The following is a 72089-nucleotide window of genomic DNA, read 5'->3' on the forward strand; positions in this document are numbered from 1 at the left end:
TATTTTCAAATAAAATGGTATAAGAAATTAGAAGAAAATGTATTTACCAGTTTAAGAAATATTAATTTATTTTTCAATATAATAAATTATATATTAAATAACAAAAGTTGTTATTGGTTTTTCTTCACACTTATTAATACTTAACGATGGTATTTCGGTACATCATCTTACCAAAAAATATTAATCCATCTAATAACTTTTATAATGACATAAGTTTATAAATGTAAAAATTTAAAAATCATTTCATAAAATGTGAAGGTTCAACAACTAATAATGTTGATCATATTGTTTTGACTTCAAAAATGAATACGATACCAAGAAATAAAATTGTCCCAGGTAAATATCAACAAAGAAAAAAGTCTATCGGTACTTTTATTAATGAGAAATTAATCTATTTTAAAGACAAATACAATTTTTTTTTCTACGAATTTTTTAACTCGGCAAGTCAAGGACTAATTCACCACATATTGATGCTCTATTTAATATTTATTAAGGGTCTGCTGTTAACTAATAAATTGTTATACACACAAAACGAGATTCGAACTCCAAATATTTGTTTAAACGGACAAATAAGATGACTATTCAACCAATCCAAATTGATTGAAACAAATACTAATTATTTTTAAATTATAAAATATTTATAATAATAATTACTATATATCATTTTTATTTAATTTTTTAATAAAAAATTTGTATATAATTTTATGTATCATCTCGTGCAGGATACGGAAACATGTACTAATTTTTTTAAAAACATATTTTAAATATAAATGCAAGAAATAAATTTTATTTCATACATTTCCACCAATACATACACTAACTAATTGATACAAATAATTAGAATAATTTATTTGATTTAATAAATTAAATGAAATAAATTGAAAAATATTTTCACCAGAATGCCATGTTAATTTTATTATTAAGTGCAACAATCTAATATAATAGATAGATAGATAGATAAAATAATAGAAAGATAGATATTACTAGCTCAATATGCAACTTTTTTTTAAAGCAAGTACCAAGTAAATCAAATGAATCGTAAGATTCGATTTATAATTGATAAATATTTATTAGATCGTATAAAAGAGATGAAGGAATAAAACATATCTAATATTTAATTTTTTTGTAGTATTGTAATTTTTAAGGAACTTATTTAATGTGAAAATTTGCGTATACGTAAAGTTAATAGTTAAAATTTTTTTAAATAATTAATTATTTTCATATGATATTAATAGCTAAAAATTGTTAGATGTTAATTTACTCAAATTTATCAAATAATTTAATGGTTCTCAACTATTACTACAAGAGAAGCGGAGGACAACGATAATAAATTAGCGTCTGTGTTAGAACTTGCCACAAATTGGTGGAATTGCGTTATTTCTGAGCTGCGGGTTAGGTTCAGTTGCGGTACTGTGTTGAATGGCGGTTGTTCAGTAAAAATCACTACAATTCAATCGTTTTGGGTATATAGTGAAGAATCAGCATATTTTCATCTTTTGTTCAAACACAAATGGGAGTAGAGGCACGAAACAGACCTCCATGCACGAATCCTTGCTGCCGTGTACCTCCGCTCGTCAGTATCAATTGCATCGCACTTCTCTTTGTTGGTGGGTCCATCGCCAACCTGCTCCCTGCTTCCTCTGGTCCCATGGCTAGGTCTGCTCAGCTTCTTGGTTGATATTATTGGTATCCAAAAAAATCATCTTTCAATTTTTTTTGTTTTATTTAGAATTGAATTTGGTTCACATTAATCTTTTTCTTCTTGATTTGGTTTCAATTTACTCTTTTGTTTTGATTTTGTTCTTGCCAAAGACATAAGACAAAAGGGTGATTTTGTTTTAATCTTTTCTGTTTCTTTCTCCTTCTCTTTTCACTTCAATTATTTGCATTTCATTCGCATATTCTGAATGCTTTGCTATTTGATATAACAACAGTTAATGAGTTTTAGTTTCTCTTAATTGAGTTGTTTCAAATTCTCAAGCACTCCAAGTGTTTGATGAAATGATTATTTGTTTTTTCTTCTCACTAAATGCAATAATTGATGTTGATTTAAGAATATACTTTTAATTTGTGAGGGAGGACCAAAATATGGGTGAGGATGATGACAATGATTCCTCAAACATGATGGTTCTACTTTTTTAGATTTTTGAATTAACTTATTTTTATGCATTTTTATGAGTTTTGGATTTTAACTTATTTTTCTTAGTAACTAAGAGCTTAATAACTATGTTGCTTCAAGGAAGAGATATGGGGGAATTTGTGGGTCACTATTTCTGATGGAAAGAAAACGAAACCAATTATGGAAGGTCTTGTAACACCCTATCACATAGAGCCTTATGCTTAAGTCATAAAGCAGAGGTGGAAAGGTATTACAACCTCTAAAAGGAAAGACATATATAAATATAGTTGAAAGAATTTTGTAACTAGGAGCCTTGAAGAAAAAGCTAAGCAAAAGCGAAAACAGAAAATCATGTTACACTCACATGGATAATAGTAAAATGGACAGGTAAAATCAAAAGAAAGCTAAAAACATAATATACAGATCGAAGTTTCAAAATACAGATATCAAGCTCTAGACTCGACTTGCGAAACTAATACTTCAATTTCTAAATCTAATACTTCAACTAAACCAGGAATTAAGTTATCTAAGGTATTCAAGTTCTAAATCTAAATTTAACCTAATACTTCACTTTTTGTCTCCTCCAATCCTCCGAATCATTGGTGGGACAAACCCCCCCTACACACCTCCGCCAAGAGAGGTCTCTTAGAAAACATACACATATAATTCAAGCAAGGAAAATATAGATAGAGGTACAATTATAGCAAGTAGAACAAGTAGCAGATAAGCATAGTTAAGTAGTTAAGCATACCAAAACAATGCACACTCAAGAAAATCAAACAAATGCATATGATGTATGCCTATCCTATGGCTGATAAGTCTCATCTGTCAGTTATACAGCCAACCTGACATGTCCTCGTAGCTAACTGTTGGACAGTCCTGACAAACCCCGTTTTGACGGTTTATCTTGTATTGATTTTAAGAGATTTTATCACCTTTTACCCACATTTATTCAATGAAATAGCATGGTTTTGTGATTGTCTCCCTATTTGTGCTTAGATGTAAAAACATGCTTTTAGACCCTTAATTTGATGGTTTTAATCTCCCTTTGATTCCACTAGATGCCTTGATATGTTTGTTAGTGATTTCAGATTGAAAAGGGCCAGGAATGGATCAAAGGAGCGAAGAGGGAAAGCATGCAAAGTGGAGAAATCATGAAAAGTCAAAGAAGTTGAACTCGCCCATGGACGCGCACGCGCACCTGGCGCTTGCGTGCACCTGCGAATTACCCCATGGACGCGTACGCGTGATGTGCGCGTACGCGTCGGTGTTGGTTTATGATTTTTTTAATGAAAACGTGGCCAACGAATTCTGAAGGGTTGTGGGGCCCAATCCTAACCAACTTTGGCGCCAAAGATGCTATTTAAAGCCAAGGATTGAAGAGCAAAGGGGATTCCAACTCATTAATTCATTACACACTCATTAGGATTAGTTTAGAGTTAGTTTCTAGAAAGAGAAGCTCTCTCTTCTCTCTAGAATTAGAATTAGGATTAGGTTTAGTTCTTAGATCTAGGTTTTAATCTTTGATTTCTTCCACTCCTATCTCTCAATTCCTTGTAGTTACATTCATCTTCCTCTATTCTTTTGTTGTAATTTCCTTTATGTTGTTCTTATATTTTGTTGTAGATCTAGTATTGTTCCTTCTACATTCTTCCAATTCAATAAGAGGTAATTCATACTAAATGTGTCTTCTTTGCTTTTCTATTGTTGATCTCTTGTTTTTGTAGTTGTAGATTCCTTTAATTCTTGCATTTAATAATGATTACTTCTATTGCACTTTATGTGTTTGTTGAAATGCCTCTTCTAGATATAGTATAGATTTTTGTTCCTCTTGGCCTAGGTAGAGTAATTAGTGACACTTGAGTTATCTAATTCCTTTGTTGAATGATAATTGGAGAGATTGCTAATTGGTTTGGAGTGCACTAAAGCTAGTCTTTCCTTGGGAGTTGGCTAGGACTTGTGGCTCAAGTCAATTCATCCACTTGACTTTCCTTTCTTTAGTAAGGGTTAACTAAGTGGTAGCAATGAACAATTCTCATCACAATTGAGAAGGATAACTAGGATAGAACTTCTAATTTTCATACCTTACCAAGAGCCTTTTATAGTTGTTAGTTTACTTTCTTGCCATTTACTTTCATGCCTCTTATCCAAAACCCCAAAACAACTCAAACCAATAACAAGACACTTTATTGTAATTCCTAGGGAGAATGACCCGAGGTTTAAATACTTCGGTTTATAGATTTTAGGGGTTTGTACTTGTGACAAACAAATTTTTGTATGAAAGGATTATTGTTTGGTTTAGAAACTATACTTTACAACGAGATTTCATTAGTGAAATTCTAAACCGTCAAAAATCCAATCGTCAAAATGGCGCCGTTGCCGGGGAATTGCAATGGTGTTTGTTATTGGTTATTGTATATATGTGAATAGTGTGAATATGTTTGCTTTTGTTAGCTCTTGCTAGTTTTAGGATTTAATTTTCTTGCTTCTTATTTGATTTTGTTTTCATTTTCCTCTTGCTATCATGAATTCTCATCTTGGCTATGAGTTTGGTTATCAAAATGTTGTAGGAAATGAGGACTATAATGAAGATGTGCATCAAGAATGGGACAATCAAAGGTGGGAGGAACCATATGCATATGATCAATCTTCATGGCAACAACCTCCACCAATGCACTATGAAGAAGAGCCATTCTATGATGCATATCAATCCAATGGCTATGGTGAATCACCTTGTGACTTTCAAGAACCACCACCATATGCCTATGAACCATATTCTCAACCATACTCACAAGCCCCTTCTTACCAACCACCTTCATATGACCCTAATCCACATCCATCCTACCAACAACCATATGAGCCATATGAACCACACATAGAGCTACCACCACCATTCCAACATCAATATTTTCAAGAGCCACCTCCTCCACATTATTACCAAGATGAACCACCTCTAATATACGAAAATTTTCAACCACAAGATGAATACTACTTTCCACCCCAACCTCCCATGGAAGAATACTCATATCCATTGATCCGAGAGCCACATGATCCTAATCATATTATCCAAGAGGAACAAGAGTCAAGGGATCATCTCAAGGAAGCATTGGAGCAATTTCAAGCAACCATGGAGTGTGTTGTGCAACAAATGGAAAGAATGGAAAACATTGAACCACCACAACTCTACCAAGAAGAACTACCTTCCTATTATGAACCCTTCTCCCAAAATGATGAATCCTTCCATCCACCCCAATCTCTAATGGATGAAACCCTTGGTGTTCTTGTTCAAGGGCAAGAAGAGATGAAAAGGGATGTGCAAAATTTCATGGCCGCCTTAGATGCGGTAACAAATCAATTAGCATCCCAATGCTTGAACATTCAAGGAACTCCCATGGCTACATGTGGAGAATCACATGAAGAACATAGCATGAAGGAGAGATTGGAAACTCCGGTGGAAAATGAGGGAAGTTGCTTTGTATTGGAACAATTGGAGGAAGCTTTAATTGTTGAAGACAAGGAAGAAGTGGTAGAAGACTTAGGAGATGCGGAGCCTCCATGGGAACAAAACCCCTCCAAGATGATTGAAATTGATGCTCGGGAGGAAAGTGCACACCTTCCAAGGCATATTCCATATGAAGACTTGGATGGGATAGAGAAAGAATTGAGTTCCCTTGGAGATGAAGATCAAGCATCAAGTCTTAGTGGTGAAGAATCCTTTGAACATGAAGAACCTTCTCCGGTTGGATTTGAAAGCGTTGAGGAGGTAAATTTTTCTCACCCTCCCTATTATGATTTGAGTAAGGGAAAAGGTTTTGATGAAATTTTTGAACAAAGGATTGAGATTAAGAGATCTTGTGAAGAGGTGGAAGTCCCTAGAAATAGAAGAACGAGGGTTGGTTATGCTTTGTCCAGATCTTTGGAAGCATCTTTGCCTAGGTTGCCATCTACTCCTTCACTTGGGTGGGTGAAATTCATTTCTATTAGCTTTATTATCCCACTTGAATATGGTTTTCTTGAAACGGATGGCCAACTTAGGGAAGTTTGTGGGATGAGGCGTAAGCGGAAAAGGTTTTGTGGTGGGCGTTGCAAATCAAGGCTCATTATGGTTGATGCATCAAACATGAGATATAAAGGATGGAGTAGTGCTCAAATAGATGGGTCTAGAAGGATTGTTGGGCACTTCATAGAGAATTCACCTTACTCACCACCCGGTTGGACTAATAATGATGATCAACCTCAAGACGGGTGTCAAAACAAAGTGTGGGATCCCGGATCGCACAATGAAAATCAAATTTGGGAGCTCATGGTTTGTGGAGAACTCCATCAAAGCTTGAAGATATTGAAATTGAAGAATGGGTCTTATTGGAGATTCAAGCATTGGTGGAAGTTCCAAGATGAATACAAGCACAAGCCACCTTGATAAGAAGCTCCCCATAAGTCCAACTTAAGGACAATAAATAAAAGTGCTTGGTGGGAGACACCCCACCATGGTAAACTCTTTCCATACTCTTTTAGTTTGTTAATAAGTGAATTGAGTTGCCATTATAGGTAGATTCTCATTTTCATTTTTGTCTTTTGTAAATATTGGTAGAATTAGTTTAATTTCTTGTTTTATTGTTTTATTGAGTTTAGTTAGTAGTATAGTATGTTGAATAAGGTTCTAGGGTGTTTTGCTAATAGCTTGGAGGTTTGGAATGCTTGGATTGGTGCAAAAACATAGCAAAAATTTTTGAAAAAAAAATAGAACACCATCCACGCGTGCGCGCACCTAACGCGTACGCGCACTTGAGCATTTTTTCGACCACCCACGCGCACGCGCACTGTACGCGTACGCGTGGATGCAAAATTTCACCTCCAGCCAAAAACCCGAGAGTTAGGCCTGCACTGTGCGAACATTGGGCCTCAGGCACAAGTCCATGCACGCGTGCGCGCACTTGGCGCGTACGCGCACATGATCTTAAATTGGCAATGCACGCGCACGCACACTGTGCGCGCGCGCGCGTCGATTGCACAATCTGCACCTCCGGTACTTTTACCCGAGAGTTGTGCCAGACTTGGGCCGACACTATGCCTCCAGCCTAACTCGACGCACGCGTGCGCGCACTTGGCGCGTACGCGTCCTTCGACCAATATACCCATCGACGCGTAAACGTGCTTGATGCGCACGCGTCGGTAAAAAAAAAAAAAGAGTTTTTTTTCTCATCTTCCATTTTCTTTTGCTTATCACATTCGCATACTTCTACTCTTCCCATTTTCATTTAGTTTTTGTAGCATGTTTTCGTTTTTTTTTAGTCATTTCAATAATGGTGTTGGATTCTTACACTCAATTGTTGGGAATTCCTTGCATTATTTTGGTGCTTCTTGACTTGTTTGATATTGTTGGGTGATGAACCTTTTAAATCAATGCTTCATCTTGTATGACTCTTAAGTCTTTGTGTATTGATATGACCTTATATTGTCTTTCATGGCCCACTCTCCCTTGTTCGAACTTGATGCTCATCATGCTCTTCATGCGTTGACCTTACTCTTGCATCAAGTATCATTGATATGCCATTTTCTCTTATTGTTTCCTCCTCTACATGTTGTAGCTACCATGTAGTAGAGAACCATACTTTTATTTGGCATTAGCCCCCGCCTATGTTCTATTTGCTTCGATATCTTTGTTATAGGCTTAATATTCCTTTCCTTTTCTATCCTTTTAGGTTGGCCACCAAGGAGGGAGAAAGGAAAAGCTTTTAAAGGGGGCAACAAACAAGTCATCCACACAACCTTTTGAAGGAGCTCATCAATTGTAGCAACCCGTCCACCTTGCTCATCTTTGAGTGCACCAAGGACGGTGCAAACTTTTAAGTGTGGGGAGGTCGTCCGACCGTTCGGCAATTTTGGGTGACAAACTTCTAATCCCAACACTTTTGCATTTCATTTTAGGTTTTTAGGATTCTTATTGCATATGTATACACAATAAGCTTAGTCAAAATAATGAAAATTTTCAAGATTTCTATCTATAGAGCACCTTAATTGATTTGAGTGAAAATTTTTCATAGAACTTGCTTGAAATATATATATATTGTGGAACATATTTTTGAGCTAAGAACACAAGCAAGTGAGATTTGAGCCTAATGGTGTGGTTACATCTTATAACCACTTATTTTCCTTCTTGTGTGCATTATTCTCTTTCTATGATTGTAATCTTTGATTTGTTTGATTCTTTATGTCCATTATTTTGTGTATTCATGCATTTATATGATTGAGGCCATCATTTCATTGAGCTTACTTACCCAAATAGCTTTACCTTTTATCTTCCTTTGTTAGCCAATTTGAGCCTACGATTAACCCACTTGTTCTTAATTTTAGCACATTACAAGCCTTAAAGCGAAAAACAATAAATGTCCTTATTTGGATCTTTGATTAGCTTAGGCTAGAGTGTGTGAGTATCATTCAAGTGTGGGAACCTTGGGACATTGGGTGAATAAAAGGGTAATTTTGAATTGTTATTGATAATATTGGGAATTGGGTACATACTCATGTATTGATCAAATGTAAAACCTTATGCATTGATGCTCTTGTATATAGAAAGAAAAAAAAATGAGAAAAACAAAAGAAAAAGAAAAAAAGAAAAAGAATATGGAAAAGAAAAGAATCTGAAAAAGAAAGAAAAAAAAGAATAAAAAGAAAGAATAAAAAGGGGACAAAATGCCCCAAAGCAAAGTATAGCTCAATGAAATCAATGCATAAGTGTTGTGAAATGAAAAGAAAATGCATGAGTATGTGAAAAAGTGAAGAATGGGTAGTTAGGTTAGAACTTAATTGTATAGGATGTCATAGGTTAGGTGGGAAGTCTAAGCTTATCAAAGATTCAAACTTCAAGCTCACTTGACCATATATGCATCCTACCTTGACCCTAGCCCCATTACAACCAAAGAAAAGACCTCATGATACTTGTATGCATGCATGAAATATATGTCGATTGTTAGAAGAAAAACAAATCTTAGAAAGCATGATTAGGAGAGAATTGAGAGAATTAACCCTAAACACTTGAGCGAATAGAGTGCAAACACTACCGGTGAGGGTTTGATGCTCAATTACATGTTTCCACCTACAATCATCACTTTTCATGCAAGTTTGTAAAAATATTTAATAACTCAATTCAATTGTGGATTAGGCTTGCTAGTCCTTAGTCCTTGTGCATATATGCTTCTTGGGAATTGATTTATTTTGACCAAGCAATTGCATTCATTTAGATAGTTGCATATAGGTAGATTGCATTTAGTAGTTCCATTGAATAAATGCCATACCCTTACTTCATTCTTGGTTTAAGCATGAGGACATGCTTGGTTTAAGTGTGGGGAGGTTGACAAACCCCGTTTTGACGGTTTATCTTGTATTGATTTTAAGAGATTTTATCACCTTTTACCCACATTTATTCAATGAAATAGCATGGTTTTGTGATTGTCTCCCTATTTGTGCTTAGATGTAAAAACATGCTTTTAGACCCTTAATTTGATGGTTTTAATCTCCCTTTGATTCCACTAGATGCCTTGATATGTTTGTTAGTGATTTCAGATTGAAAAGGGCCAGGAATGGATCAAAGGAGCGAAGAGGGAAAGCATGCAAAGTGGAGAAATCATGAAAAGTCAAAGAAGTTGAACTCGCCCATGGACGCGCACGCGCACCTGGCGCTTGCGCGCACCTGCGAATTACCCCATGGACGCGTACGCGTGATGTGCGCGTACGCGTCGGTGTTGGTTTATGATTTTTTTAATGAAAACGTGGCCAACGAATTCTGAAGGGTTGTGGGGCCCAATCCTAACCAACTTTGGCGCCAAAGATGCTATTTAAAGCCAAGGATTGAAGAGCAAAGGGGATTCCAACTCATTAATTCATTACACACTCATTAGGATTAGTTTAGAGTTAGTTTCTAGAAAGAGAAGCTCTCTCTTCTCTCTAGAATTAGAATTAGGATTAGGTTTAGTTCTTAGATCTAGGTTTTAATCTTTGATTTCTTCCACTCCTATCTCTCAATTCCTTGTAGTTACATTCATCTTCCTCTATTCTTTTGTTGTAATTTCTTTTATGTTGTTCTTATATTTTGTTGTAGATCTAGTATTGTTCCTTCTACATTCTTCCAATTCAATAAGAGGTAATTCATACTAAATGTGTCTTCTTTACTTTTCTATTGTTGATCTCTTGTTTTTGTAGTTGTAGATTCCTTTAATTCTTGCATTTAATAATGATTACTTCTATTGCACTTTATGTGTTTGTTGAAATGCCTCTTCTAGATATAGTATAGATTTTTGTTCCTCTTGGCCTAGGTAGAGTAATTAGTGACACTTGAGTTATCTAATTCCTTTGTTGAATGATAATTGGAGAGATTGCTAATTGGTTTGGAGTGCACTAAAGCTAGTCTTTCCTTGGGAGTTGGCTAGGACTTGTGGCTCAAGTCAATTCATCCACTTGACTTTCCTTTCTTTACTAAGGGTTAACTAAGTGGTAGCAATGAACAATTCTCATCACAATTGAGAAGGATAACTAGGATAGAACTTCTAATTTTCATACCTTGCCAAGAGCCTTTTATAGTTGTTAGTTTACTTTCATGCCTCTTATCCAAAACCCCAAAACAACTCAAACCAATAACAAGACACTTTATTGTAATTCCTAGGGAGAACGACCCGAGGTTTAAATACTTCGGTTTATAGATTTTAGGGGTTTGTACTTGTGACAAACAAATTTTTGTATGAAAGGATTATTGTTTGGTTTAGAAACTATACTTTACAACGAGATTTCATTAGTGAAATTCTAAACCGTCAAAAATCCAATCGTCAAGTCCCTCGGTACGCGCATCCCCAAGTGCAAAAATAATATCCATGGAGTCAAACTCCAAGCTCAAATATAATATTCCATGGAGTCAAACTCCAAACTCAATAATATAATATGCCTTGGAGTCAAACACCAAGCTCAATAATAAAATATTTCATAGAGTCAAACACCAAGCTCAATAATATTTATATATATATATGCGTGCTGACGAACGGACTTTTGCTAGTAAAGAATTTTACAAATAAAATCTCATTGAAAGTATAGCTTCTAAACCAGCAAAGGATCCTTTCATACAAAAACTTGTTTGTCACTAAAGCAAACCCAATAAAAATAAACCGAAGTATTTAAACCTCGGGTCGTCTCTTAAGGAATTGCAGAGAAGTGTGCTTATAATTGGTTATGAAAAAGTGTGTTTTTGGGGTTTTTAAGATAAGAAGCAATAATAGTAAATGGCAAAAGGAATAAACTAATAACTAGAAAAACTCTTGGCAAGGTATAAGAACTAGATGTCCTATCCTAGTTATCCTTATCAATTGTGATGAGAGCTGTCCATTGCTTCCACTTGGTCAACCTCTAACTATGAAGGTATGTCAAGTGGATAAATCAATTTGATTCCTCAAGTCCTAGTCAACTCCTACGGAAAGACTAGAGTCATTGGAATTCAAATCAACTCGCAAACATAACAATTATCCATCAACAAAGGAGTTTGATAACGCAAGTGTTACCAATTACTCAACCAAGCCAAGAACATAGAATCCTACTCTAACAGCCTTCTAAGCATTTTGTCCAGCACTTGGCAGCTATAAAATAAAAGCCTAGAAAAGCAATAATAGAATATTAAATCCAAACAATCAATTGCATTAATATGGAAATTGAATCTAACATCAAAAGTTCACAAACTAAAGTAATAACAATAAGTAATCAATAAGAGTAGAAGAGAAATCCTAAAACCTAGAGAGAGGAGAGAGCCTCTCTTCCTAAAAACTACATCTAAAACCTAAAATTGTGTAAATGAGAAGTGAATGAATGAATGCTGGTTGATTCCCCCACTTTGTAGCCTCTAATATGTGTTTTCTGGGCCGAAAACTGGGTCAAAAACAGCGCAAAAATCGCCCCAGTGATTTTTGCAGTGACAGTACGTCGCGCATGTCGCGCGTACGCGCCAGGTGCGCGTGCGCGCCGATGGACTTTTGGCTAATGTGCGCGTGCGCATGCTTTGCGCGTGCGCGTCCTTAAACGCCAGGTTAACTATGGCAAATTATATATCGTTGCAAAGCCTCAGATGTTAGCTTTCCAACGCAACTAGAACCGCCTCATTTGGACCTCTATATTCCTTCAATTATATATCATTGCGAAGAAGTCAGGGCTGACAGCATTAGCAGTTCCTTCAATTTCTTGTTTCCTTCCAGTTTTGCATGCTTCCTTTCCATTCTCTAAGCCATTCATGCCCTGTAATCTCTGAAAACACTTAACACACATATCATGACATCGAATGGTAATAAGAAAGGATTAAAATTAGCTAAATTAAGACCAAAGAAGCATGTTTTCAATCATAGCACAAAATCAGGAAGGAAAATGTAAAACATGCAATTTACATGAATAAATGTGAGATTAGTGGATAAAATCCACTCAATTAAGTACAACATGTGCCACGAAATAGTGGTGCATCACGTGCCCATGGGGGAACCCGGGGAGTTAAAGTGTTCGGTCACATCTTGCAACATAGGGTCAACAATTAGTCTCAAATATACAAGCCATGTAATAATATTTTTCTTTTTAAAATAACAATTCAAATAAAAAATTCAATTTTTATAAAGATTTCGATAGTATCTCCTCTAAAACTTGAACTTCTGTCACCTTTAAAGGGTCCCAACCACCAAACCAAACACCTCTCGATCATTCAATTCATTTCCAATGTCAAATTATTTTAAAATCAAGTCAATTCTTATATTAAATTTTTTTCCAAAATCTAACCAACTCCAATAGCAACCGTTTACAAAATTGAATCAGACATCTAGTGCGGAATTTCTAGTTCCACTAGCTAACCTGCAAGTGCACCGGGTCGTACCAAGTAGTACCTCAGGTGAATGAGGGTCGATCCCATGAGGATTGATGGACTGAGCAATAATGATCGAATGACTCTTTAGTCAGGAAAGCAGAAAGTGATGTCTTGGGAGTTCAAAAAGCATTAAATAGTAGTTCGGAGAGTAGAAAACGTAAACAGTGAAAATGTTGTGATGTATACAAGAGAAAACAGTTAAGGTATTGAAGATATTTACTTTTCCAGATTAAGTTTTCATACTAACTATTTTAATCATGCAAGATTCATTTCATGGCAAACTGTCAGTGACTAAACCCTAATGTCTTAGCGATTTAGTCTCCTCTAACCTATTTAACTGCCAATGTCTTGGTCACTTAATTTTGAGTAGAAAATTAAGTTCAATTCTAGTTTATGGACACAAAACCCTAATTACCCAAATCTAAGAGGATTATATGTCATGTATCCTGAGTAGTTCAAGTAATTAACGGTTTAGAAGGAATTTAGTTTCAAGCTGTTGTTCAGGTGAGATATCTCTTCCATGAATCACAAGAATGCAAATAGAATAAGGGCCATTCTTCCAATCTACCCAGATTTATAAAATAAAGAACGAAAGTAATCTTTGAAACTAAATCAATACATTAATTAAAATAGAAAAACAAGAGTCTCAATCTATAGAAATAAGCAGAGCTCCTAACCTTAAGCAAGGAGGTTTAGTGGCTCATGCTTCAGAGAGAAAACTAGGGTTCAGAAAATGTCAAAGTGCGGAAGTGCAAAGCCCCTACAAAGGGCGAATCTTTTTTCTTTTATATCTAACCTAATTTGATTTGTAATTAAAATAAAATAATAAATTCTAAACCCAAAAGATTTTGTTTATAAATAAAAATAACTAAAATAAAAGATAAAATAATAATTAAAAGCTAAATCCAACTAAAGATGCTCCAAGAGTGAAGTTTGATCCGGATTGCCTAGCGTTTAGCGCTCAAAGGGGGTAGAATGCTTTTGATCTTGCTAAGTTGCTGGTGCTAAATGCCAAGCCCTGGTGGGCAGCTTCAATTCTTCTCTTTTTTGCACAAAACTCTGCCAAACTGATTCGAATTTCACCTAAAATAATTAAAACTCCAAAACAACTCAAAGTAGCATCCAAGGAGGATTTTAACACTAAAATATGCTTAAACTCACTAAATTCTAACTCAGTTTAACCAGAAAATAAGTAGAAAATAGGGTAAAGATACTCACGCATCAATGTCTCTCAACCAACCCATTCAATTCAATTTCACACATCAATTTTCATTATTATCTTATACTCATCAAAGTCATAATCCAACACATACAAATTCATTCATCCTTTATACCCACATCATATATCATCTATATAATCCATCAATAATTTATTTAATTCATTCCTATCTTAAGGTCTTCTAGCCTAAATTTTCACGTGACATTAAACATTAACTATGAGAAACTAAAACCATATCTTGGTCAATTTCTCCCTAAGCTCGAAACACCTCAAAAACCTCTCCTTTCGCAAGCTCCATAATTCCAAACATCAATTCCTCAAGCTTAATCACCCAGATTTTATTCTAAACTGCCTAATTGAACCCCAAATCAACAAGAACACAATCTAATTCACACAATATTACTATAATCATCATAGGATTCACTAATTCAATGATTCACAAGGGTTCAATAGTTTCTTACCTTACCCACATGTTGATTGCACAAAACCCAGTGATTTTTCGCTACTAGAGTTCACCTAAACCATCAAAATTATTCAATTCCTCAATACCCAAACTCGAAATTCCCAAAATTGAGGAGGGGAATAAATGGATGAGAAATGAAAATTTCTTACCACTTTGTTCAGATAGAATTAAAGATAATTTCAAGAAGAACACGTGGTCACTAACGGTTCATCAATTAGAGCTCCGGATTGAATGTTATGGACCATTAAATTTTTTGAGGAATAAGGGTTTTGGATACGTTCTTAACCTGCTCCTCTCTACTTTCAGTGTGGGTGGCTTTAATGAATGCGAAGGGAGCTAAAGCAAGGCTTATATGGGTCGGCCTTGGGCCCAGTCTAACCAGTTCGGCACGTTGGCCCGATTTTAGGCCAAAATCTTTAAAATTATTGTCCAAATTCATATTTTAAATATTTCTACTTCTCTAAACTATAAAAATGAAATTTTGTAATTTCTTTGAATAATAATTAATTTTTTAACTAATTATTTATTTATTTCCTGGGATTTACATCCTACCCACCTAATTAAGAATTCTGCCCTCAAAATTCAGATTTCGTTACCTGAAAATAGGTGCGGGTAGCCTTTTCTCATTTTTGGCTTAAGTTCCCAAGTGTGTTCCTCAATTCTAGCTCAACTCCAAGCAACCTTTACCAACGAAACTTCCTTTCTGCGTAACTACTTAATACTGATATCATCAATTCGGACTGGATCACTTGAAGTGCCAGATTCTCTCTTAATTGAATTGATTCAGGTTCTAAATTGTAGCTAGCATCAGAAGTGTATTTTCAAAGTTGCAAAACATGAAATACATCGTGCAGGTTCGAAATATGTGGTGTTAAAGCTATTTGATATGCCACCGGCCTAATTCTCTTTAGGATTTGAAATAGACCGATATAACAAGGATTCAATTTCTTTGCTTTGATCGCTCTACCCACTCCTGTTATTGGAGTAACTCTTAGAAATACATGATCTCCTTCATCAAATTCTAACGGTTTCTGTCTCTGATCGGCATAGCTCTTATGGCGACTCTGAGCGGTAAGCATTCTGTTACGGATTTTCTTAATCTGTTATGTGATTTTAGCTACTAACTCAGACACCAATAAACTTGACTCTGTAGCTGATGTGTGGAAAACGATCCAACACAAAACTCACCGACAAGTGTACCGGGTCGCATCAAGTAATAATAACTCACATGAGTGAGGTCGATCCCACAGGGATTGAAGGATTGAGCAATTTTAGTTTAGTGGTTGGTTTAGTCAAGCGAATCAAGTATTGGTTGAGAGATTTGTGTTTAACAGGAAGTAAATGACAGTAAATGTAAAGGGGGAAGGGCAAATTGCAGTAAATTAAAGAGCAGGAAAGTAAACTTGCAGAATCTTAAAGAACAAGAAAGTAAATGACTGAAACTTAAAGTGCAAGAAATATAAATTGCAGTAACTTAAATGGCAAGAAATGTAAATTGCTTGAATGTAAAAGGGATTTGAGGGCTGGGATTGCAGAATCTAAACAAAGAGAAAGTAAATTGCAACAATTAATAGAGCAGAAATTAAATTGGAAGCAATGATAATTCAAACAGAAGTTGAAATTGAAATGCAGCAAGGTTCACAGAAGAACAAAAAGTAAAATTGGGTCTCAGGTCTCAAGAGACTAGGTAGCAGAGCCTAGATCTCTATTTGCCTTCCTAGATCCAAGTTCACAAAGCAATTGACAAGAAATTGAAGAAGAAGCAGTAAAGGAAATTGAAATTGATTGTAATTATGCAGAAAGGAATTAAAAGAGAATTTGAATGGGAATTGAGACAGAATTTCCTCAATTTCTCACACCCAAAACTCAAAACAAGGAAATTAAAAATGCTCTAGCAAGAATGAGGAAGAAGAGAGATCAATTCCCCACCCCAATTCTCTGAAATCTCGGTGGAGTCACCAAGAGAAGTTGCAGAATTCAAAACTCAAAGAGAATGCAAAATAAGTCAAAAGTTTAAAAGTGAAAGTAAAGGTCCTAATTACATCAAACTAACTCCTATTTATACACTTTCTATTCTTGGATTTTTGGATTTGGATGGGCTTTTGAATTGGTGAAGAAATGAATTAAAATGGGGATTTAATTGCATTTTCGGCCCATGAGAAGTTGCTCCCAAGAGGCTGCCCTGCCCTTGTGGAGGGCAGGGCAGGATTTGGTGCATGTTGGTGCGGCCTTGGTGCGGTCTGGTGCGACTTTGGTGCGCAAAACACTGCCCTGCCCGCGCCAAGGGCAGGGCAGGAAAAGTTGGTGCGCCAGAAATGCCTTGGTGCGCTGTTAGTGCTGCCAGAATCAAGAGTTGGTGCGCCAGAATTAAGAATTGGTGCGCCAGATTTGTGTGTGATGCATAGGATGCTGCCCTGCCCTCGTGGAGGGCAGGGCAGGAAATTTTGGTGCTGCCAGGATCGAGCTTGGTGCGTGCTTGGTGCTGCCAGGAGAGAATTGGTGCGCCAGATTTGTGTGTGGTGCGCCAGATTTGTGCATCAGTCCAAATGCTGCCCTGCCCTCACAGAGGGCAGGGCAGTGTTTCCAAAATGAAGGCCCGTGTTTGAATCTGGGCAGAGACACACGCTACTAAATTTTCCTTGGTTTCTTGGCACGGCACTCAACCTTAGTTCCTTGCTTCTTCCTTGTTCCGTGTTCGATTCTTGTGGCATGCATGGGTGACATTTTTCCTTTGAATTTCCCCCTTGGTGAGCCCGATTCTGCCCTTGTGGAGGGCAGGGCAAGGTTTTGTTCTTCTTGGTTCCAAGGCACAAAATTGTGCTCTGCCCTTGGAGTGGGCAGGGCAGAGTTGCCTTCTCTTCTTGGTTTTCTTATGTTGCCCTCCTAGAGGGCAGTGTGCCCTTGTGGAGGGCAATTTTTGCCTCCCCCTTTGCATGCGGCACACTTCCTTTCTCTTTGACCACACTTTCCTTTCCTTGGGCTACACTTCTTAGGCCACGCTTTTCCTTTTCTTTTCTTTTCTTCACCTATAATAAACCAAAACAACCACTCCAAGTATCACTAAATTCAAGAGGCTTATAAATCAATTAAAATTCAATTAAAATTAGCTTAAACCTCATGGATTAACATTAATTTCATGGTGGTTGCTTGATTTAGAGAAGTTATGCATTTTCACTCCAAATCACTTACTTAGGATGCAAGAAAGTGCATAAATGCTAACAAAACAAGTGAAATTAGCTTGAAAAATGGGTATATGATGACTTGTCATCACAACACCAAACTTAAATCTTGCTTGTCCCCAAGCAAGCATCAAAACTAAGAGTAAATGATATGAATAAGAAAAGAACACATATCCTTATTAGGCAGATAGCAGAACTTAATTTCTGGGGTCTTTATGCAGACAATGATAACTCACTTATTGTTGCTGCTGCATAATACACATCTTTCCTCAAAGGCTTGCTAGACTTGCTGTTAGAAGACTCACTTTTTAATTACTCCCTTGTTAACTTTCCTTGGCTTACAATGCTTAACAAGCTTATTATTCTTTTGGAGGTTTGGTGTCAAATGTTGCAGTATTAGCCTTTGGCTTTATTTTCTTTTTTTTTTTACTCAACATCTTTCCACCACAGACACATGGCTCGTTAATTCTTCCTAGGATCATTGATGCCCAGCATCTCTTTGGATAACTAAATGTTCTGTATCTAAGTTGCTCTTTATTGTGGATTTTCAATTGGCCATCCCAAATCAGTTGATCTAAGTGACCGGGTTTTAAAATACCCCTTAGAATTTACTCATCCAAGCAGATCTTAGTACAAGAACACCACAGGCATGTGTCCTAGGGTCCAAGCTATTGGTGTCCAACCTTTATTCTTTGTTTTTCTTGCCATTTTGGCTCTTTCTTTCCCTTTTCTTTCTGTTTTTGTTACCAAGGGCTTTTTCATTATTGATAAGAGTCTTTGTAACAGCAAGCTAACTCACATTTGAATGAGAATGATATTATGCAATAATTATTTCATGAGTTATGCATTTAATCAAACACATATACCACCACCAACTTCCATTCATACTTATGCAACATTGGATATTTTACTTTTCAATTCAGACCAAACTCTTTTATTTAAGCATATGGGAAACAAAACAATTTTCAAGCTAAGTGATGGATAACAAGCATTATGCAGGTTTAGCATTTTTAACAAACAATTTCACTTGCAGCTAGATAAACACTTTAGCAAGACATACAATGGTTTCCAGATTCAGCACATTTCACAGCAGCAAGGATTAAGTTTTAGATACAACCTTTGAAGTTGCAGCCCTTTGATTTTTCCTTCTGTTGTGTCCTCTTTGAGTTAAAATGCATAATGTCTTCAATTGTTGACTCATGTCCTGCATAATCCTCAAAGTTGCTTGCTTCTCAAGCCCTTAATTGTATGGTTAGTATGCATAAACTGAGTGTGGTTCTAAGATTGATTTTTGGTGTAGGGACACCAAACTTAATTGTTTGCCACTGCCTCAGATACAACAAATTAACCATATTTGAAACCATGTATCCTCGCTGAAGGTTAATGAAATTAAAGCTAGAAAATAATTCAACAGTTGAATAATGTGTTTGATTGCTTGGAGCTAGAATCATGCAAGAGGTGAGAATGTGTTTTTAAATGATATTTTTGGTGGAACACCAAACTTAGAAGCTTTCATTCTCCCTTAAACTGTTTTTGGTGTGCAACACCAAACTTAGCTCCTTGCAATCCACATTAATTACTCAACATTTTTATTGGAAAAGCTATGAAAAGAAAACTACCTCAGATTGGGTTGCCTCCCAACAAGCGCTCTTTTATTGTCACTAGCTTGACATCTTCTGTTCTGCTGATCATGGAGGTTGAAAATCACAGTGCCTTAGCTTGTCTTTCTTTACTGTGAACTTCCTTCCGGTTTCATCTTTGATGACCTCTATAGATTCTTGTGGAAGGATCTTAGTCACAATGTAATGCTCAGACAACTGTGGGAACACCTTCATGGTTTGAATATTGATCATCACTCGATCCCCTGGTGAAAATTTTCCAGTGGGGGCTTTCTGTTTTTCTTTAGTTCTATCCTCCATTTCTCCTTGAAAGAATTCCTTGTTGTGTTCTTCTTGGCTGGTACATCCTTTGTCCAGTATTTTCTCGTTGTCCTCCATGATCCTTGTCCATCCTTCCTTCTTTGTAGCATCTTCGTTGTTAGCCAGTTTGTCTTCCATGGCTCTGGTGAAAGTATTTGCCTTCTTTTCACCCATTTCTGCAAAATACTTTGCCAGTTGAGCTATCTGCTCTTCAATTCCTCTGATTAACATCACTTGGTTCCTTGTTGTCTCCTCTTGGTGTTTCATCATTCTCTCTATTAGGATCTCCAAGTTTATGATTCTCTGAGAGTCTTGTGAGGTTGGTTGGTTATGAGATGTTAAAGGTGGGAAGGGTGGGTGCGGTGGTGGCATGTAGTGGCTGTTATTGCTGTAATGGTGTTTTTGATGGTTTATGAAGTTAGGGTTGTTGTAATGGAATTCCCTTGGTTTGTGATTTTGGTACTCATTCCTTCTCCAGTTGAGATGGGTTTGGGAGTATCTGTGTTGTGAGTGTTGGCTTTGAGTGGTATTAGTGGGTGTGTGATGTTGATTGTTTGTGGTCATGAAGTTGCCTTGGTGGAAACTTTCTTGTTCTTGATGTTGAGTCTCCCTCATTCTCAGATAGGAATGAGGTCTCCATGGTGGAAATTTGGCATTCACTGCAGCAGATGTCTCCATGTTTTGCTGTGGTTGAGGGTGCATTTGTCTGTTTAAGTCCTTGAATGCATTCACCCCTTCAATATTCATCACTTCTTTTTCTGAGGTTTCATTCTGTGGTTTCTCAAATGAATATTGGTTGTTGACTCCTTTGTCATTGAAGTCTGCAATTCCTTGGGCAGTTGTTGTTGCTTTGAGTAGGCCATCTGTGAAATAGTCCACTGCTTTCCTTATTTCTGGGGTCAATCCTTCATAGAACGCTCGGAAGCCCACTTTATCAGTTGCTTTCTTGTATCTTTCCCAGGCCTTAAAGAGTGGTTCTTCGTCCCCTTGTGTGAATAAATGTTCCTCCTCTTTCAGCTGGATGATCCGTCTAGATGAGGTGAATTTGGCCAGAAATTTGGTAACCAAATCATCCCAACTAATGATACTTCCTTGGGGAAAAGTTTCAAACCATTGTGCAGCTTCACCCTTTAATGAGAAGGGGAATAACAGGATCTTATAAGTGTCATGATCTGAACCATCGGTTTTGACTGCATTACAAGTCTTTAGAAAAGTGGATATGTGCTGCTGAGGATCTTTCGATGGATTTCCGTCATAAGAACAATTGTTCTTGATGAGTGTAATGAGTGGTGGCTTCATGTCATGATACCCTTTTTCTGTAGAAACTTGATTTCCTGTGATATGCAAACAATCAGGATGACCAAATGATGAGCGGATAATTTGTACGCTTTTTGGCATTGTTTTTAGTATGTTTTTAGTATCTTTTAGTTAGTTTTTATTATATTTTTATTAGTTTTTAGTTAAAATTCACTTTTCTGGACTTTACTATGAGTTTGTGTGTTTTTCTGTGATTTCAGGTATTTTCTGGCTGAAATTGAGGGACCTGAGCAAAAATCTGATTCAGAGACTAAAAAGGACTGCAGATGCTGTTGGATTCTGACCTCCCTGCACTCGAAGTGGATTTTCTGGAGCTACAGAAGCCCAATTGGCGCGCTCTCAACGGCGTTGGAAAGTAGACATCCTGGGCTTTCCAGCAATATATAATAGTCCATACTTTGCCCAAGATTTGATGGCCCAAACCGGCGTTCAAAGTCACCTCAAGAAATTCCAGCGTTAAACGCCGGAACTGGCACCTAATTGGGAGTTAAACGCCCAAACTGGCACTAAAGCTGGCGTTTAACTCCAAGAAGAGTCTCTACACGAAAATGCTTCATTGCTCAGCCCAAGCACACACCAAGTGGGCCCGGAAGTGGATTTTTATGTCATTTACTCATTTCTGTACGCCTTAGGCTACTAGTTTTCTATAAGTAGGACCTTGTACTATTGTATTTTCATCTTTTGGGACATCTAGTTCTTAGATCAGATCTTGGTTCTTCTGGTTCCCTCTCTGGGGCCGAAACCAATGATCACTTTTGTTCTTATGTATTTTCAACGGTGGAGTTTCTACACACCATAGATTAAGGTGTGGAGCTCTGCTGTACCTCGAGTATTAATGCAATTACTATTGTTCTTCTATTCAATTCCGCTTGTTCTTTATCCAAGATATCACTTGTTCTTCAACCTGATGAATGTGATGATTGACGCCCATCATCATTCTCACTCACGAACAAGGTGACTGACAACCATTCTTGTTCTACAAGCATCTGAGGCTTAGTGAATATCTCTTGGATTCTTTAATCGGAATCCTCGTGGTATAGGCAGGACCTGATGGCGGCATTCAAGAGAATCCGGAAGGTCTAAACCTTGTCTGTGGTATTCTGAGTAGGATTCAATGATTGAATGACTGTGACGTGCTTCAAACCTGTAACCTACTGGGCGTTAGTGACAGACGCAAAAGAGTGATTCTATTCCGGTAGGGGAGGGAACCAAACCGGTGATTGGCCGCACTGTGACAGAGTGTAAGAGCATTAGCTTTCACTGCGCGGATGGGAGGTAGCTGCTGACAACAGTGAAACCCTACACGAGCTTGCCATGGAAAGGAGTAAGAAGGATTGGATGAAGACAGTAGGAAAGCAGAGAGACGGAAGGGAAGGCATCTTCATACACTTGTCTGAAGCTCTTACACCAATGATATACATAAGTATCTCTATCTTTATCTTTATGTTATTTTCGTTCATCACCATTATACATTTGAGTCTGCCTGACTGAGATTTACAAGATGACCATAGCTTGCTTCATACCACCAATCTCCGTGGGATCGACCCTTACTCGCGTAAGGTTTATTACTTGGACGACCCAGTGCACTTGCTGGTTAGTTGTGCGGAGTTGCAAAAGTGTTATTGCAATTTTGTGCACCAAGTTTTTGGCGCCGTTGCCGGGGATTGTTCTTGTGTATGGACAACTGACGGTTCATCTTGTTGCTTAGATTAGGTATTTTTCTTCAGAGTTCTTAAGAATGAATTCTAGTGTTTCAAGGTGATGTTCTTATCATCACCAAGGCTGATTGATTCTCATCAATTTAGCTCTTGAATGCAGTGTGCTGCTGAAGCTTGGCCGGCCATGTCTAATTCCTTTAGACTAAAGCTTTAGACTAACATTGCATGATTCCTGGAATTCTCATTAAGAATTTTGATATCTTTTTCTACTTAATTTTCGAAAATCACAAAAAAAAAAATTTTACAAAAATCATAAAAACCAAAAATATTTGATGTTTCTTGCTTGAGTCTAGTGTCTCATCTTAAGTTTGGTGTCAATTGCATGCATTCATTCATGTGTCTTAAGGATCTTCAAGTAATTCTTGATGATTTCTTGCTCTGATCTTTGAATTCTATTGACTTGAGTGTTTTGTTGTTTCTCATATGCATTCTCATTTTTGTTAATGTCAGTAGTGTACAAACTGCTAAGTTTGGTGTCTTGCATGCATTGTTATTTGATTTTAGTTGCATTTTGATTATTCCTCATTATTAAAAATCCAAAAATATTTTTAATTTGTGTCTTTTCAAGTCAATAATACAGAGAATTGAAGATTCAGAACATACTGCAGAGGAATTATACAGAAAAAGCTGGGCATTCAAAAATGCCCAGTGAAGAAGACAGACTGGCGTTTAAACGCCAGCCAGGGTGCCTGGCTGGGCGTTTAACGCCCAAAAGGGTAGTAGTTTGGGCATTAAACGCCAGAATGTGCACCATTCTGGGCGTTTAACGCCAGGATGGCAAAGGGGGAAGATTTTGTTTTCAAAATCAATTTTTTTCAAGTTTTCAAAGTTTTTCAAAATCAAATCTTTTTCAAACCATATCTTTTCAATCAAATATTTTCAAAATCAATTTCTTTCCTTTTTCAAAGATACTTACTAACAATTAATGATTTGATTGAACATTTTTTGCCTTTTCTGTTGAGGAAGGTTTTATGTTTGAATCATATCTTTTCTTGTTAGGCAAGTCATTAATTTTTAAAATCAAATCTTTTTAAAATTGTTTTCAAATCATATCTTTTCAATCATATCTTTTTAAAACCATAATTTTTCAATCACATCTTTTTCAAAATAAGTTTTCAATCATATCTTTTTGATTTCTAATTTCAAATCTTTTTCAAAAATCACTTGATTCTTTTTCTATTCTTAGTTTTTGAGAATCAATTAGTGTTTTTCAAAATGTTTTCAAAATTTTTTTACTTAATTTTCGAAAATTACTTCTCCTCTTCTCACATCCTTCTGTTTATAGACTAACAATATTCCTTAATACAAAATTCGAACTTCATCTTCTTTAATAAGTTCGAATTTTCTACCTCTGTCTTCCATTTTTCTTCCTCTGACACCTCAAGGAATCTCTATACTGTGACATAGAGGATTCCACATTTTCTTGTTCTCTTCTCTTTCATATGAGCAGGAGCAGAGACAAAGGCATTCTTGTTGAAGCTGACCCTGAACCCGAAAGGACCTTGAAGAGAAAGCTAAGAGAAGCCAAAGCACAACTCTCTTTAGAGGACCTGACCGAATTCTTCAAAGAGGAAGAAGACATGGCAGCCGAAAACAACAACAATGCAAACAATGCAAGGAAGGTGCTGGGTGACTTTACTGCACCTACTCCTGATTTCTATGGGAGAAGCATCTCTATCCCTGCCATTGGAGCAAACAACTTTGAGCTTAAACCTCAATTAGTTTCTCTAATGCAACAGAATTGCAAGTTCCATGGACTTCCAATGGAAGATCCTCATCAGTTCTTAGCTGAATTCTTGCAAATCTGTGACACAGTCAAGACTAATGGGGTAGACCCTGAGGTCTATAGACTGATGCTATTCCCTTTTGCTGTAAGAGACAGAGCTAGAATATGGTTGGATTCTCAACCTAAAGAAAGCCTGGACTCTTGGGAAAAGCTAGTCAATGCCTTCTTGGCAAAGTTCTTTCCACCACAAAGATGGAGTAAGCTTAGAGTGGAAGTCCAAACCTTCAGACAGAAGGATGGAGAATCCCTCTATGAAGCTTGGGAAAGGTACAAACAATTAATCAGAAGATGTCCCTCAGACATGCTTTCTGAATGGAGCATCATAGGTATCTTCTATGATGGTCTCTCTGAACTATCCAAGATGTCTTTGGATAGCTCAGCTGGAGGATCTCTTCATCTGAAGAAGACGCCTGCAGAGGCTCAAGAGCTAATTGAAATGGTTGCAAATAACCAATTCATGTACACTTCTGAAAGGAATCCTATGAACAATGGGACTAGTCAGAAGAAAGGAGTTCTTGAGATTGACACTCTGAACGCCATTTTAGCTCAGAATAACATATTGACTCAACAAGTCAATTTGATTTCTCAAAGTCTGTCTGGAATGCAAAATGCACCAAACAGTACTAAGGATGCTTCATCTGAGGAAGAAGCTTATGATCCTGAGAACCCTTCAATGGAAGAGGTGAATTACCTAGGAGAACCCTATGGAGACACCTATAACTCTTCATGGAGAAATCACCCAAATTTCTCATGGAAGAATCAAGAGAGACCTCAACAAGGTTTCAATAACAATAATGGTGGAAGAAACAGGCTTAGCAATAGCAAGCCTTTTCCATCATCTTCTCAGCAACAGACAGAGAGTTCTAAGCAGAACCCCTCTGACTTAGCAACCATGGTCTCTGATCTAATCAAAACCACTCAAAGTTTCATGACTGAAACAAGGTCTTCCATTAGGAATTTGGAAGGACAAGTGGGACAGCTGAGCAAGAAAGTTACTGAACTCCCTCCAAGTACTCTTCCAAGCAACACAGAAGAAAATCCAAAAGGAGAGTGCAAAGCCATCAATATGGCCGAATTTGGAGAGGAAGGGGAGGAAGTGAACGCCACTGAGGAAGACCTCAATGGGCGTGCACCAACCTCCAATGAGTTCCCCAATGAGGAACCATGGGAATCTGAGGTTCAAAATGAGACCATAGAGATTCCATTGGACTTACTTCTGCCATTCATGAGCTCTGATGAGTATTCTTCCTCTGAAGAGGATGAGTATGTCACTGAAGAGCAAGTTGCTAAATATCTTGGAGCAATCATGAAGCTAAATGACAAGTTATTTGGAAATGAGACTTGGGAGACTGAACCTCCTTTGCTCACCAAAGAACTGGATGACTTGTCTAGGCAGAAATTACCTCAAAAGAGACAAGACCCTGGGAAGTTTTCCATACCTTGTACCATAGGCACCATGACCTTCAAGAAGGCCTTGTGTGACTTAGGGTCAAGTGTGAACCTCATGCCCCTCTCTGTAATGGAGAAATTAGGGATCTTTGAGGTGCAAGCTGCAAGAATCTCATTAGAGATGGCAGACAATTCAAGAAAACAAGCTCATGGACTTGTAGAGAATGTTTTGGTTAAGATTGAAGACCATTACATCCCTACTGATTTCATAGTCCTAGAGACTGGGAAGTGCATGGATGAATCCATCATCCTTGGCAGACCCTTCCTAGCCACAGCAAAGGCTGTGATTGATGTTGATAGAGGTGAACTGATCATTCAAGTGAATGAAGAATCCTTTGTGTTTAAGGCTCAAGGATATCCCTCTGTCACCATGGAGATGAAGCTTGAAGAGCTTCTCTCAAATCAGAGACAAACAGAGCCCCCACAGTCAAACTCTAAGTTTGGTGTTGGGAGGCCACAACCAAACTCTAAGTTTGGTGTTGAACCCCCACATTCAAACTCTAAGTTTGGTGTTGGGAGGTTCCAACATTGCTCTGAGTATCTGTGAGGCTCCATGAGAGCCCTCTGTCAAGCTACTGACATTAAAGAAGCGCTTGTTGGGAGGCAACCCAATATTATATTTTATATAGTTTCTTTTGTTATTTTATGTTTTTTTGTAGGTTGATGATCATAAGAAGTCACAAAATCCATTGAAAAAGCAAAAACAGAATGAAAAACAGGAAGAAAAACAGCACACCCTGGAGGAAGATGCTGCTGGCGTTCAAACGCCAGTAAGCCTAGCATTTGGGCGTTTAACGCCCAGTCTGGCACCATTCTGGGCGTTTAACGCCAGAAAGGGGCACCAGACTGGCGTTAAACGCCAGGAAAGGGCAAGAACCTGGCGTTAAACGCCAGGAATGGGCATCAGCCCGGCGTTTAACGCCAGAAATGGCTCAAAACGTGGATTTTGATGCCAATTGGTGCAGGGATGACTTTTCCTTGATACCTCAGGATCTGTGGACCCCACAGGATCCCCAAACAACCCCACCACTCTCTCTTCTTCTTCACCCATTCACCAATCACCTCAACATCTCTTTCTCTTCACCACTCACATCCATCCTTTATAAAACACCACTCCTTTCCCTTTTGGCCGAACCACAAGGCCATCTCCCTCTCCTCCATTTCTTCTTCTTCTACTCTCTTCTTTCTTCTTTTGCTCGAGGACGAGCAAACCTTTTAAGTTTGGTGTGGTAAAAGCATTGCTTTTTGCTTTTCCATAACCATTTATGGCATCCAAAGCCGGTTCAACTGAGAAGGCATGACCTCAAGCCCATCACTAAGAAGAAGATGGAGCAAACAAGAGACCCCTCTCATCAAAAGATCCCTGAGATGCCTCAAGGGATGCACTTTCCTCCACAAGACTATTGGGAGCAACTAAGCACCTCCCTAGGAGAATTAAGTTCCAACATGGGACAACTAAGGGTGGAGCACCAAGAACACTCCACTCTCCTCCATGAAATTAGAGAAGATCAAAGAATCATGAGAGAGGAGCAACAAAGGCAAGGAAGAGACATTGAGGAGCTCAAGCACTCCATAGGACCTTCAAGAGGAAGGAAGAGCCGCCATCACTAAGGTGGACCCGTTCCTTGATTTCCTTGTTCTTTATTCTTCTGTTTTTCGAATTTTAGTGCTTATGTTTATCTATGTTTGTGTCTTATGATCATTAGTGTCTTAGTGTCTATGCCTTAAAGCTATCAATATGAATCCATCACCTTTCTTAAATGAAAACTGTTTTTATCACAAAAGAATAAGAAGTACAGGATTTCAAATTCATCTTTAAAACTAGCTTAATTAGTTTGATGTGGTGACAATACTTTTTGTTTTCTGAATGTATGCTTGAACAGTGCATATGTCTTTTGAATTTGTTGTTCATGAATGTTAAAATTGTTGGCTCTTGAAAGAATGATGAAAAAGGAGACATGTTACTGAGGATCTGAAAAATCATAAAAATGATTCTTGAAGCAAGAAAAAGCAGTGAATACAAAAAAAAAAGAGAAAAAGAAAGAAAAAGAGAGAAAAAGAAAGAAAAAGAAAGAAAAAGAAAGAAATAAAGTTGTGATCCAAGGCAAAAAGAGTGTGCTTAAGAACCCTGGACACCTCTAATTGGGGACTTTAGCAAAGCTGAGTCACAATCTGAAAAGGTTCACCCAATTATGTGTCTGTGGCATGTATGTATCCGGTGGTAATACTGGAAGACAGAGTGCTTTGGGCCACGGCCAAGACTCAATAAGTAGCTGTGTTCAAGAATCATCATACTTAACTAAGAGAATCAATAACACTATCTGGATTCTGAGTTCCTAAAGAAGCCAATCATTCTGAATTTCAAGGGATAAAGTGAGATGCCAAAACTGTTCGGAGGCAAAAAGCTACTAGTCCCGCTCATCTAATTTGGAGCTAAGTTTCATTGATAATTTGGAGTCTATAGTATATCTCTTCTTTTTATCCTATTTGATTTTCAGTTGCTTGGGGACAAGCAACAATTTAAGTTTGGTGTTGTGATGAGCGGATAATTTGTACGCTTTTTGGCATTGTTTTTAGTATGTTTTTAGTATCTTTTAGTTAGTTTTTATTATATTTTTATTAGTTTTTAGTTAAAATTCACTTTTCTGGACTTTACTATGAGTTTGTGTGTTTTTCTGTGATTTCAGGTATTTTCTGGCTGAAATTGAGGGACCTGAGCAAAAATCTGATCCAGAGACTAAAAAGGACTGCAGATGCTGTTGGATTCTGACCTTCCTGCACTCGAAGTGGATTTTCTGGAGCTACAGAAGCCCAATTGGCGCGCTCTCAACGGCGTTGGAAAGTAGACATCCTGGGCTTTCCAGCAATATATAATAGTCCATACTTTGCCCAAGATTTGATGGCCCAAACCGGCGTTCAAAGTCACCTCAAGAAATTCCAGCGTTAAACGCCGGAACTGGCACCTAATTGGGAGTTAAACGCCCAAACTGGCACTAAAGCTGGCGTTTAACTCCAAGAAGAGTCTCTACACGAAAATGCTTCATTGCTCAGCCCAAGCACACACCAAGTGGGCCCGGAAGTGGATTTTTATGTCATTTACTCATTTCTGTACGCCTTAGGCTACTAGTTTTCTATAAGTAGGACCTTGTACTATTGTATTTTCATCTTTTGGGACATCTAGTTCTTAGATCAGATCTTGGTTCTTCTGGTTCCCTCTCTGGGGCCGAAACCAATGATCACTTTTGTTCTTATGTATTTTCAACGGTGGAGTTTCTACACACCATAGATTAAGGTGTGGAGCTCTGCTGTACCTCGAGTATTAATGCAATTACTATTGTTCTTCTATTCAATTCCGCTTGTTCTTTATCCAAGATATCACTTGTTCTTCAACCTGATGAATGTGATGATTGACGCCCATCATCATTCTCACTCACGAACAAGGTGACTGACAACCATTCTTGTTCTACAAGCATCTGAGGCTTAGTGAATATCTCTTGGATTCTTTAATCGGAATCCTCGTGGTATAGGCAGGACCTGATGGCGGCATTCAAGAGAATCCGGAAGGTCTAAACCTTGTCTGTGGTATTCTGAGTAGGATTCAATGATTGAATGACTGTGACGTGCTTCAAACCTGTAACCTACTGGGCGTTAGTGACAGACGCAAAAGAGTGATTCTATTCCGGTAGGGGAGGGAACCAAACCGGTGATTGGCCGCACTGTGACAGAGTGTAAGAGCATTAGCTTTCACTGCGCGGATGGGAGGTAGCTGCTGACAACAGTGAAACCCTACACGAGCTTGCCATGGAAAGGAGTAAGAAGGATTGGATGAAGACAGTAGGAAAGCAGAGAGACGGAAGGGAAGGCATCTTCATACACTTGTCTGAAGCTCTTACACCAATGATATACATAAGTATCTCTATCTTTATCTTTATGTTATTTTCGTTCATCACCATTATACATTTGAGTCTGCCTGACTGAGATTTACAAGATGACCATAGCTTGCTTCATACCACCAATCTCCGTGGGATCGACCCTTACTCGCGTAAGGTTTATTACTTGGACGACCCAGTGCACTTGCTGGTTAGTTGTGCGGAGTTGCAAAAGTGTTATTGCAATTTCGTGCACCACCAAACAACAACGCTTGAAAATTAAGTGCAGTTATTTGAAATAAATTGTTAGTGAGTTAATAGAGACAATTTCTCAAACAGTTAGTGTGTTAGTAGGAATTAGAATAACAGAAAAGAAAAAAATGCTTAATCTAGACCTCCACTTCACTTAATCATTGTCAATCTATTTCAATCCCCGGCAACGGCGCCAAAAACTTGATGTGTGGAAAACGATCCAACACAAAACTCACCGGCAAGTGTACCGGGTCGCATCAAGTAATAATAACTCACATGAGTGAGGTCGATCCCACAGGGATTGAAGGATTGAGCAATTTTAGTTTAGTGGTTGGTTTAGTCAAGCGAATCAAGTATTGGTTGAGAGATTTGTGTTTAACAGGAAGTAAATGATAGTAAATGTAAAGGGGGAAGGGCAAATTGCAGTAAATTAAAGAGCAGGAAAGTAAACTTGCAGAATCTTAAAGAACAAGAAAGTAAATGACTGAAACTTAAAGTGCAAGAAATATAAATTGCAGTAACTTAAATGGCAAGAAATGTAAATTGCTTGAATGTAAAAGGGATTTGAGGACTGGGATTGCAGAATCTAAACAAAGAGAAAGTAAATTGCAACAATTAATAGAGCAGAAATTGAATTGGAAGCAATGATAATTCAAACAGAAGTTGAAATTGAAATGCAGCAAGGTTCACAGAAGAACCAAAAGTAAAATTGGGTCTCAGGTCTCAAGAGACTAGGTAGCAGAGCCTAGATCTCTATTTGCCTTCCTAGATCCAAGTTCACAAAGCAATTGACAAGAAATTGAAGAAGAAGCAGTAAAGGAAATTGAAATTGATTGTAATTATGCAGAAAGGAATTAAAAGAGAATTTGAATGGGAATTGAGACAGAATTTCCTCAATTTCTCACACCCAAAACTCAAAACAAGGAAATTAAAAATGCTCTAGCAAGAATGAGGAAGAAGAGAGATCAATTCCCCTCCCCAATTCTCTGAAATCTCGGTGGAGTCACCAAGAGAAGTTGCAGAATTCAAAACTCAAAGAGAATGCAAAATAAGTCAAAAGTTTAAAAGTGAAAGTAAAGGTCCTAATTACATCAAACTAACTCCTATTTATACACTTTCTATTCTTGGATTTTTGGATTTGGATGGGCTTTTGAATTGGTGAAGAAATGAATTAAAATGGGGATTTAATTGCATTTTCGGCCCATGAGAAGTTGCTCCCAGGAGGCTGCCCTGCCCTTGTGGAGGGCAGGGCAGGATTTGGTGCATGTTGGTGCGGCCTTGGTGCGGTCTGGTGCGACTTTGGTGCGCAAAACACTGCCCTGCCCGCGCCAAGGGCAGGGCAGGAAAAGTTGGTGCGCCAGAAATGCCTTGGTGCGCTGTTGGTGCTGCCAGAATCAAGAGTTGGTGCGCCAGAATTAAGAATTGGTGCGCCAGATTTGTGTGTGGTGCATAGGATGCTGCCCTGCCCTCGCGGAGGGCAGGGCAGGAAATTTTGGTGCTGCCAGGATCGAGCTTGGTGCGTGCTTGGTGCTGCCAGGAGAGAATTGGTGCGCCAGATTTGTGTGTGGTGCGCCAGATTTGTGCATCAGTCCAAATGCTGCCCTGCCCTCGCGGAGGGCAGGGTAGTGTTTCCAAAATGAAGGCCCGTGTTCGAATCTGGGCAGAGACACACGCTACTAAATTTTCCTTGGTTTCTTGGCACGGCACTCAACCTTAGTTCCTTGCTTCTTCCTTGTTCCGTGTTCGATTCTTGTGGCATGCATGGGTGACATTTTTCCTTTGAATTTCCCCCTTGGTGAGCCCGATTCTGCCCTTGTGGAGGGCAGGGCAAGGTTTTGTTCTTCTTGGTTCCAAGGCACAAAATTGTGCTCTGCCCTTGGAGTGGGCAGGGCAGAGTTGCCTTCTCTTCTTGGTTTTCTTATGTTGCCCTCCTAGAGGGCAGTGTGCCCTTGTGGAGGGCAATGTTTGCCTCCCCCTTTGCATGCGGCACACTTCCTTTCTCTTTGACCACACTTTCCTTTCCTTGGGCTACACTTCTTAGGCCACGCTTTTCCTTTTCTTTTCTTTTCTTCACCTATAATAAACCAAAACAACCACTCCAAGTATCACTAAATTCAAGAGGCTTATAAATCAATTAAAATTCAATTAAAATTAGCTTAAACCTCATGGATTAACATTAATTTCATGGTGGTTGCTTGATTTAGAGAAGTTATGCATTTTCACTCCAAATCACTTACTTAGGATGCAAGAAAGTGCATAAATGCTAACAAAACAAGTGAAATTAGCTTGAAAAATGGGTATATGATGACTTGTCATCAGTAGCTTCATACCAATATAGTGGAGATTGATACTTTCGTCCATATAGAGCCTCAAACGGAGCCATTCCGATGCTCACATGGTAACTATTGTATGCAAACTCTACTAGGGGCATTGGTTGATCCAGCACACAAGCTCTCAACATATCTTCTAGGGTTTGTATCGTCCTCTCTGATTGACCATCAGTTTTAGGATGGTACGCAGTGCTTAAGCTCAATTGAGTTCTAAACGCTTTCTAAAAAATGCTCCCCAAAACATGAAGTAAAACGAGGATCTCTATCAGATACTATGGTTGTAGGCACACCATGCGGTCTTACAATCTCCTTGATATACAGACGGGCTAACTCCTCTACGGTATGACTCATTCCAATCGGAAAAAGTGTGCAAAATTTGTCAATCGATCCACAATCACCCATACTACATCAAATCCTATCCTCGTCCTCGGCAATCCAGACACAAAGTCTATTGTGATACTTTTCCATTTTCATTGTGGAATTTCTAAAGGTTGTAGCATTCCAGACGGTCTTTGGTGTTCCATCTTTACTTTCTAACAAGTCAAACATTTTGAAACATGCAATGCCACATCATTCTTTATTCCCGACCACCAGAACATTGCTTATAGGTCATCATACATTTTAGTACTCCCTAAATGGATCGAAAACTTACTCCGATGAGCTTCTGTTAACACATCTTGCGTCAAATGTCCTACATTCGGTACACAGATCCTTCTCTTGTACCTCCAAACTCCTTCTTTGTCTTTACTAACTTCTCCTTGTCTCCTCTGTTCAATGACTTGCAACATTTTTTGCAGCTCCTGATCATTTTGCTGAGCCTTCTGAATCTCAGCCTTGGAGTCACTAGAGATATGTAATTGATTCAAGCACATATTCCTAGCTACTTCTCTAACTCTCAAGTTCAGGTTCTCAAATTCTTTCAATAACATTTCTTCTTTTAGCATCATCCAAGCAACATATAATGATTTTTGGCTCAAAGCATCTGCCACGAGATTAGCTTTTCCTGGGTGGTAACTCAATTCAAAATAATAATCCTTCAGCAACTCCATCCACCTTCTTTGGCGCATATTAAGCTCCTTCTAACCAAAGAGATATTTCAAACTCTTATGATCATAGAAAATTGAAACTTAATCCCATATAAGTAATGCCTCCATACTTTCAAGGTAAACACAACCGCAGTGAGTTCCAGGTCATGAGTCGGATATTTTGCTTCGTGTGGTCTCAACTGTCGTGAAGCATACACCACAACATTGCTGTGTTACATCAGCACATACCCCAGACCCTTCAACGAAACATTGCAATACACCTCAAAAGGCTTATTAGGCTCAGGTAACACAAGCACAGGCATTGTAGTCAGTTTCTGCTTCAAAGCTTGAAAGCTCTCCTCACATTCTGATGTTCAGACAAACAACGCATCCTTTCGAGTTAACTTTGTCAAAGGTAATGCAATTTGTGAAAAGCCCTTGATAAATCTCCAATAATATCCTACCAAACCTAAGAAGCTTTTGATCTCCGTCACTGATGTAGGTCGTCCCCAGTCCATCACTGCCTCAACCTTAGAAGAATCCATAACTATTCCCTGCCTACTAACTACGTGACCCAGGAATTTTACCTCATTCTTCTAGAATTCACATTTAGAAATTTTAGCATACAACTTTCTCTCTTTTAGAATCTGCAGCATGATCCGTAAGTGTTCTGCGTGCTCCTCCTCAGTCTTAGAGTAGATTAGAATGTCATCAATGAAGACGATGATAAATTTATCCAGGAATGGACGCAATATCCGGTTCATATAGTCCATGAACACTGTAGGGGCATTGGTTAACCCAAATGACATCACAGCGTATTCGTAGTGGCCACAATGAGTTCTGAAAGCATTTTTTGGGATATCTTCATCTCTCACTCTTATCTGGTGATAACCAGACCTTAAGTCAATCTTGAAAAAGACACCAGCTCCTTGCAACTGATCCATCAGATCATCAATTCTCAGTTATGGGTATTTATTCTTTACTGTCATATTGTTTAGTTGTCTGTAGTCCACATATAGCTGCATACATTCGCCCTTCTTTTTCACCAACAACATTGGTGCTCCCCATGGTGAACACTCGGATGAATGAAGTTCTTACTCATTAACTCATCTACCTGAGCCTTATGTTCATCCAGCTCCAAAAGAAATATTCGGTAAAGCACAATTGAAATCGGTCCTGCTCTAGGAACTAGCTCAATTGCAAACTCAATTTCTCGAGAAGGAAGAAATTCAAGTATATCCTCAAGGAATACTTCTGGAAATTCACTTACAATTGGAATATGATTCAAACTCTGTTCGTTGCCTGGCACACTGGTAGCCAATAATATGAATCCCAAACACTCACTTTCACTATAATTTACAATGATAGAATTCAACTAATATCCATTCACCACCACCGGCCCTTTAGACCCTTCGGACATAAATTGCACTGACCATTCAAAAAAGTCTAGTAGTATGTGTTGCTTTGACAACCAATCCAGACTCGATGTAAGAACCTGCGTTTTTACGTAAAACCATTTTAATAAAATAATTTTACTGTTCAGAATAGATTCAAAATTTAGTAGTTTTTATTTGAAAATATAAACATGAAATTTGATTTCAGTGAATTTTTCTGAGTTGGAAAATGTAATTCTTTTGAACAATTTTTGTAAAAATGCGTACTAGCGATTAAGCCGGCAGTACCGGCCCTAGTCTGTCCAGTACTACGTATTTTAGAAAATAACATTTTGAAAACTGATTTATTGTTTTGAAAGGGCAAAAATAATTTTGGAATTAAAAATCGGGCACTAATCTTAAAGGTTTTAACCCAAAGTGGGCCAAACGGACCAAGAACGCTAACGGGTTGGACTGGGCACAAACCGGGCCCAAGACCCAACATATATAAGCTCATTTAATGAGCTTTGAGCTCATTTTGACCTAACTTGAGAAAGGGGGCCGTGGTTTTGAGATGAGAGGAGAAGAGGGGAGTGGTTACTTTTCACATCCACCTTCCGGGAGCCATAACTTTTGATTTGGAGGTCCGATTGATGAGCCATTTGTGGCCACACGAAGTTTTTCTGGTAAAAAATCGCTGTTCACTCTCCAGTTTTGTGCCCTAGCAGTTCTGCATTTTTAAGTTTAGTTCTTGAGCAAGTTTTGTGGTTTGACTTGTTTAGGTGATCTCTAGTAGCGGGTAAATGTTGGATTTTACCCCTAATCACATTGGGTAAGGTAAGGTTCAACTAAATCCTTGTGTTTAGTTATTTTGTGCATCTTAGGTTTTGATGTTGGTATGTATATGTGATTAGATTGAGTTTTGGTATTTGTTGGAGTTGATTGAGGCTTTGGAGCAAGCTAGGTGGCTTCGTTTTGATGTTGGGAACGTTTTGGGAATCGGCCAAGGTATGGTTTCGGTTTTCTTTATGTAATATGTAATGTTCATGGATACTTAGGCTAGTTGACCCTAAGATATGATTGAATGTTGTTGGTGGATGAATAATTATATGTGAATTGATGTAATTATTGGTTGTGTGGGATTAGTGTGGTTGATGATAATTAATTATATTGATTAATAATGAGAATTTTGAGTATTTAAGGTGATGAGTTAATGTAAAATGTTTATGGTGGTTTGGAATGAAGGGTATTGATGATTATGATGTTTGATAATATATATTGATGATGGTTTGTGGTTGTTGATTATTGTGGTAATTGAGGATTGTCGGGTTCTATTAGTGTTGATGAGCTTTATGATGGATTTGGTCAATGATGGATAGAGTTTGATAATGATTATTAGAATTTAGGAGGATTTATTTTGGTAGTTGAGGTTGTTGTTGGTTGATTATGATTATGAGTGTGGATTTATGATTAAGTGGGAAGTTATGGATTTGGTAGTGAGATATGGTATAATGGTTGAGATAGTGTTTGTATAGATTTTGGGCTGTTTTGCCTCGGTTTTCAAAATTTGTTGAAATTCATTTAGAATTAAAGATCTTTGAAAACCCTTTAAAATGGTATAAAGTCTGTGAAATTTGAAATTTTGTAGAGGAAGTTATGATCATTCAAAGTTGGTGTTGAAAATCTGAAAATTTTGCAAAGTTACAGAATTCTGAGTTTTCTAATATGTGTGGACGCACAACCTTGTGCGCACGCACACCCTGCGAGAATTTTGACCTGTGCGGACGTGGACGCACACACACTTGTGTGCATGCATAGGCAAGGAAGTGCGTTCTATTGGCAGCTAGCACAGCTTGTGCGCACACATATCTAAGGAAGAACTTCAACCTGTGCAGACGCACATGCTTGTGCGGACGCACACGTCGGGGAGAACTGTCTGTTGAGGGCGCTGGCACAGGTTGTGCAGGTGAACAGACCTTTTGTGTTTTGGCACCTGTGTGTACGCACACCCCTGTGCGTATGCACACCTTTAAAATTTCCTGAGCGTGCGCTCGCACACCCCTGTGCGGACGCACACGCCCTGTTTTTCAAATTTTGCTTTGTTTTCAACTGTTCTACTTCCCCAACAAGGTTGTAAGCTTCTATAACACTATTTTAAGACCTTTGGGCCTAGTTTTGAGTATTAGAACATGAGATATAACTTAAGGGTTCTAGTATATGATTTTATGATAGATTAGAAGACGGAGGCCTATGTTTCTGGTGTGCTGAGAATGGTTTGACGTTAGGTGAAGGATGATTGATACATGAGATGATGAATGATGAACTTTGATATTTGGAAACCGAGTTATGAATGGACAATGGTTAGGATGAGTCGAGGACTCGGATTGAGATGATGGATCTATGCATACTGAAAGTGTTTTCTAAAACCACTGATATGTTGTTTTTACTGTGATTATGAGACGCTATGCGCCCGACAGGGACGTTGGTTAATCCCGCCTGTCGAGGTAGCGGCGGCGACGTAAGGACGGTGGTATATTCCGCTTGTGCTTAGATGTGAGGACGGAGGCAAGAGATCCCACTTGCATCCCTTCGGATCTATAGGGCGTGCAAGCGCCGGTACCTGGACAGTGATCCGAGCACTATATCTCGGGGGTACCTATATGAGAAAATCCGAAGGGCGACATCTCCATGGAGATGTGTCGGGTTGGCAGTTGAACCGACAATGTGATATCACAGCCAATAGGGCAGGCATTTATCATGTGCATCTTCTATCTGCTAGTTTGTTTTGTTTACTTAAGTTTGACTAATTGTATAACATGCTTACTTGCTTCTTGAATTACTTGTTGTATGTGAATATTACCTATGTTTTACTTGTTTACATTAATTGTGATTGTCTGGTGCTGAGGAGGTTAGGAAGGCGAGGGCTGTGGGATACAGCGGTGTGACTAGTTTAGTTAGAATCCCCCTAAGTTTAGATAACCCGGTTTATGGATAAAGTTCTTTATTTATTTATATCGTTAAGCTTGAATATCGGTATGTGATGTGAAGTTCTAAGATTGCCTTAGGCGTCCTGGGGCATTACATCTTACATCATTGGGCATTGTTACCATACTGAGAACCTCCGGTTCTCATTCCATACTTTGTTGTTGTTTTTCAGATGCAGGTCGTAATTCACCTCGGTGAAACTGCGGATATGATGACAGAGTGGAGTATGGTCTCTTTCTGGCTTACTTCTGTTTTATTCTGTTGTAGTAGTTTCTCTCACCTTTTCTGTTTTAGTCTTTATGGCCTTAGAGGCTTACTTGAGAGATAAGTTGTATAAGCTGTTTTAATTCCAAAACTCTGGATTATATATTTCGATATTTGTAACTAGTCTACTTAAACTCTGCAAGTTGCGGCTAGTTCCCTATGTTTATATTACTGTTATATCTATATATTTGTTCTATTCTCTTGTATCTATACCTTGTATCTTGAGCGTTAGCTTCGTGTGAACATTTCACGCTTTTGTAATTCTGTCTTTGAGCTTATTCCTTCATTGGGCTTCTAACTTATAATATTTCCTCTTATATATATATATATATATATGTATGTATATGCCTTAGGATTGTCGTAACCTCTGATTAACCTCTGCTTTACGGCTAGAGGTAAGGCTTCGAGTAATTGGGGTGTTACACCCAGCATTAGATTGAGTCTAATCATCGGCAAGCAAATTAAATCATGGACAAAAGTTTGGTGCTTAATTCAAAACAAAACTTGTTGACAGCCTAATCTAGTTATGACAGCCTCAGAGGTAGGAGTATGTACTTGCAAATCATAGGTTAGCATGCTTATCTTCAATCCTAACTCACTGGCTTTCTCAAACGATATAAATAAATGTGATGCCCCAATATAAAATAAAGCAATTAAAATTTTACCAACAATTTTACAATTACTTCTAATCAGAGTATCTGGCCTCTCAGCACCATCCGCCGACAAGGTAAACACATGTTCCTACTACTGAACTCTCTCAACCTTTTGTCTCTTCCTTTCTGGACAATTTCAGGACAGATGCCCGGCTCCACCATAGTAGTAGCATACACCCAGTCTAGCTCTGCACGGAGTGTTCGGATGATACACCCCACACCTCCTACATATCAAGTTGGTGGGAGGATTCTGAATCTGCTTTCCTTTCTCTCGTCCTTGGTTGTTGTTATTATTGAATCTCTGGAACGTGTTATGGCCCTGATATGGTTGTGGAACATAGCCTTCTTGCTTGAAATTCTATCCTTTAGGCGCAAAGTTCCTCCCTTGATCTCTTTTAACAAACACTCGGTGTTCACCCTTGTCCAATGTTACCTTTCTCACACAATCCTCAGCAACTCTGCTCTTGTTTACTAGTTCATAGAAAACTCTTATCTCCATCGGGTCCATTGTACTCAGCATGTCACCCCACATACCACCTTCATATTTTATACATTTCCACTCTTATAAACCCCTCGGAGCACCCTAACAAATCCTAGGGAACCATCATAGTTCCTCAAACCTATTGGTATACTCTGCCACTGACATAAGACCCTGTTTCAGCTATAATAACTCAAGCATCTTTATCGTCCTAACTGAATTAGGGAAATACTTCTTATAAAACTTGGATTAGAATGCATTGCAAGGAATTGCAACATTATCTCTCTATAGAAGGCGTCATTTTCCCTGCCACCAATAATGAGTTTCATTCATCAGCTGTTAAGTAGCAAACTCAACACACTGGTCTTCAGGCACTTGTTGCGCTCGCAAAGCTCATTCCATCGCCTGAAACCAATTATTAGCCTTTGTGGGATTTGTGGTTCCTCTAAAGGTTGGTGGCTTTATCTTCAGAAAAGTTGCCAACGTGATTGGCCTATTATCTTCAGTACCCTTATTTCTATTATTAACTTGCTGACCACGGACCTCAGCCGTTGCCTGCGTAGCAGCCGCCATATTCTCCAGGGCATTAATGAAGTTCACCGGATTATTCGTAGTTGTTTCAAGTTCTGCATTACTATTCCAACCTCTGCCTCGAATGTGTCTATGTCCACGAGTCATCATTTTGTTCTTGTTTATACCAAACAAGTGATATTAAGGTAATCAGTCTCAATATCTCAAGTCTAATGCTTCAAAGTTCCAAATGCATGCTCATGAAGAATTGTGCCACATATATCAATTAGATATCCTAATTAGCATGTATACATACCCAGAGTATGCCTAGAAGTATAGTCAGTCCATCCCTCAGGCTCTATAGGAAGGAACTGCTTTGATACCATAATGTAACACCCTACCACACAGAGCCTTACGGTTAAGTCGTAAAGTAGAGATGGCGAGGTATTACGACCTCTAAAAGAAAATACATATATAAATATAGTTGAAAGAATTTTGTAACTAGGAGCATTGAAGAAGAAGCTAAGAAAAAGCGAAAACAGAAAATCGTGTCACACTCGCATGGATGATCGTACAACGGATAGGTAAGATCAAAAGAAGGCTAAAAACATAATATACAGATCAGAGTTTCAAAATACAGATATCGAGCTCCAGACTCGACCTGGAAAGCTAAGGCCGGCTAGAGTAAGTATATATGTATATATACAACCCAAAATAAAACTCAAACTATAGAATAAACACCTGTTTCTCCAAGTCAACCTCTAGGAGGGACAAAATACAAAATATACATGCAGAGATTCTATATACATATGTATATAGTCTAAAACAAAATATAACATCCAAAAGACAGCTCTTCACTTGTAAGGAGGGTCTCCAGATGCTCAACGAGGTGTCTCTCCACCAGCATTTGAAAAACAAGAAAAATATGTATGGAATGATAACTGTGGGTTCTCATCAAGGTATAGGTACCCGCACAGTTAATATAAAAGGTCACAAAAAAGTCAGAGGCATTCCTAGAACTCCGATACTCAGAGTTCAGCATAAAGATCCAACTAAACCAGGAATTAAGTAAGTTATCTATGGTATACAAGTTCTAAATCTAACTTTAACCTAATACTTCACTTTCTGTCTCCTCCAATCCTCTAAATCACTGGTGGAACAACCCCCCACACCTTGGTGCGGAATTTAAAGTCCACAAACTAACCAGCAAGTGCACTGGGTTGTACCAAGTAGTATCTCAGGTGAATAAGGGTTGATCCCATGAGGATTGATGGATCAAACAACAATGGTTGATTAATTTGCTTAGTCAGACAAGCAGAAAATGGTATTTGGGTCTCAAAAGCATTATACAGTAAATTTAGAATATCAAAAAGCAAGCAGTAAATTAATAAGAATAATATGGAGAAAACAGTTAAGATTTTAGGGAGAAAACTAGGATTCTGAAAAATTGTAAAGTGCGGAATGAGGTAGAAGAGAAGAGATGTGCCCAAAGGGCTGATTCTATTCCCTTTTATATATAATCCTAATTAATGTAAAATATATTTTTTAAAACTAAATAATATCATTTCTTATATTAAAATAAAATAAGGGTTTAATCAAAATTAATTAAAATCTTCGTGCAGCTTCTTATTCTGCATGGGGACCATCACTATCTTGAGGAGAGGCACCTAACTTAGGAAAACAGGCGCTTAACTTAGTGCAAAAATCCATCTTGGCATCTAACTTGATGAGCATGGCACCTAACTTCACACTGAACGCCTCTCCTGGTGCCTAACTTGAGCCTAGGGGCGCCTAACTTCGTAGTGCCCGAAGTGAAGTTTCCCTCCTACGCCTAACTTTAAATTCATGGCGCCTAATGTGGGAAATTCTAAGTTAGGTGCCACCTTGGCCGTACAGAATGAAAGAAAAGGGAATAATATTATATATTGTTGGAAAGCTCTAAAAGTTAGCTTTCCAATGCATCTTGAATCACGTTAATTAGTCCTTTGTAGCTCAAGTTATTTCTATTGGAGTATAAGAAGGTCAGAGTTGACAGCATCATTCACTTTCTTTTCCTTTTCTACAGAAACTCCATCAAATCCATCCAAATGCTACATGAAATAAACAGAATTGCACACAACTCAAAGTAGCATCCATAGTGGCTTAAAGATATTTAAATCTTGATTAAACTCAACAATTCGAATGCAAATTCACTAGGAAAAGATAGAAAAGATGCTCACGCATCACAACACCAAACTTGAATTGTTGCTTGTCCTCAAGCAACCAAAACTAATATAGGCTTAGGATGTGAATTTGCATGATAAGTGAGTGTTTAATTAAGCTCTTGTCTCTTAAATTGGAGTTTATACACTACAATCCTGAATAGTTTTGGCATCTCGCTATACTTTGAATCAGAGGAATGTCATTGTCATTTGGAATTAGAGTCCAGATAATATTATGAATTCCCTAGCCTTTATACTTTGGTTTAATCTTTGAACACAGCAAATTTTCTTTCATTCTCTTTTCTTTGGCGCTTTTCACTTTGAGCCTAGCCGTGACTTTAAATGCTTTGTTTCAAGCTTTACTTGACACAAAAACACCACAAGCACTTAACTAGGGAACTTTCTTTTGATTCTGATCTTTTCTTTCAGTTACTCCCAGAGAGTAGTGCTCAAAGCCTTTGGCATACTCTGTTAAATGTACTTGATCTCGAATCTTAGTGCTCTGTCTCAAGGATTACTTGACACATTTACACCATAAGCATATGACTAAGGAAATAACTTTTTGAGCTTTTAATCATGTCTGACCTCCCTAATCATTGATGCTCAGAGCCTTGGACCTTGCTTTTATTTTTCTTTTGCTGTTTCTTTTGCTTCAAGGATTAAACTTTTGTTTCTTTCAGAGAATTCATAATAGTTCTCTAAATTCTTGTTCCCTCATGCATCAACATCCTTTTATTCATATTCAAATATGCATTGTTCTTATCATGCATTCAAAATCACAGATAACACCACCACATTTAAGTAAATAAGACTACTCTTAAATATAAACTCAATTTCTCATGCAATACATCACTTCTTTTCGTTTCTTTTTAGATTCAAGATTAGTGAGAAGTACATGAGACAATTTTTTTTACTAAAAGCAAATAACGGAATGAAACTAAATCTAAGAACTGAAAGTACTAAAGATCATGCAGGTAATCAAAGCAACAGAAAACAGAAGACAACAAAATAAGAACAGAAGGAAAAATAGAATGAAAGGAACTCAAGCACCTCAGTTATGCTGTTGGCCATCTCAATCCTCTAGCTGTGCTCCTCCATGAAGAACATTCGTCTCCCCATGCTGCCACTGATGATAAGGTAAACAGAGAGCGTACTCTACAACACCAAACTTAAAAGTTTGCTTGTCCCTAAGCAAAGAAAGACTCTAGGGTGCCAAAAATTCCTTTTAATTGCTCCTGATCTTGTTCTAATCACTCTGCATGATCAAAACACATGTAAGACAAGAAAAATTCTAAAAAAATTAGATAAAGTAATTTAAAACTAGAACTAAAATAACTATAATGCTAAAATCAAAATAACTATAAAATTAAAACCAAAGTAACTATAAAACCAAGGATACTAGTAGTTGGGTTGCCTCCCAACAAGCGCTTCTTTAATGTCACTAGCTTGACAATTGATTGTTGCTTTTTCTTCATCTTCTTCTAATTAGTTAAGAGAAATGACTTTAGTGCACATGAGGAGAAAAATGATACCCACCAAAAAGCAACTCCCATACAACTCTCTGATTCATTAGGACCAAGAAAAGCATATTCAAATGTTGGGGGAAAAGACTTTAATTCGAATGTGGGCAGTGCATTCAGATTTTTCTTCTCAGGAGCTTGCATGCATAGAATTAAAGGGACTTGTATGACTTCCTCCAGAAATATTAAAATGTGCAAGCATGGAGTGTGCATGGCTTCCTCCTTTGTTTGTGTATCATCCTTCTTTGTTTGTGCATCTTCCTCCTTTGTTTTTGCATCTTCCTCTTCTTCCATGTGTGAGGGTGGATAGTTCTCTAATTCACTGGAGTATGAACTCCTTTGATTGATTTCCTCACTTTCTTCTATAGGATCTTGCATTGTATCTCTTGGGAAAAAATTTGCTTGTTCCTCTTCCCAGGGCTTGATAATCAACTCTACATATTTCTCTATATTTTTGACACTCATCCTCATATCATGTATATATTCTTTCATGAGAAGCTCAAGAGCTGATGGTTCTTGATATGAATAAGGATATGATGGCTCTTCATATGAATAAGGAGATGGTGGCTCTTGATATGAATAAAAAAGAGGAGGATGGATCTTGGTATGTATATGGAGATAGTGGTTCTTGATATGAATAGAGAGGTGGTGGTTCTTGATATGAATATAGAGATGGTGGTTCTTGATAGATGAAACATAGAGCACTGAAATTTCTTTGGTCTTGACTTTTCCAACCAAAATTTGGGTAGTTCACCCATCCACAATAATATGAATCACTCCTTGGGTGTGAACAGTAACCCATGTCATCTCTCTCCATTATTTTTTCTTAGGACAAAACACCAAACAGAATTAAATGCACTATGTGGTAAACAGGCAAGCAAAGAAGAAAGAACACAAAGAAAAATAAAAATAATAAAAAAATAAAATAAAATATTAGAGAAAACAAAAATAAAAGAAAAATAAAATAAAGAAAATAAACTAAATAATTAAGAAAATAAAACAACTAATAAGCAAAAAGGAGTATAAAATTCAAACTTAATAAGTAAAATAACTAGGAAGAATAAAACAACTAAGGGGACACCAAACTTAATTTCAAATATTAAAAGAAAAAAATTAAATAAAATAAAGCTAAATATTTATTTTTAAATTTAAAGAAATAAGTTAAATGAAATAAAAGCAAAAACGCCTAATCTAAGAAATCAAACAACCAGTAGTTGTCAATCACAGTCAATCCCTAGCAACGGCGCCAAAAACATGGTGCGGAATTTAAAGTCCACAAACTTACCGGCAAGTGCACCAGATCGAACCAAGTAGTACCTCAGGTGAATGAGGATCGATCCCATGAGGATTGATGGATCAAGAAACAATGGTTGATTAATTTGCTTAGTCAGACAAGCAAAAAATGGTATTTGGGTCTCAAATGCATTATACAGTAAATTCAGAATATCAGAAAGCAAGCAGTAAATTGATAAGAATAATATATGGAAAAAATAGTTAAGATTTCAGAGAGAAAACTAGGGTTCTGTAAAATTGTAAAGTGCGAAATGAGGTAGAAGAGAAGAGATGTGCTTGAAGGGCTGATTCTTTTCCCTTTTATATCTAATCCTAATTAATATAAAATATATTTTCTAAAACTAAATAATATTTTTTCTATTTTAAAATAAAATAAATTTTTAATCAAAATTAATTAACATCTTCGTGCAGTTTCTTATTCTGCGTGGGGACCACGACTATCTTGAGGAGTGGCATCTAACTTGGGAAAACAGGCACCTAACTTGGTGCAAAAATCCATCCGGGCGCCTAACTTCACGCTGAACTCCTCTTTTGGCGCCTAACTTGGGAAATTCCAAGTTAGGCACCACCTTGGCCGTACAGAATGAAGAAAAAGGGAATACTATTGTATATCGTTGGAAATCTATGGAAGTTAGCTTTCCAATGCCACTAGAATCACGTTAATTGAACCTCTGTAGCTCAAGTTATTCCCATTGGAGTACAAGGAGGTCGGAGTTGACAGCATCATTCACTTCTCTTTTTCTACAGAAACTCCATCAAATACATCCGAATGCTACCTGAAATAAACAGAATTGTACACAACTCAAAGTAGCAACCATAGTGGCTAAAAGATATTTAAATCTTGATTAAACTCAACCATTCGAATGCAAATTCACTAGGAAAAGATAGAAAAGATGCTCACGCATCACAACACCAAACTTGAATTGTTGCATGTTCTCAAGCAACCAAAACTAATATAGGCTTAGGATGTGAATTTGCATGAGAAGTGAGTGTTCAATTAGGCTCCTGTCTCTTCTTAAAGTGGAGTTTATACACTACAATCTTGAATAGTTTTGGCATCTCACTATCCTTTGAATAAGATGAATGTCATTGTCCTTTGGAATTAGAGTCTCGATAATATTATGAATTCCCTGGCCTTTATACTTTGGTTTAATCCTTGAACACAACAAATTTTTTTTCAGTCTCTTTTCTTTGGCGCTTTGCACCTTGAGCCTAGTCGTGACTTTAAATGCTTTGTCTTAATTTTAACTTGACACAAAATACCACAAGCACTTGACTGGAGAACTCTCTTTTGGTTCTGATCTTTTCTTTCAGTTACTCCCAGAGAGTGGTGCTCAAAGCCTTTGGCATACTCTGTTAAATGTACATGATCTCGAATCTTAGTCCTCTATCTCAAGGATTACTTGACACATTTACACCACAAGCATATGACTAAGGAAATAATAACTCTTTGAGTTTTTAATCATGTCTGACCTCCCTAGTCATTGATGCTCAGAGCCTTGGACCTTGCTTTTATTTTTCTTTTGCTATTTATTTTGCTTCAAGGATTAAACTTTTGTTTCCTTCAGAGAATTCATAATAGTTCTCTAAATTCTTGTTCCCGCATGCATCAACATCCTTTGATTCAAATTCAAATATGCACTTCTTATCATGCATTCTAAATCACAGATAACACCACCACATTTAAGTAAATAAGACTACTCTTAAATATAAACTCAATTTCTCATGCAATACAACACTTCTTTTCTTTTCTTTTTAGTTTCAAGCTTAGTGAGAGGTACATGAGACAATTTTTTTTTACTAAAAGCAAATAACAGAATGAAACTAAATCTAAGAACTGAAAGTACTACAGATCATGCAGGTAATCAAAGCAACAGAAAAAAGAAGACAACAAAATAAGAAGAGAAGGAAAAACATAATGAAAGGAACTCAACCACCTCAGTTATGCTGGTGGCCATTTCATTCCTCCGGTTGTGCTCCTCCTTGAAGAACATTCATCTCCCCATGGTGCCACTAATGATAAGGTAAACAGAGTGCACACTCTATAGCCAAAAACTTGGTCTAGAATTTATAACCCACAAACTAACCGACAAGTGCACCAGGTCGTACCATGTAGTACCTCAAGTGAATGAAGGTTGATCCCACGAGGATTGATGGACTAAGCAACAATGATTACAAGATTTACTTAGTTAGATAAACAGAAAATGGTGTTTTGAGAGTTCAAAAGCATTAACAATAAATTCAAAATATTAGAAAGTAATTACTAAATTGGTGTGAATAATATGAGAGAAAACAGTTAAGGTTTCAGAGATATTTATTTACCAAATTAACCTTTTTTACCAACTATTTTAATCATGCAAGATTCAATTCATGGCAAACTATATGTGACTAAACCCTAATTCCTTATAACTTTTTTGTCTCCTCTAACCTTCATCAACTGCCAATTCCTTGGTCATTTGATTCCAATTAGAGGGTTAAGTTCAATTCTAGTTTATATGCCACAGAAATCCTAATTATCCAAATATAAGAGGATTATATGTCACGTATCCTATTAAGTCCAGATAATTAGAGATTTAGGAGAAATTGTTTTCAAGTTGTTGTTCAAGCAAAGAGCTTTTCCAAGTTTTACAAGAACTCAATTAAAACAAGGGTCATAATTCCGTTCGACACAGATTCATAAGATAAAGAACGAAAACAATTCTTGAAATTGAAATCAATACATGAATTAAAATAGAACAGTAATAGTATCAATTCATAGAATAAACTGAGCTCCTAACCTTAACAGTGGAGGTTTAGTTGCTCATGGTTCAGAGAGAAAACAAAGATTCTGTAAAACTGTAAAGTGCGGAATGAGGTAAGAGAGAAGAGATGTGCCCGAAGGGTTGATTTTTTTTTCCTTTTATATCTAATCCTAATTAATGTAAAATATATTTTCTAAAACTAAATAATATCTTTTCCTATTTTAAAATAAAATAAATTTTTAATCAAAATTAATTAAAATCTTCGTGCAACTTCTTATTCTGCATGGGGACCATGACTATCTTGAAGAATGGCGCCTAACTTGGGAAAACAGGCGCCTAACTTAGTGCGAAAATCCATCCTGGCGCCTAACTTAACACTGAACTCCTCTCCTGGCGCCTAGTTTGAGCCAAGTAGCGGCTAACTTCGCAGTGCCCGAAGTGAACTTTCCCTTCTGTGCCTAACTTTGAAATCATGGCGCCTAACTTGGGAAATTCTAAGTTTGGCGCCACCTTGGCCATACAGAATGAAAGAAAAGGGCATACTATTATATATCATTGGAAAGCTCTACATGTTAGCTTTCCAATGCAGCTAGAATAACATTAATTGGTTCTCTGTAGCTCAAGTTATTTCCATTGAAGTACAAGGAGGTTAGAGTTGACAACATCATTCACTTTCTTCTCTTTTTCTACAGAAACTCCATCAAATCCATTCGAATGCTACCTGAAATAAACAGAATTACACACAACTCAAAGTAGCATCCATTGTAGCTAAAATATAGTTAAATATTGATTAAACTCAACAATTCAAATGCAAATTTACTAGGAAAAGATAGAAAAGATGCTCACATATCACATCTCCGCCAAGAAGGGTCTCTCAGAAAACATACACGTACAATTCTAACAAGGAAAACACAGATAAAGGTACAATTACAGCAAGTAGAACAAGTAGCAGATAAGCAGAGGTAAGCAGCTAAGTAAACCAAAACAATTCACACTCAAGCAAAACAAACAAATGCATATGACGTATGTCTCTCCTATGGCTGATGAGTCTCATATGTCAGTTATACAGCTAATCCAATATATCTTGGTAGCTAACTGTTGGAAAGTCCCTCTATGCGCGCATCCTAAAGTTCAAAAATAATATCCATGGAGTCAAACTCCAAGCTCAGTATATATATATATATATATATATATATATATATATATATATATATATAGAACCTAGAGAATTAAAGTGTCCGGTCACATCTTGTGACAGAGGGTCAACAATTAGTCACAAATATACAAACCATATAATAATCTTTTTCTTTTTAAAATAACACTTCAAATCAAAACTCCAATTTTTATAAAATTTCGACAGTATTTTCCTCTTAAACTCAAACTTCTGCCACCATTAAAAGGTCCCAACCACCAAACCAAACACCACTCAGTCATTCAAATAATTTCCAGTATCAAATTATTTCAAATTCAAACCAATTCCAATATTAAATTTTTTCCAAAAACTAACCAACTCCAATAGCAACCATTTACAAAATCGAATCAGACATCTCTCCATAAATCCATTCAATTCAATTTCACAGACCTAACATCAACCTTCAACACATCAACAATCATCATTATCTTATACTTATCAAAGTCATAATCCAATACATACAAATTCATTCATCTTTTATACCCACATCATATATCATATACACAATCCATCAATAATTTATTTAGTTCTTTCCTATCTTAAGGTCTTCTAAACTAGGTTTTCACGTGACAATAAACATTAACTATGAAAAACCAAAATCATACCTTGGCTGATTCCTCCCTAATCTCGGAACACCTCAAAAACCTCTCCTTTCACAAGCTCCAAGCTTCCAAATGTCAATTTTTCAAGCTTAATTACTCGGATTTCATTCCAAACTGCCCAATTGAACTCCAAATCAATAAGAACACAATCTAATTCACACAATATCACTATAATCATCATAGGGTTCACTAATTCAATAATTCACAAGGGTTCAATAGTTTCTTATCTTACCCACGGATAAATTGGACAAAACCCAGTGATTTCCCGTTGTTAGAGTTCACCTAAGCCATCAAAATCATTCAATTCCTCAATACCCAAACATAAAATTCAAGAAATTGATAAGGGGAAGAACTGGGTGAGAAATGCAAATTTCTTACTACTTTGTTTAGATAGAATTGAAGAGAATTCCAAGACAAACACATAGCCATTGACGGCTCGTCAATTAGAACTCTGAATCAAAAGTTATGGACGATTGAATTTTTAGAGAAATAAGGGTTTTGGTTACGTTCTTAACCTTTTTCTTTCTTCTTTCAGCGTGGGTGGCTTTAATAAATGGGAAGGGAGGCTGAAGCAAGGCTTATATGGGTTGGCCTTGGGCCCAGTTTGGGCACGGTCCAACCGGTTTAACCCGTGGCCCGATTTGAGCCAAAATTTTTAAAATTTGTATCAAAATTCGTATTTTTAAATATTTCTACTTCTCTAAACTATAAAAATTAAATTTTCTAATTTCTTTGAATAATAATTAATTTATTAACTAATTATTTATTTATTTCATGGGGTTTACAGGCCTTACCAGTTATGCACAACTAGTGAGGCTTTTGGCTCTAATGGGACCTTCTGGTTATGGAAAATCCACACTTCTTGATGCCTTATCAGGTCATCATGCATGCATAAGGTGATTAGCATGCACAAAGTTTTTCCATTAATTTGATGATACAGGATAATTTGTGGTTATTTTCATGCTATAATAATTGCTTTGATAATCTAGGAATTTTTCTTTATTTTCTTATTTAAAATACACTTAGTTTCATCTTTCTTGGTGATCATTATGCATAGGAGAAAACTAGAATCTTTTAGTTTGTCTTAATCTTAAATAATAAGTAGTAAATTTTGATATTGTAGTATACTTGAAAATATCTGATATAACGTAACCAAGCCTGGTCATCATTGTCACTAGTATGCTTGTTAATGATGATGAATCTGGATTAGGAATATTTTACAAAGGTACACTTTGTTCTATGAGTAACTTTCATTTTGATGGTTAACCTATGTTTCTTGTAGGAATTGCATTAAATCTTAGCATCCTTCTTTTGTGAAAGAAGATAATTCCTTTTTGGAGGCTGACACAAATTTCACTTGTGGTAAGGTGCTTTACTCTATCTTTATGGTCTATATAAGGAATTCAAAAACATTTCTTTCTTTCTTTAGTAGTTATTCATTTTTTTAAGTGGTACATATTCTTGCAATACATTCCAACATGAAGATGCCATTTTCTACCACAATATTTTAATCGGTAGATGCTTATGTCTAACTCCATCTTTACCATCAAACTTGCATATCTTGAATATCTCAGGCATCCTTTAAAATATTTGATATTAGATATGTATTAAGCCCAAATAGATGTATATGTATTTTATTTTCTTAACGACATAGTAGTCCGGCAGAGCTTTGTGTTATTGAAGTATAAAAGATGTCTTTGTTGTCATGAGGAAATGTGCTTTCTTATATGCTTGGCAATTCATTTGAGATGGTATGCTAAAATGTATGTTAGTGCATTCGGCATTAAATGATTTTCAGATAACTTTTTTTTTGTAGATTCACATATCTGCTCACTTTGCCAGAAAGTCTCCAAGTTTAGATGATTTTGTTGCCCAAATGCTATTTGTGGGGGTTGCCTATGTGATATTGAGTTTGTAGTTATCAATGGGACCAAAGGACCCTATCATCACTGCATAAAACATGTAATACTAATTGAAGAAAATGTTGACATTGATTATGATGGAGTAAGATCTAGCCCCTAAGGTTCTAACTAGTATCTAGAATCCAAAAATTTTTCTGATACTTTGATAAACCCCATTTTTAGGGTTTATCTTGTGTTGAATTTAGAGGGTTTTGTCAACTTTTATCACATTTATTAAATAAAATAGCATGGTTTTGTAATTCTCCATTAAACTATGCTTAAGTGTGAAAACATATTTTTTAGACCTTTAATTTTCTAGTTTTAATTCACATTTGATTCTACTAGATGCCTTGATGTGTTTGTTAGTGAATTCAAGTTATAAAGGGCTAGAAATGGATCAAAGGAGTGAAGAGAAAAGCATGCAAAGTGGATAACTCATAGAAAAATAAGGATTTGGAGAGCACTCATCAATGCGCATGTGTGCACTGTGCGTACGCGTGGATGTGAAGTCGCATGGCGATGCATACGTGTGCATTACGCGTACACGTGGATAGCAAAATGCCAAGCGACGCGTACACGTGACCCATGCGTACGCGTCATTGCTCGCACGTGACCTCATTAAAGTGAAAACGCTGGGGACGATTTTTGAGCTTTCCAGACCCAAATCCAACTGATTCCAAGGACTATTTCATGCAGAATTGAAGATTGGACAGGGGGGAGCACTTAGTGTAGTGATGATGAGACTTTAGTTAGTTTTCTAGAGAGAGAAGCTCCCTCTTCTCTCTAGAATTAGGTTAGGATTAGGTTAATCTTTCTTAGATCTAGGTTTAATTTCATGTTTTCATCTACTTTTCCTTTAAAATTTCTTGTTCTATTGTCTTGATTTCTCTCTTTCCTCTTGTTAATTTCTCATTTTGGTTATGTTTATGTTGTGAACACTCTTGTCAATTTCAACTTCCTTTAATGCAATTTCATGTTTTATGTTCCATTATTGTTTAATTGCTTGGTTATTGTTATTTCCTTGCAATTGGTAGTTGTTAGATTTTATCTTTCCTTGCCATTTATTATGCTTTTCCTTTATGCCTTCTAAGTGTTTGACAAAATGCTTGGAAGGATGTTAAAGTAGATTTTTGTGTTCTTGGTTTGGGATGGTAACTTAGGTGAACTTGAGTTGCTAATGTCCAAGTGATTGATGATTGGTGTCCATTGACTCTAGCTTTCACTAAGTTCATTAGTGAGTGGCTAGGACGTATGCATTGGGATTGGTAAAGCTCATTTGACTTTCCTCCAATTGATAAAACTCATTTGACTTAATGAGATTGATCCTTGCAATTATCATGTTGTGGTTGGTAACAAAGATAAAGATCCTTAACCATCTACCCTTGTCAAGACCTTTTTATCATTTGAGTTTCATTTACTTTTCTTGTCTCTTATTCTAAAACCCCATAAACACTTACCCATAATCAATAATTGAGTACACTTCCCTGCAATTCCTTGAGAGACGACCTGAGGTTTAAATACTTCGGTTTAATTTTATTGTGGTTTGTACTTGTGACAAACAAATTTTTGATTGAGGAATTGTTTGTTGGTTTAGAACTATACTTGCAACGAGATTTCATTGAGAAATTCTTTACCGATACAAAATTTTCGTTCATCAAAATGGTGCCATTGCCGAGAAATTGCAATTGTGTGCCTTGTTAGTGGTTATTGTTCATACGTTGATATTGTATATATCTTGATTTTTGGTTGTTTTGCTAGTTTTAGGATGTAGTTTTCCTTGCTTCTTGTTAGTTTTTGTTTTCATTTTGTCCTTTCACTATGAATTCTCATCATTTTGGCTATGAGTTTGGTTACAATTATGTTGTAGAAAATGGAGATTACAATGACAACATGCATCAAGGATGGAACAATCAAAGATGGGAGGAGCCTCAAGAAATTGATCACTCCTCTTGGCAACAACCTCCGGTTACTTATAGGTATAATTCTCATCCTAATGCATGTCAATTCAATGGCTATGGTGAATTTCTTTGTGACAATCAACAACCACCATCATATGTCTATGAACCTCATCCTCAACATGATCCTCAACCATAATCACAAGCCCCTTTTTACCAAATATCTTCCTATGATCCATATCCATCATACTACCAACCCCCTCTACCACATCCTTGTGACCATTATGAGCAAAAACCTATAGAACCGCCTACATTCCAACACAATTACCCACAAGAACCACCTCAATACACACAATCTCTATACCCTTATCAAGAAAAACCACTTTCCTATTTTGAATCCTTTCTCCAAAACAATGAACACTCCTATCCACCCCAAGCCCCAATAGATAATTCTCTCACTTTGCTACTTCAAGGGCAAGAGGATATGCAAAGGAATGCACTAGAGTTTGTGACTATCTTGACCAAAGTAGTACACACTTTAGCCTCCCAATACTCATGCACTCAAAGTACTTCCATGGCCACATGTGAAGGATCAAAAGAAGAGAATAGCATGAAGGAGAGATTGGAAAATCCGGTGGAGAATAAGGAGTTAGATTTTGTATTGGAGCAATTGGAGGAAGCCATGATTGTTGAAGAAGAGGAAGAGGTAGTTGAAGATTTAGGAGATGCAGAACCACCATAGGAGTCTCGACAACCTCCAAGGCATATCAAGGTTGAAGATCTTAAAGAGGTTGATCAAGAGATGGATTCAATCATCAATGAATTCCTATCTATAATGGAATCCCCTCCCATGGGACGTGAAATTGAGATCATTAAAGACAACTCCACACAAGTGACATTGGAGATTCTTCCAATGAATGTGAAGTTGATGTTGAAGTAGACTTTACACAACCACCCAAATTTGATTTGTTTGATGACGAGGAGGAGTTGGAAGAAGTTAACAAGCAAGGAGAAGTTGAAAAAAGTTGTCAAGAGGTGGAGGTAATCAAGGATGAACACAAGAGAGTGAAGCTTGCAAGACCAATGGAAATACTTCTCCCTAAGCCATCACTATCCATTCTTTCATTCAAGTGGGTAAATCTCTCATTCTTAAGCTTTATGATTCCACCTGAATATGGTTTGCTTGAGACAGATGGTCAACTTAGAGCTCTTTGTGGCTTTAAGAGCAAAAGGGAGATGGTTAGTGGTTAGAAAAATAATGTTAGGCTCATTATGGTTGGACCATCAAGGTTGAATTGTAAAGGTTGGAGTCAAGCTACATTGAATGGGTCTAGGAAGTTGTTTGGATGCTCCATTGAGAATTCTAAGAACTTATCACCCGGAGGAAATTACGAGATCAACTTGAAAATGGGTGCCAAAATAAAGTATGGGATCCCGGATCGCACAAGAAAACTCAAGTTTGGGAGGTCATGGTTTTTGAAGAACTTCATCAAAGCTTGGAGCTATTAATTTTGAAGAATGGAGCTTATTTGAAGTCTAAGAATTGGTAGATGTTCAAGGATGGATTCAAGCACAAGCCACCTTGATTAGAAGCTCCCCATAAGTCCAACTTAAGGACAATAACTAAAAGTGTAAGGTGGAAGACACCCCTCCATGTTAACCTCTTTCCATTCTCTTGTAGATATAATCAATAAGTGATTTAAGTTTCCATTGTAGGTAGTTTTCCTCTTCCTATATTCATGTTTTAATGCTTTGGTTCCTAGTTTGTCTCAATTGCACCTTTGTCTTGAGTTGCGCTTTGCTTGGAGTGTAAGTTTTGCTTATTTGTATTTGGAAATTCTTCAAAAACTAAAAAGATTTTTGTTAATTTTGAATTTTTGGTTGGTTTTGAGTTGTAGATAGTGTTAGGAGAATTTTAAGCTTGGTTTTGGTGTTTCTTATAAAAAATGTATGGGCAGTCACGCGTACCCGTGATAGACGCGTACACGTAGATGCGTCAATGCAACCCCATACATTTTCCCGAAAGTTGTGCGAGTTTGGCGCGAGCATTGTGCGCCTAGCACAATTTTCATGCCACGCACTCGCCCCTTTTACGCGTTTGCGTCAATGATGCTTCCGCGTGTTTTCCCTTTCTGTCCACCCACGCGCAAGCGTGCACTATGCGTACACGTGGATTCAAACGCACTAACACTCTGGACGCGCAAGCCCTAGCCAGTCATGTCCTTTCACCTCTTCCCCGTAACGTTCCATTTTCCTCTTCCTCTCCCTCCAAAATCGTAGAACCACCATAACAGCCACCTTCAAGCTTTCGCCAACCACCATCCTGGTGACCTGACCGCCGCTGACCACTCCTCTCTCCTCCTCTCTTTCTTCTTCCTTTTCCCCCTTTTTTCTGCCATTTTCGGCCGTTTCACTTCCCACCTCCAACTAGCACCGCCGTGGTCTTCCATTGCCGCTGGCAAGCCACCAACAATCACTACCCACTCCTTTTCCCTTTATCTCGTGTCTTCTTCCCATCTTCTCACCAGAATAGAGTCTGGTGCTTTTTGCTGCTCTGCACCATCACTCTCTACTTCGCGCGACTTCTCAGCGCCCCCGTTCTTCCGCTGTGGCAGTGCCGCTAGTGAGCTAGTGCAGCCCTTCCAGTTTCTTTCCCCCTTCCTTCCCATTTCCAGTCTGCTTCTGCTTTCTTCAAGTTCCCCTGTCTCCCCTGGATTTCTTTTCTTGTTTTACTATTCTGTGTAGATAATTTTGTTAGCTGATATTACATGAACCATATGAATTGATTGCTTGTTTTACCTGTTTGATGTGATTTGGATTCATATGAATTGTCCGGCTGCTATTTGTTCATCCGGGAACATCTAATCTACTGGCGGAATGCTGCCAAAATTTTTGGAAATTGCCTTTTTGTTAACTTGCAGCTTATGAATTGACTTATCTTTTCTTGATTTGAACCCACTTTAGCCTATACCAAGTTCAATTCATAAGTTGATTTGGTCAGCATTTCCATTTTTATTCCGGTTCCCTTTCATATGTATTGATGATTGACAGAATCGAGGAATTATTTGATGGAATTTTGTGTCAAATAGAACCTTGATTAACTATGTCAATGCGAACCTTCTTCGTGCTTTCAACATTTCGGGTTTAAATAAAAATTTTACAGCTTCTTGGTTCAAGGTAATTTCTACTTTCCTTAATCAATGAAACTAATGCCATAGTTTACCAATTGATTCAAACCTGTTCCTTTTTACTTAAGGTTCTTACATTTGTAATAATTGGTGCTTTTCACTGGTGAACCTTTTAAATTGAAATTGCTCTCAACCATCTTTTGGTTCAACCAAGTGCTAATCCTAAATCTTTCAACACCAATTTTCTACAAATTTAGTGACCAAAACATTGATGATGACTTACTTTTCTCTTCTATGCTTGTATGCAATTCATATGTCATCATCAAAGACTTGCATCATCCTCATGAATGTGAGTGTACTTGTTTCTTATACTTTCTGAATTTCTCTTGGTTAAACCAATAACCATCATGCCACCAATCTTTGACCCAGTTTTCTGATTTCTAACTTGATTAACCTTCTGACTCTTCTTTTTAGTTGTTACTTTAATCTTTCATATTCTTTCGGGTATGACGATTACTGTTGCTTAACAGACAAGCATATTTGCTATTCTTGTATGAATTCTTGGTTTGTATTTTTGATTGATATCTGAATTCTGTTTTCATGCATTCCAAGAATTCTTTTCTTTAACTCACATCATGATATGTCTCAATATCCTCTTGTTGCCTGTTTTTTGTCTGCTGCTTGATTCCTTGCTTTACACTCTTCTGCTTTGCTTAATTGTTTGTATCCTGTGATCTCTGTTTTCTCCAGGATGTCTGACAGAGAAAAAGGAAAAGCAAAAGTTACCTCTCGGAAAAGGAAGAAATCTCAATCTTGCACTGCTTTTGCCACCTCTAGTTATGCCAAGATATATCTATCTGAGAAGGATAAGGCAGATCAGCTACTGCCTCCAACCAAAGCACGAAGGTTCCTTAATTTGTATTGTAAGCTTCGGTTCCCGCTCTTTCAGAAGCGGCATCTCAACTTGGAGAAGAAGCTGGCTATTCCCGCTTATTTGAGGTGATATGTTGAGCTTCGGATTGAGGGGATGGGCTTATCTTTTGTGGATAGGGAGTTACCTCAGGTGAACGAGTTGTGGGTCTGTGAATTTTACTATAATTTCTATAGACCGACCCTTGACTCGGTTCACTTGAGAGGAGGACAGATTCTAATTACAGAGGTTGATATTGAGCATGCACTCCACTGTCAGCCCAAGGTCAGTAAGAAAGATGCTTTTTAGAGGGCTGAAGAGGAGATACATTGGTTGACTTATGATTATAATGCCTTGCAGAGTGTTATTGAACAGTCGAACGCCCCTTGGGAGATGGATGCCACTAAAGTGAAACCCAAGGGGATAATGTTTGACTATTTGACGAGGGAGGCTAGGACATGGCAGCAGATTCTTGCCCACTATGTCATGCCTACCACGCACTTTACTAAGATTCTGGTGGACATGCTTGTCTTGATTGGGTGCATTATGGAGGGAAAGGAGTTGTACTTTCCCCGACTGATCAGGAAGTTTATGTGGCGAGCCCATGTCAGAGGCACACTCCCATTCCCTACTTTGGTCATAGAGATGGCTCAGCAGGCTAGAGTTCCATGGTTGCTAGATGATGAGTTGCCACCCCCGCTCCACAGAAAGGAGAGGACTATTCCGTGGGGGACTTGGTTGAGCGACAGACCACCAGTCTCGCATCGCGCTCGAGCTTCTGCTGCAGCGACACGTAAGGCCATTTTCCTCTTCAACAGCAGCACCTGGACCATCAACATCACCAGCAACACCACCAGCAACACCACCACCACCAGCACCCCAGCCAACATACCGATTTATGCAACATCTCATCGGGCTCATGGAGCAGAGCGAGCGTCACAACAAGCGATGCTTTGATCTTGTGAGTCGGATGCTTGTATCACTGGGCGATGTCATGCCTAAAATTCAAAAAACACAATAGCCCTTAAATAGCAGCGATTCTAAACTATCAGAAAATTATAGTCAAATTCAAGGTTCTTCAAATAGCGGCAGTTTAAATCAACTAACGCTAATCCTTAGTTTTGTAGCGGTTGTTCCAGCTGGTTCATTAAAACTGTCATAAAATTAAATCTCTACTCCCTAAACTGTAATGTTTTTGAAGCCGTCGGGATGTCATTTTGCGACAATTTGAAACCGCCGCAAACACAACTAGAAAATGGATTAATACAGATAGATTTACAAACAGATTTAGTCTTTATTACAGACAGATTTTTAGTTACTGACGAAATTACCGACAGATTTTGTCCCTCTGTAAAAGCCCCGTCAGAAATTATTTACCGACGAATTTTTTTCTGTTGGAAAATTACAGAGGGATTTTAACCAGTTACCGACGGATTTTCCCTCTGTAAATTCTCCATCCATTTCTCGAAAGCGATGAACTTTCCGACGGATTTTCTGTCTGTAATTACAGACGGATTTTCTAACGGATTTTCCGTATGTAATTACAGACAAATTTTCAGATGGATTTTCCGTCTGTAATTACAGACAGATTTTCTGACAGATTTTCCATCTATAATTTGAACTTTAGAAAATCATCTCACACTCTGATTACAGACAGAAAATCCGTCTGTAAATCCGTCAGTAAGGTAAACTTGTTTTCATACAAAATAAATATAAATTTAATACAAATTTTTATCTAATTTGTATTCAAATATTTATAGTATTTCAAAAATAAACAAATTCATCGTATTATCAAACTAAAAAAAGTACTATAAACAAGCAAGTCAATATAATTCAAAATATAAACAAAGTGTATTGATACATCAACTATAATAATAAGTAACAAACATATATCAACAAAGTCTATTGAGTAAATTAAAAGTTGTTAATGAGTATCCAAAGGGCTCTAAATGATTTTCCTCATACTAGTAAATTAAAAGACCTATATTGCAAGCAACTCTTATTCAATTTCTTAATTTATTTGAACAATTTTCGCTGCTCTAATAATTAATAGATGAAGTTGGTGAAGGAGGTCCTGTGTTAATTCCATTTATCTCATCTGCAAAATTCACTTTACTTGCTCTTTCTGTTGCTGCTTCTTCTTCTTCATCACTGCTTTCCTCACAAAAAAACTTTGCCTTTTTGTTCCTCAATAAAAATGCCCAGAGTGAGAACATAGTCCCTATCATTAACTGAAGAATATTGGAAAATTTGGGCTTCCTATGAAGAGAAAACCACACAAGATCTCTTATCGGTACCAGGAAAGGAAATCTGCACCATGGCAAGCTTTCAGCTTGAATAGATACACTCCAAGATTCACCCAAAGAAAAACAACCTTTATTTTCTTCAAATCTTTTGCAACTAATCAAAAGAAACAGTTGAAAATCCATATTCAGTACACTCCAAGATTCACCAAATAGACAAAATACATATTCCATATGGGATGGATTCCACTTTTACAGTTAGTGTAGAAATAATCAGCATCAATTTCATAATATAGCAATGCACCACACATATTCTACTCAATCCTTTTTATATCTCTACTCAATCCTTCTCAACAGTAAATAAGAATTATGCTGAATTGATTATTCAGTCAAACAAGGAAAACTAAATAGATAAACCCTAAACCTTAAAAACAAAAAGAAATTCTTTTAGACCATATGCTAAGTTGCTAACAGTCTAACCCCCAATACCTAAGGAACCTCAAGCTTGCAATGATTGCTCCACTAAAATATATGTCATACAATGAGACTTCAGATCAGATCCAGTAGCAAACTATGTACCTGCTCAGTAAGCATGATAACAGGATGCTCTGCCCTTTGTAAATGTTCAAACATGCTGCACTAATAAAGATATTTACTCGCAACATTTGAGAGGACATTTGCAGGAAGCTGCTTTAGGTCACCAACCTTAGATAATTTGCAAATGTCAGTATAACCTCTTACCTTATAGTAGAAGTTCAAAAGCCTTTTTAAGCACACTTACCATTATGCATTTGGTTCCACTTGACTTTAAAAGCTGAAGAAGAACAAGAGTAGCAGGTTCTAGAGCCTGAAACAGAAAAATAGATCAGGAAAAAAAGGAAACAAGATGATTGCAGATAAATTATCTATAATAGAACAAAGATATGTTTACTATGCCTAAATTAGGAACTGATCTCAGAAAACATCATAGCTTACAGCAGGTGAAGATGGAACTTGGTGCACGAAATTGTGATCATCAATGGCGCCATCAACATGGTACGCTCAATTGAAATCTCAACTCTTTATCACAACTTCGCACAACTAACCAGCAAGTGCACTGGGTCGTCCAAGTAATAAACCTTACGCGAGTAAGGGTCGATCCCACGGAGATTGTTGGTATGAAGCAAGCTATGGTCACTATGTAAATCTCAGTCAGGCAGATTCAAATGGTTATGGATGATATATGAATAAAACATAAAGATAAAGATAGAGATACTTATGTAATTCATTGGTGAGAATTTCAGATAAGCGTATGGAGATGCTTTGTCCCTTCTGTCTCTCTGCTTTCCTACTGTCTTCATCCAATCCTTCTTACTCCTTTCCATGGCAAGCTGTATGTCGGGCATCACCGTTGTCAGTGGCTACAATCCCGTCCTCTCAGTGAAAATGTTCAACGCACCCTGTCACGGCACGGCTAATCATATGTCGGTTCTCAATCAGGTTGGAATAGAATCCATTGATTCTTTTGCGTCTGTCACTAACGCCCAGCCTTCAGGAGTTTGAAGCTCGTCACAGTCATTCAGTCATTGAATCCTACTCAGAATACCACAGACAAGGTTTAGACCTTCCGGATTCTCTTGAATGCCGCCATCAATTCTAGCTTATACCACGAAGATTCCGATTAAGGGATCCAAGAGATATCCACTCAATCTAAGGTAGAACGGAGGTGGTTGTCAGGCACACGTTCATAGGTGAGAATGATGATAAGTGTCACGGATCATCACATTCATCAAGTTGAGGAACAAGTGATATCTTAGAACAAGAATAAGCTGAATTGAATAGAAGAACAATAGAAATTGCATTAATACTCGAGGTACAGCAGAGCTCCACACCTTAATCTATGGTGTCTAGAAACTCCACCGTTGAAAATACATAAGAACAAGGTCTAGGCATGGCCGTGAGGCCAGCCCCATGATCTAAGATAGCATAAAACTACTCAAGGATAGCTACCCAGATGAGAATACAATAGTAAAAGGTCCTATATGTAGAGAACAAGTAGCCTAGGGTTTACAGAAATGAGTAAATGACATAAAAAATCCACTTTTGGGCCCACTTGGTGTGTGCTTAGGCTGAGCATTGAAGCATTTTCGTGTAGAGACTTTTCTTGGAGTTAAACGCCAGCTTTTGTGCCAGTTTGGGCGTTTAACTCCCATTCTTGTGCCAGTTCTGGCGTTTAACGCCGGGCAGTTTTGAGCTGATTTGGAACGCCAATTTGGGCCATCAAATCTTGGGCAAAGTATAAACTATTATAAATTGCTGGAAAGCCCAAGATGTCTACTTTCCAACGCAGTTGAGAGCGCGCCAATTGGGCTTCTGTAGCTCCAGAAAATCCACTTCGAGTGCAGGGAGGTCAGAATCCAACAGCATCTGCAGTCCTTTTCAGCCTCTGAATCAGATTTTTGCTCAGGTCCCTCAATTTCAGCCAGAAAATACCTGAAATCACAGAAAAACATAGAAACTCATAGTAAAGTCCAGAAAAGTGAATTTTAACTAAAAACCAATAAAAATATAATAAAAACTAACTAAAACATACTAAAAACATACTAAAAACAATGCCAAAAAGCGTATAAATTATCCGCTCATCACAATACCAAACTTAAATTGTTGCTTGTTCCCAAGCAACTGAAAATCAAATAAGATAAAAAGATGAGAATATGCAACGAATTCCAAAAACATCTTTGAAGATCAGTATTAATTAGATGAGCGGGGCTTTTAGCTTTTTGCCTCTGAATAGTTTTGGCATCTTACTCTATCCTTTGAAATTCAGAATGATTGGCTTCTCTAGGAACTCAGAATCCAGATAGTGTTATTGATTCTCCTAGTTAAGTATGATGATTCTTGAACACAGCTACTTTATGAGTCTTGGCCGTGGCCCAAAGCACTCTGTCTTCCAGTATTACCACCGGATACATGCATGCCACAGACACATAACTGGGTGAACCTTTTAGATTGTGACTCAGCTTTGCTAGAGTCCCCAATTAGAGGTGTCCAGGGTTCTTAAGCACACTCTTTTGCCTTGGATCACAACTTTATTTTTTTCTTTCTTTTCTTTTTCTTTTTCTTTTTTTTCGTCTTCTCTCTCTTTTTTTTTTTGAGTATTCACTGCTTTTTCTTGCTTCAAGAATCATTTTTTTATGATTTTTTAGATCCTCAGTAACATGTCTCCTTTTTCATCATTCTTTCAAGAGCCAACATTCATGAACAAAAAATTCAAAAGACATATGCACTGTTCAAGCATACATTCAGAAAATAAAAGTATTGCCACCACATCAAAATAATTAATCTGTTATAAAATTCAAAATTCATGCAATTCTTCTCTTTTTCAATTAAGAACATTTTTCATTCAAGAAAGGTGATGGATTCATAGGACATTCATAACTTTAAGGCATAGACACTAAGACACTAATGATCATAAGACACAAACATAGATAAACATAAGCATGATTTTTCGAAAAACAGGAAAATAAGGAACAAGGAGATTAAAGAACGGGTCCACCTTAGTGATGGCGGCTTGTTCTTCCTCTTGAAGATCTTATGGAGTGCTTGAGATCCTCAATGTCTCTTCCTTGCCTTTGTTGCTCCTCTCTCATGATTCTTTGATCTTCTCTAATTTCATGGAGGAGGATGGAATGTTCTTGGTGCTCCACCCTTAGTTGTCCCACGTTGGAACTCAATTCTCCTAGGGAGGTGTTGATTTGCTCCCAATAGTTTTGTGGAGGAAAGTGCATCCCTTGAAGCATCTCAGGGATTTCATGATGAGTGGGATCTCTTGTTTGCTCCATCCTTTTCTTAGTGATGGGCTTGTCCTCATCAATGAGCATTTGGTCCAACCTTTGATCAAAGTTGACCCTTTTTGAATTTGAAAGGGACCTCAGGGATCACCTTCTTCTTGGCCACAACTTCATAGAAGTGGTCTTGATGCACCCTTGAGATGAATCTCTCCATCTCCCATGACTCGGAGGCGAAAGCTTTTGCCTTTCCTTTCCTCTTTCTAGAGGTTTCTCCGGCCTTAGGTGTCATAAATGGTTATGGAAAAATAAAAAGCAATGCTTTTACCACACCAAACTTAGAAGGTTTGCTCGTCCTCGAACAAAAGAAGAAAGAAGAGAGTAGAAGAAGAAGAAATAGAGGAGATGGAGGTGGCTTTGTGGTTCGGCCAAGGGGGAGAAGTAGTGTGTAGGTTGTGTGAAAATGAAGGATGGATTCGGTGGTGAAGAGAATAGTAGGATTTGATAGGTGAGGGGTTTTTGGGGAAGAGTGGTTGAGGTGATTGGTGAATGGATGAAGAAGAAGAGAGAGGGTGGTCGGGTAGGTGGGGATCCTGTGGGGTCCACAGATCCTGAGGTGTCAAGGAAAATTCATCCCTGCACCATGTGGCGAGCAAATATGCTCTTTATGCCAATTCTGGCGTTAAACGCCGGGCTGGTGCCCATTTCTGGCGTTTAACGCCAACTTCTTGCCCTTTCCTGGCGTTTAACGCCAGTCTGGTGCCTCTTTCTGGCGTTAAACGCCCAGAATGGTGCCAGATTGGGCGTTAAACGCCCATTTGCTGCCCTTACTGGCGTTTAAACGCCAGTAAGGTCTTCCTCCAGGGTGTGCTGTTTTTCTTTCTATTTTTCATTCTGTTTTTGTTTTTTCAACTGATTTTGTGACTTTCCATGATCATCAACCTACAAAAAACATAAAATAACAAAGAAAAATAGATAAATATAACATTGGGTTACCTCCCAACAAGCGCTTCTTTAATGTCAGTAGCTTGACAGTGGGCTCTCATGGAGCCTCACAGATACTCAAAGCAATGTTGGAACCTCCCAACACGAAACTTAGAGTTTGAATGTGGGGGTTCAACACCAAACTTAGAAGTTGGTTGTGGCCTCCCAACACCAAACTTAGAGTTTGACTGTGGGGGCTCTGTTTGACTCTGTTTTGAGAGAAGCTCTTCATGCTTCCTCTCCATGGTGACAGAGGGATATCCTTGAGCCTTAAACACAAAGAATTCTTCATTCACTTGAATGATCAATTCTCCTCTATCAACATCAATCACAGCCTTTGCTGTGACTAGAAAGGGTCTGCCAAGGATGATGGATTCATCCATGCACTTCCCAGTCTCTAGGACTATGAAATCAGCAAGGATGTAATGGTCTTCAATCTTTACCAGAATATCCTCTACAAGTCCATAAGCTTGTTTTCTTGAATTGTCTGCCATCTCTAGTGAGATTCTTGCAGCTTGCACCTCAAAGATCCCTAGCTTCTCCATTACAGAGAGAGGCATGAGGTTTACACTTGACCCTAGGTCACACAAGGCCTTCTTGAAGGTCATGGTGCCTATGGCGCAAGGTATTGAGAACTTTTCAGGATCTTGTCTCTTTTGAGGTAATTTCTGCCTAGACAAGTCATCCAGTTCTTTGGTGAGCAAAAGGGGTTCGTTCTCCCAAGTCTCATTACCAAATAACTTGTCATTTAGCTTCATGATTGCTCCAAGGTACTTAGCAACTTGCTCTTCAGTGTCATATTCATCCTCTTCAGAGGAAGAATACTCATCAGAGCTCATGAATGGCAGAAGTAAATCCAATGGAATCTCTATGGTCTCAGTGTGAGCCTCGGATTCCCATGGTTCCTCATTAGGGAACTCATTGGAGGCTAGTGGACATCCATTGAGGTCTTCCTCAGTGGCGTTCACTGACTCTTCCTCCTCTCCTAGTTCGGCCATGTGGATCATGTTAATGGCCTTGCATTCTCCTTTTGGATTCTCTTCTGTATTGCTTGAAAGAGTACTAGGAGGAAGTTCAGTAATTTTCTTACTCAGCTGTCCCACTTGTGCCTCCAAATTCCTAATGGAGGACCTTGTTTCAGTCATGAAACTTTGAGTGGTTTTGATTAGATCAGAGACCATGGTTGCTAAGTCAGAGTGGTTCTGCTTAGAATTCTCTGTCTGTTGCTGAGAAGATGATGGAAAAGGCTTGCCATTGCTAAACCTGTTTCTTCCACCATTATTGTTGTTGAAACCTTGTTGAGGTCTCTGTTGATCCTTCCATGAGAGATTTGGATGATTTCTCCATGAAGAATTATAAGTGTTTCCATAGGGTTCTCCCATGTAATTCACCTCTTCCATTGAAAGGTTCTCAGGATCATAAGCTTCTTCTTCAGATGAAGCTTCCTTAGTACTGCCTGGTGCAGCTTGCATTCCAGACAGACTTTGAGAAATCATATTGACTTGCTGAGTCAATATTTTGTTCTGAGCCAATTTGGCATTCAGAGTATCAATCTCAAGAACTTCTTTCTTCTGATTTGTCCCATTGTTCACAGGATTCCTTTCAGAAGTGTACATGAATTGGTTATCTGCAACCATTTTAATTAGTTCTTGAGCTTTTGCAGGCGTCTTCTTCAGATGAAGAGATCCTCTAGTAGAGCTATCCAAAGACATCTTGGACAGTTCAGACAGACCATCATAGAAGATACCTATGATGCTCCATTCAGAAAGCATGTCGGAAGGACACTTTTTGATCAATTGTTTGTATCTTTCCCAAGCTTCGTAGAGGGATTCTCCTTCCTTTTGTCTGAAGGTTTGGACTTCCACTCTAAGCTTACTCAATTTTTGAGGTGGAAAGAACTTTGCCAAGAAGGCATTGACTAGCTTTTCCCAAGAGTTCAGGCTTTCTTTAGGTTGTGAGTCCAACCATATCCTAGCTTTGTCTCTTACAGAAAAAGGGAATAACATAAGTCTGTAGACCTCAGGGTCAACCCCATTAGTCTTGACAGTGTCACAGATTTGCAAGAATTCAGCTAAAAACTGATGAGGATCTTCCAATGGAAGTCCTTGGAACTTGCAATTCTGTTGCATTAGAGAAACTAATTGAGGCTTAAGCTCAAAGTTGTTTGCTCCAATGGCAGGGATAGAGATGCTTCTCCCATAGAAGTCGGGAGTAGGTGTAGTAAAGTCACCCAGCACCTTCCTTACATTGTTGGCATTGTTGTTATTTTCGGCTACCATGTCTTATTCTTTGAAGATTTCTGTTAGATCCTCTATAGAGAGTTGTGCCTTAACTTCTCTTAGCTTTCGCTTCAAGGTCCTTTCAGGTTCAGAGTCAGCCTCAACACGAATGCTTTTGTCTTTGCTCCTGCTCATATGAAAGAGAAGAGAACAAGAAAATATGAAATCCTCTATGTCACAGTATAGAGATTCCTTGAGGTGTTAGAGGAAAAGAAAATTAGAAGGAAGAGGTAGAAGAATTCGAACTTATCAAGTATGATGGAGTTCGAATTGTGCATTGAGGAGGAGTGTTAGTCCATAAATAGAAGGATGTAAGAAGAGGGGAAGAAATTTTCGAAAACAAATTAAAAAGATTTTAAAAAAATTTTGAAAAACACTAATTGATTTTCGAAAACCAAGAGTGGAAAAGAAATCAAGTGATTTTTGAAAAAGATTTTGAAATTAGAAATAAAAAAGATATGATTGAAAACTATTTTAAAAAGATGTGATTAAGAAGATATGATTGAAAAGTTATGGTTTTAAAAAGATGTGATTGAGAATATATGATTTGAAAAACAATTAAAAAAAAGATTTGATTTTGAAAATTAATGACTTGGCTAACAAGGAAAGATATGATTCAAACATTAAACCTTTCTCAACAGAAAAGGCGACATACTTGAAATGTTGAATCAAATCATTAATTGTTAGCAAGTATCTTTGAAAATGGAAAGAAATTGATTTTGAAAAAGATTTGATTGAAAAGATTTGATTTGAAAAAGATTTGATTTTGAAAAGATTTTGAAAACTTGAAAAAAAAATTGAGTTAAAAACAAAATCTTCCCTCTTGTGCCATCCTGGCGTTAAACGCCCAGAATGGTGCACATTTTGGCGTTTAACGCCCAAAATACTACCCTTTTGGGCGTTAAACGCCCAGCCAGGTACCCTGGCTGGCGTTTAAACGCCAGTTTTCCTTCCTCACTGGGCGTTTTGAACGCCCAGCTTTTTCTGTGTAATTCCTCTGCTGAATGTTCTAAATCTTCAATTCCCTGTATTATTGACTTAAAAAGACACAAATTAAAAATATTTTTTGGATTTTTAATAATGAGGAATAATCAAAATGCAACTAGAATCAAATAACAATGCATGCAAGACACCAAACTTAGCAGTTTGTATACCATTGACACTAACAAAATGAGAATGCACATGAGAAACACAAAACACTCAAGTCAAGAGAATTTAAAGATCAGAGCAATGAAATCATCAAGAACATCTTGAAGATCACTTAAGACACATGAATGAATGCATGAAGAACAGAAACATGCAATTGACAGCAAACTTAACATGAGACTCTAGACTCAACAAGAAACATACAATATTTTTGGTTTTTATGATTTTGTAATTTTTTTGGATTTTTCGAAAATTAAGTGGAAAAGAAAATAAAGGTATCAAAATTCTTAATGAGAATTCCAGGAATCATGCAATGTTAGTCTAAAGCTTTAGTCTAAAGAAATTAGACATGGCTAGCCAAGCTTCAGCAGGACATTGCATTCAAGAGCTAAATTGATGAGAATCAATCAGCTTTAGTGATGATAAGAACATCACCTTGAAACACTAGAATTCATTCTTAAGAACTCTGAAGATAAATACCTAATCTAAGCAACAAGATGGACCGTCAGTTGTCCAAACTCAACAATCCCCGGCAACGGCGCCAAAAACTTGGTGCACGAAATTGTGATCATCAATGGCGCCATCAACATGGTACGCTCAATTAAAATCTCAACTCTTTATCACAACTTCGCACAACTAACCAGCAAGTGCACTGGGTCGTCCAAGTAATAAACCTTACGCGAGTAAGGGTCGATCCCACGGAGATTGTTGGTATGAAGCAAGCTATGGTCACCTTGTAAATCTCACTCAGGCAGATTCAAATGGTTATGGATGATATATGAATAAAACATAAAGATAAAGATAGAGATACTTATGTAATTCATTGGTGAGAATTTCAGATAAGCGTATGGAGATGCTTTGTCCCTTCCGTCTCTCTGCTTTCCTACTGTCTTCATCCAATCCTTCTTACTCCTTTCCATGGCAAGCTGTATGTTGGGCATCACCATTGTTAGTGGCTACAATCCCGTCCTCTCAGTGAAAATGTTCAACGCACCCTGTCACGGCACGGCTAATCATCTGGCGGTTCTCAATCAGGTTGGAATAGAATCCATTGATTCTTTTGTGTCTGTCACTAACGCCCAGCCTTCAGGAGTTTGAAGCTCGTCACAGTCATTCAGTCATTGAATCCTACTCAGAATACCACAGACAAGGTTTAGACCTTCCGGATTCTCTTGAATACCGTCATCAATTCTAGCTTATACCACGAAGATTCCGATTAAGGGATCCAAGAGATATCCACTCAATCTAAGGTAGAACGGAGCTGGTTGTCAGGCACACGTTCATAGGTGAGAATGATGATGAGTGTCACGGATAATCACATTCATCAAGTTGAGAAACAAGTGATATCTTAGAACAAGAACAAGCTGAATTGAATAGAAGAACAATAGTAATTGCATTAATACTCGAGGTACAGCAGAGCTCCACACCTTAATCTATGGTGTGTAGAAACTCCACCGTTGAAAATACATAAGAACAAGGTCTAGGCATGGCCGTGAGGCCAGCCCCATGATCTAAGATAGCATAAAACTACTCAAAGATAGCTACCCAGATGAGAATACAATAGTAAAAGGTCCTATATGTAGAGAACTAGTAGCCTAGGGTTTACAGAAATGAGTAAATGACATAAAAAATCCACTTCCGGGCCCACTTGGTGTGTGCTTAGGTTGAGCATTGACGCATTTTCGTGTAGAGACTTTTCTTGGAGTTAAACGCCAGCTTTTGTGCCAGTTTGGGCGTTTAACTCCCATTCTTGTGCCAGTTCCGGCGTTTAACGCCGGGCAGTTTTGAGCTGATTTGGAACACCGATTTGGGCCATCAAATCTTGGGCAAAGTATGGACTATTATACATTGCTGGAAAGCCCAGGATGTCTACTTTCCAACGCAGTTGAGAGCGCGCCAGTTGAGCTTCTGTAGCTCCAGAAAATCCACTTCGAGTGCAGAGAGGTCAGAATCCAACAGCATCTGCAGTCCTTTTCAGCCTCTGAATCAGAGTTTTGCTCAGGTCCCTCAATTTCAGCCAGAAAATACCTAAAATCACAGAAAAACACACAAACTCATAGTAAAGTCCAGAAAATTAAATTTTAACTAAAAACTAATAAAAATATAATAAAAACTAACTAAAACATACTAAAAACATACTAAAAATAATGCCAAAAAGCATATAAATTATCCGCTCATCAGAACTCCTTGTCCGTGTGGATGTGGCCCCTATGTTTTAGAAATATATAATTTACAAGAACATAAGACATAATTCCAACCAATAAAGCCTAAATAATTACAACACAAAAAAAAGCATATATAATTAAGGACTGAAAAGTTTTTATGATAATAAAATAAATAAATATAAATATTTGAATTATCTAGGTACACAAACAGGATCAAAGAAACACATTTGACATTTCAGTATATTAGTTTCTCTTATCCTATTGTGAACTATTGATTGATATCATTACAGTAGAAGCCAAACATTCATGGGCAATGAACAAGACAAGCTCCAATTTTTCATAAAACATGAAATAAATTGCATGAAAGTAGCTAGACTTACAATAGGAATGGCAGGATGAGTATAAACCCCTCCAGGTGAATAAAGTGCTGCATGAGGTAGCATCATAGGCTGAAAGAGGTGTTCTAGTTACTGCAACCCTGGATCAAGGTAACATAATTCATTATTAAGAATGAAAATTCTATCATTTTTCTAAAGTATATTACTTTTTCTCCTTCATGTATTAATACCCTTATCATTTTAATGAACCAAAATGCTAATAAGATATACATATTTCCATAGTAGATATGCTGCCAAATTTGAAAGAACAAATAAATACTAATAGTGCTGTTTCTGTCTCATCAAGAGTGGAGTTTGGTTCCCCTGTTCAAGTAACTCCGATATTCAGATCTTTGGCTACAGGGATTCCCAGCCCACAATTTTCGGAAAGTGTAAGTTATTACCCAAACACCTTGGGATTAAACAATTTTAAGACCAACAGAAATACTATCACAGTAATAGTAACAACTAACAAGTATGAATATACTGTTAATAACATTATATATTTGGAAACCGCACTGTTAATAATTAATCAATGGATAGTGAACTACATTAACAGAAAAAAAAGGGTAGATTAGATTCTAAACATGCTCTCTTAAAGACTCTTCTGAGGATTTCAGGGCCTGAAGATAATCAAGCAACATTTTGGGCTCTGGAAAGAACAAAGGTTAACTAATAGTTCACGGATAAATTTATAACAAAAAAATAAAGCAATTGTGTACAAAGAACTAAATCTTGAACAATTAAAATGCAGATGTATATCACAATTAACATGCCAAAGACAAGGAACAAACTAACCAGGAGTGGCACCAACAGGTACATAAGGCTCATTTTGAATTGAAGAATGCCAACTTTGAATCTCAGATTTAGCAGCCTCAAGTTCATTCTGGAAAATTCACTGATCAAGTCAATAGTTATAAATGAAGCCTTGTCATTGATAACCAATCATGAATTCATCTCTTAAATTACATGAAATGTAACTAAAGTCCACTTTTAACATGATGACAGATAGTAAATAAATAAAATAGTAAATAAATAGAATAATAAATATTTAGACAATAACATGTGCACAAGAAAGATAATGGTAGCAGAAGGGGCAAATTCCAATAATGGAAGAAAATGTACTTGGCACGTTGCAAGTGTATCCTTACAGTTCTGAAGGCTGTCAATAACAAGATTCGAAAGAATGAAAGGAAAAAGAAAGGTTAGGCACAAACTAATGTTGGGAAATTTTTGAATGCCCTTTCCTCACCTGCAGCCAATAATAAAAGCTTTAATTTTGCATCTTATCTTTTCTTACTAATACAGTAACAGAGGGAAGAGCAGCAAGGGGAATTTACCATGTAAACTGCATACAAGATGACCAGAAGCTATGCAAGGATTTAATTATGGCTATTCATGGGCCTGGGCTTTCATAACTACTACTAGCACTCAAAAACACTAGTTTAAGGCTTTGTTTCTCTATAACAGTTTCCTACTACAAATGAAAAATACATTATTGTCAATTCTCATAAACTGAATGAGAAAATTGGACTATGCTCCAACTCACTTCGAGCCTTCTCAAATTAAAAAACAAATAGATGCTACAGCCCTTAGATGCTAAGAAGAAAAGCCATGTGTACTGGTAAAAATGAACTGCTATAGTAAGGAAATTCATAGATTGTCTTTTAAGATTGCCAAAGCACATGGACAGTGTGCTGCACAAGAATGTGATTGATTTACAGAAGTTTGAACTATTCATTGCAGATAGACATATAAAAACATGGGAAGTAATGTTGTACAAGCTTTCTTTGATCACATTCAAAATGCAAAATCAAATGAATAAGTGACACATAAAAGAATGTACCTAGTCACAGCACCTATTGAGCGGCCCCATAATCCAATCAGAGAGACGTTTTCATCTGCTCGCAAATAATTAGCCACAGCTCTCAGATCATCTTTCTGAAAATAATCAAGATTGT

At 37.6% G+C, this 72089-nt stretch overlaps 1 protein-coding gene and 1 non-coding gene across 2 annotated transcripts in view; both read right to left on the minus strand.

Annotated features, from left to right (window-relative positions):
- Positions 1-24795: 24795 nt before the first annotated feature.
- On the minus strand, positions 24796-24903 carry LOC130953227 (small nucleolar RNA R71). The gene has a single exon (XR_009075399.1). It is a non-coding gene; the product is annotated as a small nucleolar RNA R71 (small nucleolar RNA).
- A 44091-nt stretch (positions 24904-68994) lies between these two features.
- Positions 68995-72089, minus strand: part of LOC130949544 (uncharacterized) — a 4326-nt gene continuing 1231 nt past the window's right edge. The window contains exons 4-6 of the mRNA XM_057878229.1: positions 71975-72069; positions 70132-71014; positions 68995-69614 (exon numbers count right to left, since the gene is read on the minus strand). Coding sequence (XP_057734212.1) covers positions 70801-71014; positions 71975-72069 — 309 coding nt within the window. The 3' untranslated portion in view covers positions 68995-69614; positions 70132-70800. The remainder of the gene's footprint in view (positions 69615-70131; positions 71015-71974; positions 72070-72089) is intronic.

The sequence above is a fragment of the Arachis stenosperma genome, chromosome 9, assembly GCF_014773155.1.
Source record: "Arachis stenosperma cultivar V10309 chromosome 9, arast.V10309.gnm1.PFL2, whole genome shotgun sequence".
Taxonomy (NCBI): domain Eukaryota; kingdom Viridiplantae; phylum Streptophyta; class Magnoliopsida; order Fabales; family Fabaceae; genus Arachis; species Arachis stenosperma.